The following is a 64,102-nucleotide window of genomic DNA, read 5'->3' on the forward strand; positions in this document are numbered from 1 at the left end:
GCCGATGTTTGGAGCCCTCCCTGCTCTGTGCACTGTGAGTGATCTTACCTCACTGCAGGATTTATTGAAGGCTCCAGATCTCCCTGCCCTTTGTCTCTCTGGCTGACCGACCACCTTCAATGTGGTGATGGATGAGACACACAGCAGTTGGGAAGTCTATTGAGTCAGGACCTTCCTGAGTACCTGCAGGAGACAGAGAAACAAACAGAATGGGAAATTAGACTGATACAGTGAGGGCTACAAATGGAGAATGGCACTGAGTCCCACAGAAATCTGGAAAATCCCAGTCTCCATCCCTGGCCTGTGCTGCTGCGTTTCTCTGCAGTGGAGAAGTCTGTTAGCTCTGAGTTTGGAGTAGCTGCAAGAGTGAGGGACAAGGACAGAGGCAGCAATTAGACCCACACAATGAGGGATACCACATGGAGAGATACTGAATGATATCATCCAGAGTTCAGGCTGATTTCAGGATCAAACAAGTGTGTAGAAAGAACAGGTTTAGCTTCATGATGCATGGTGTCAGTGGTCAGGGATGAGCAACCAGCGAGCAGGCGAAGTGATGGCTTAGTGTTACTCTTACTAAAGCATGTATCCCAAACCTCAGCTAATGTACAGGGGAAGCAGGTTTGAATCCCACTTTCAGAAATGGTGCAATTTGAAATCAATAATTTTAAAAAATGGTAATTAACAATCCATAAATACGTATGAAACCATTGCTAATGTACAAAACAACCAAAAACTTGTCCTCTCGAGAAGGGCATCTGCCTATACTCACGTGGTCTGCACGACATCCCCACAGCAAAGTGTTTGCCGCTAAACTACCCTCTGAAATGGCCAAGCAAGTTACTCAGCTCAAGGGCAGCTAGGGCTTAGTAAGAACGACTGGTCAGCCGGAGACACCCACATCCCATACATGATTTTAAATTAATAATCCATTAGGATGGTACCACTGGAACCGTGCTGGGACCAGTGTTCTGGCCAATCATGTCGGTATGTTTATGGACAGGGATTAAACAGAGAGAGGATGCAGGGATAGGGTTCCGGTGAAAGGTGCTTTCCAAATCCAAAGAGAAAAGGTGAGGCTTTGGAGCAGCGTGGGGGTGTGGCTGAAGGAACAGGAAGGGACAGAATTTAACTAAAGTGGCACAACAGTGAATTGGTTAGTGACAGTAACTTGTTGGAAAAAGTAATTTTTTTTGGAATTCACTAAGTCTCATCAATACCATAGATGGATTTTTGACACAGAAATAAAAGAGATTTAGACACGAGAGAGATGTGGTCACAGGGTGAACAAAAATATTCAATGGTTCAGAAACTTGTGCAAACCCAGGCAAAATGTGCAACGTCAACAATAATTGATAACAAAGGCTTTACAGAGAAAACATTTGGACTCAGATCACGAAGTAGAGTCAGTCTGAATGTAAATTCTGGCTACTACGTGCCAAGGACACAAGCAACAGAACAGTTTTAGACCACCGAACAGCATTTCATTGCTCATCATTGCATTAAACTGGAACTCATTGAAATTTTAAAATTCAACACATTGTGATAATTTTGGAAAACTTCAATATTTGCATAATTTGGGTCAATCACACTGACAAAAGAGATGTTGGAAGGGGAGTTTGGAGATTTTTTTTCTGTGTTCCTTTGAATAACACATTGTGCAACTGGCTAGGGATGTAACTATCTCGGATTGACCGTTGTGTGATGAACCTTAGGGAATGACTAATGTCACTTGGAGAGATCCTCTTGGAAATTTTGATAATGTGTAGTTTAAAGAAATATAAAGTTTTAGAGTTATGCACAAAAAGGACAAGCTACAACTGGAAACAAAATCTCGCCAATGAAAAGAGTTTGAGAGTAGAACTGACCAAGATAAACAGACTGAACATACTGAAACATGTATCTGTAAATGAACAGTGGAAAACATTTTAAGGAACAGTGTAAAACATTCAACAAAAAGGACATTCCATTGAAGCAGACAAACCTTAGCAAGAAATTCCTATCCGTCCCTTACTCAGGACAAAATGAACAATATTAGATTATGAGGCTGCGAAGATCCCCAAAAAGTAATTAAAATCCTGAAGTGAGAGAGTATTTTAGGAGTAAGTGTTAAAGGGACTGCAAAGAGTGAGCGAGCAGAAGGAGGACAGTTGGAAGGGAATTCATTGTCAGGTTTTAATCTTACAATTGGAATAGGGAGAGCTGAAGGTGCTGGAGGGGGTGAGAGTATTACAGAGAGTGGCTACGGCCTGAATGGTGTTACAAAGCCAGTGCGGATTGCTGCAGCTGGAGGGGTTTGCATAGGTAGGGAGGGAAGTTATGTACTTGCATTAATTCATTCATGGAATGTGGATGTCACTGATTGGGCTAGCAATCTTTGCCTCACTATCAATTATCCAGAGGGCAGCTCAGAGTCAGCCATATTGCTGTGGATCTGGAGTCACATGTTGGCCAGACCAGGTGAGAATGTCAGATGTTCTACATTAAAAAGAGGTCAATGAACCAGATGAGATCTTCCTACTAATCAACAACGCTTTCATGGTGGCTTCACCAATGTCTTGTACAGATACAACATGACGTCCCAACTCCTATTCTCAATGCTCTGACCAATGAAAGTAACTATCCCAAACACCTGCTTCACCAGCCTGTCTACCTGTGACACCACTTTCAAAGAACTGTGTGCCTGGGTCTCTGATTGACAACACTACCCAAGGCCCGAACATTAACTGAACAAGTCCCACCCTGGTTTGTTTCATCTAAATGGAACAAATCACATTTACCTAATTAGATTCCATCTGCTACTCTTCAGCCCACTATCCCAGCAGTCCTGTTCATCCTGTTGTATCATAGACAACCTTCACTGTATCACCAATTTCAGTGTCACCCAAAAAACCTTACTTACTAGGAACCAATACTCCTATCCACACCATGTATCCAAATGACAAACAACTCTGCAGCTACGACATTGCAATTCACATGCTTCCAGTCAGAAAAACAATGTTTCCCACCACCTTCTGTCTCCTTCCATCAAGCCAATATTGTATCCAGCTCACTACCTCCTCCTGAATGTCATATCCTTTTACACTGATCTGAGCTTATTACCCAGTTTACCGTACGGAACGCAGAACACAGAAGAGTACAACACAAGAGACTTCGGCCATGATGTCGTGTCAACCTTTAATCCGACTGTAAGATTAAACTAACCTGCAAACTACTGTTTTAATACCATCCAGGTGCCTATCCAAGAGTCTATTAAATGTCCCGAATGTATATAATTTTCGATTTTACTACCACCACTGGCAGTGCATTCCACCCATCCAATTCCCTCCGTGCAAAGAACCTACCTCTGAATATCCCCTCAACCACCCTCAAATCGCTTAAAATTCTACCCCCTTGTGATAGCCATTTTCTGCCACTGAGAAAAATAATATCTCACTACTCACTCTATCTGTACCTCTCATCGTCTTGTTCATCTCCTCCAAGACTCTCTCACCCTTCTTCACTCCAAGGAGAAAAGCCTTCGTTCCCTCAACCTTTCTTTATAAGACGTGCTCTCCAGTCCAGGTAGCATCCTGGTAAATCTCCTCTTTACCATCTATAACGTTTCCACACCCTTCCTGTTATGAGGGCACTAGCACTGAACACAATATTCCAAGTGGGGTCTAACCAGGGCTACACAGAGGTGCAACATAACCTCACGGCTTTAAAACTAAGCTCATGAAAGCCAACACAACATATTCCTTCTAAACAATCCTATCAACCTGTGTGGCAACTTTTATGGGATCTCTGGATGTTTACCCCAAGGTCTATCTCCTCCTCCACATTGCCAAATTTTCTGCCTTTATCCCTGTATTCTGCATTCGTTTTCGACCTTCCAAAATGAATCGCTTCACATTTTTCGAGGTTGAACTCCATCTGCCACTTCTCAGCCCAGCTCTGCATCCTGTCAATGTCCCGTTGCAGCCTGCAACACCCTTCCACACTATGCACCACTCCACCAACCACATTGACATTGGCAAACTTACTAACCCACTCTTCCACACCCACTTCCAAGTCATTTTCTAAAAAAAAATCACAAAAAGCAGAGGTCCTGGAATCGATCCCTGCACAACACCACTGGTTGCTGACCTGCATCTGAGTGATTTCCAACTGTCATCACCCTCTGTCTTCTATGGGCCAGGAATTCAGTGTCCAGGCTGGCAGGTTTCCCTGTAACACATGCTTCCGTACTTTCTGAATGAGCCATAAGCGTGTTTTGTCACGTTCTCAAAGGATTCAATAAGATTTGTAAGGCATGACCTGCCCCTTACACAACTATGCTGACTATCTCTAATCAAACTATGGTTTTCCAAGGAATTATAAATCCTGTCTCTCAGAGTCATCTCCAATAATCTGCACATCACACACGTAAGACTAAATGGTCTGTAATTCCCAGGATTAATCCTATTGCCTGTCTCGAACAAGGTAATAACATTTGCCATCCTCCAATATTCTGGTACGACACCAGTGGACAGTGAGTGTAGTGGTCCTCACCAACGGCATAAAAATCTCTTCCCTCACTTCCTGCAGTAACTTTGGAAACATCCCGTCTGGCCCAGGGTATTTATCTATCCTTATGTTTTACATAATTCTCAGCAAATACGCGTTCTTAACATCAACCTGTTGACACACATTAGTTCTTTTCACGCTGTTCTCACAAACGACAAGGTCCCTCACAGTAGTGAATACTGAGGCATAGTATTCATGAAGGATCTTCCCTATCTCCTCTGCCTCCAGACACAAGTTCCCTCCGCTATCCCTGACCCGCCCTACACTCAATCTGGCCATCCTCTTATTCCTCACATAAGTGGAGAATGCCTTAGTGTTTTCCTTAATCCTTGCTTAATGTTTTGTCATGCCTCCTTGTAGCTGTCCTAAGTCAATTCTTAGTTCCTTTCTAGCTACCTTCAAAGAATCCCTACAGTGTGGAAACAGGCAATTTGGCCCAACAATTCTATACGCTTACTCTGAAGCGTATCTCACTCAGAACCATTCCCCCACCCCATTCCTCCCCCTTTGCCCTGACTAATGCACCAAACCTACACATTCGTGAACACTATGGGTAATTTAGCATGGCTGAGTCACCCAACCTGCACATCTTTGGACTGTGGGTGGACACCGGAGCACCTGGAGTAAATCCACACAGACATGGGGAGAATGTGCAAAATCCATACAGACAGTCACCTGAGGCTGGAATCAAAATCGGGTCCCTGGTCCAATGAGCCATCATCTTACACCATGTAATTCTACAAAGCCCTGTCTGTCCTTGCTTCCTCAACCTTAAATATGCTTTCTTGTTCCTGTTGACTAGATGGTCTACATCCCTTCGAACATTGTTAAATGTTTCACTAAATACCATTTGGACAATGTTCACTGCTCTGCCTTCATCTATCTTTGGCCATCTCCTCAAAGAGTCACTCCGGTTTGTGAAACAAGGTTTCCCACTCACAAAGCCGTTCTGACCATCTTGAATCGACCCTTGTCTTCTAAATATGCATCGCTCCTTTCTCTCAGAATCTCCTCCAACAACTTCCCATCACTAGGCTCACGGGGCTGTAATTTTCTGGCTTTTCCCTGCAATCGTTAAGTGATGGAATAGCATTAACCACCCTGAAGTCTTCCAACACCTCACTGTGTCTTCTGAAAATATAAATATCTCTGTTAGGGACACTGCAATCTCTTCTGTCGCTTCCCACAAAAAAATCTAGGTTCGACCTAATGAGCTACTGAGGATGGATCTACCTTTACTTGTTTTAAGATTCCAGCACTTTATATTCTCTATTGAGGATTCTTTCCAAGGCATCACTATTATTTCCCAAAGTTCCCGAGCTTCCATGTCTTTCTACACAAGATTTTGTTTGGTTAATATCACAACCATCTCCTCTGTTTCTACACATAGATGACCTTATTTATATTTAATGGGCACTATCCTCGAACAAGTCACCCCTCAGCCTTTACTGAAACTTACATAAAGGCTTCTGAAAATTCACATAGAACGTATCCCCCATAACAACACGCCCCACCTACACCCTTATCTATTCTGCCATTTATATTTACACCAACAAATAAAGTCCAACTGGTTCAGAAACACATTTTATTTTACACCATGTGTTTCTAAGGGTCCAATTATTGTTTATTCACATATCCTTTCTAACGTATATCAGCATGCTGTCAGGCTAACACTATTTGGTTTCAGACTGACAGCAGAAGGGGTTGAGGGAGTTCTTGTTTGTCAATCTGAAAAAGGTAGCTCCCAGGCTCAGCAGGTATTAGAAAAGGCAAATACAATGCGGCCACTTATTACAAAGGGAATGGAGTCAGAAAATAGGAATGTCTTGCAAAAAGTATACAAGATTCGAGTCAGACCACGCCTACAATATTATGAACAGCATGAGTGCCCGAAGGAAAGATATTCTTGCAACGGAGGCAGGTCACAGAAGGGTAACTCAGCTAATCCTGAGAATGGATGAATTTTCAAATGGAAAGAGGTGGAGGAGATTGAGGTTGAACCCACTGATGTTTAGAAAAATGAGAGAGAAATGGAATGTAACTTCCAAGATTCTGAACGGCGTTGACATGGTAGATGCTGGGAAGTTAGAACATAGAACAGTACAGCACAGCAATAAACCTTTCGGCCCATCGTGGTTGTGCTTGTCCATGGTGCTATTCTCGACATATACCACCTGCCTGCACATGATCCATATCCCTCTATTCTCTGCCTGTTCATGTTTCTGAGTAACTTCAAACCTTCACGCACATTTCTGCTTAAAGGAATGCCCACACACCTACATCTCATGTTCTTAACTCAAACACCATATCTACATTATAGCATTGTGGGTCACTGCTCAGAAAACTCCTTTATAATAAGATTATGAGATATTTATAATTACACTGCATTTAATCTACAATAGACAATTTTGTTGATGACTCCTTGATATGATGTTACAGAAAACCATCTCATATGTAATCCAGGATTCTATCCGTTACAGCCCTGATATCTAGTCGGGATGGAGACCACTGTCACACACAGTTATTGTACTGCCCTTGCTACAAGTATATTCAGTCTCCTGACCGTAACCATATTGACATTACCATCAGTGCCTGGTGCCTACAAAAGAATTCCTGCTAAGGGCTGCTGCTGCTTGTTTATTCTCAGCTCCACCCAAATAAATTCCAACAGTTGATCTTCAGATCCACGTGACTGTCTCATTAATGCATTAATCTCATCCTTTCTTCACAACTTGCTGGCTTTTTGCCTAGCCTGCCGAGATGCCAAAAACCCTTCAATATTCCCTTCCCAGCGAAGGTCATTCTGCAGCTACATCTCCGGAATGACGGTTCCATTATGTCTGTTCACTGTCATTCCATCTGACTTATGGCAAATGCAGAGAGTCATTCCTCAGTAGTGAGGGGCTGAACAGATGAGAAGAGGTTACAGATTTAGGGATGCTTACAGGCGCTCGAGGATGTTAGAGTTAAACAGAGTTACATCTGTTCAAGAATGTCAGTGGGACAAAGGTGTTTGGTGATTGGAGGAATTTACAGTGATAGAGGGAGTTGGATTACATTCTAGAGATAGGGATAGGTACGGATGTAGGGAGAGGCAGGCAGACAGAGGTAGAGACAGGGGGTGTTTCAGGGAGAAGAGAACCGTGTATACTAACAGAGATATGGAAGGTTGTAATGACTGAAGATGCTTACAGATACAAGAGGGCCTCTAGGAATAGAGAGAGAATTGCAGGTTAGAGTGAGTGTGGACTTCAGATTCTGACAGATATTGTCGGACCTGGAGTAGCCTTGGCAAATGGGGTGCTTGCATTTATATAAGGTGCTGAAGGGGCTGGAAGTGGGAAAGGATGTAGGGAGGGTTGTAGAGGCAGTTGGTGATTAGAAATAGGGAGGGCTGCAGAGACTGCTTGGTATTGGACAGATGGCGGTTTCGAAGAGGAGGGGAAAGTGACAGAAATAGAGAAAGTGCAGTGGCTGAAGAGGATTCAGCAAACAGGAGGTTGAAAGATGCAGGACAATGTTACAAAGACAGGGACTGTTGTATGGATGGGAGGACCATGCAATGGCAGGGAGGGCTCTAAATCCTGTTGGATAGTATTTTGCAGAGATAATGAGAGTTTCACAACTAAAAGTAGTTAGATCGATCAGGAGAGTTAGAGGATATTTGATCAGCTTTGAATGGAAGGTTTTTTCCAATGACAAGGGAAGTTCTTTGAGAAGGTGACTAAGGAAGTGGATGAGGGTAAAGCAGTAGATGTTGTGTATATGGATTTTAGTAAGGCGTTCGATAAGGTTCCCCATGGTAGGCTAATGCTAAAACTTCGGAGGTATGGCATTGAGGATACATTAGAGGTTTGGATTAGGAATTGGCTGGCTGGAAGGAGACAGAGGGTAGTAGTTGATGGATTATGTTCATCTTGGAGCGCAGTTACTAGCGGTGTACCACAAGGATCTGTTTTGGGACCATTGCTTTTTGTTATCTTTATAAATGATCTAGAGGAAGGACTTGAAAGCTGGGTAAGCAAGTTTGCGGATGACACAAAAGTCGGTGGAGTTGTGGATAGTGAGGAAGGAAGTGGTAGGTTACAGCGGGATATAGATAAGTTGCAGAGCTGGGCAGAAATGTGGCAAATGGAATTCAATGTAGCTAAGTGCGAAGTCGTTCACTTTGGTAGGAATAACAAGATGATGGATTACTGGGCTAATGGTAGGCTACTTGGTAGTGTGGATGAGCAGAGGGATCTTGGTGTCTATGTACACAGATCTCTGAAAGTTGCCACCCAGGTAAATAGTGCTGTGAGGAAGGCATATGGTGTACTGGGCTTTATTGGCAGAGGAATTGAGTTCCGGAGTCCTGAGGTCATGTTGCAGTTGTATAGGACTCTGGTGAGGCCTCATCTGGAGTATTGTGTGCAGTTTTGGTCGCCATACTATAGGAAGGATGTGGAAGCTTTAGAACGAGTGCAGAGGAGGTTTACCAGGATGTTGCCTGGAATGGTAGGAAAATCTTATGAGGAAAGGCTGAGGCACTTGGGGCTGTTCTCATTGGAGAAGAGAAGGTTTAGGGGAGATCTGATAGAAGTGTATAAGATGATTGGGGTTTAGATAGGGTAGATACTAAGAACCTTTTACCGCTAATGGAGTCAGGTGTTACTAGGGGACATAGCTTTAAATTAAGGGGTGGTAGGTATAGGACAGATGTTAGGGGTAGATTCTTCACACAGCGGGTTGTGAGTTCATGGAATGCCCTGCCCGTATCAGTGGTGAACTCTCCTTCTTTATGGTCATTTAAGCGGGCATTGGATAGGCATTTGGAAGTTATTGGGCTAGTATAGGTTAGGTAGGATTCGGTCGGCGCAACATCGAGGGCCGAAGGGCCTGTACTGCGCTGTATCCTTCTATGTTCTATGTTCTATGTCCTGGAGACTACATAGATAGAAAGGCAATGGAGAATGCCAGGTTGCTGGGTTGGAGACAGTTACACAGATGGGGAGGGTTGCACAAGCTGAAAGAGTTTCCTGTGGTCGGGAGGGTGGAGGGAAAGATGGTGAAATTTAATTTAATTAAGATCAAAGAATTGGAGAAGGATAAGGAGATTATAGATGGATGTAGAGACTGGATGAATTGGCACTGAAAGTGAGTCTTGTTGGAACTGGACAGTGACAAAGATTGCAGTTGGTGATAAGATCAGGAATTCGTCAGGGTCTTAAAGTGATTACACAACAAGGGAACATTAAAGGGGCTCCATAGATTGGGGATGTTGACAGGACTGGAAGAGGTTATGCAGAAGGGGACAGCTTTATGAACTGTAGATGTTTATGGAGATAGTGGACAATTTGGAGCAGTTTACAGAGACATGAAAGTTTTTAGGACATTACTAAGATACACAGGCTTTAGTTAATGCAAGCTTGTGAAGATTAATAGGACTGCAGGACTGAAGAAAAGTACACACAGCAGTGGTGGCTGCAGATGTTAATGGAATAGAGAGAGAATTGCAGGTTAGAGTGAGTGTGGACTTCAGATTCTGACAGATATTGTCGAACCTGGAGTAGCCTTGGCAAATGGGGTGCTTGCATTTATATAAGGTGCTGAAGGGGCTGGAAGTGGGAAAGGATGTAGGGAGGGTTGTAGAGGCAGTTGGTGATTAGAAATAGGGAGGGCTGCAGAGACTGCATGGTATTAGATAGATGGCGGTTTCGAAGAGATGGGGAAAGTGACAGAAATATGAAAGTGCAGTGCCTGAAGAGGATTCAGCAAACAGGAGGTTGAAAGATGCAGGACAATGTTACAAAGACAGGGACTGTTGTATGGATGGGAGGACCATGCAACGGCAGGGAGGGCTCTAAATCCTGTTGGATAGTATTTTGCAGAGATAATGAGAGTTTCACAACTAAAAGTAGTTAGATCGATCAGGAGAGTTAGAGGATATTTGATCAGCTTTGAATGGAAGGTTTTTTCCAATGATAAGGAGAATTGTCGAGGCTGGAACAGGTGACATAGATAGGGAGCGTTTGAAGGAGGATATTCAGAAAAATGGTGGGCTGTAGGGGTGGGACATGGTGAGAGTCACAGACAGAATTAAGGCAGCACATGAAGGTAATGGAAATGACTATTGTAGTCATAAGGAGAGGATGTGAAAGGTAGAAAGATTTGTAGTGACCAGCATTATATCTGAGTCTTGCCTTCCGGGTCGAAAGTTAGAGGCCACTAACTTCTCCCTGTGCTGTTTACTGTGAGTGACTTTACTGGTTGCAGAATTTACTGAAGGCTTTAGACCTGCCTCTCGATCTCTCTCTGGCTGACCAACCATCTTCAATGTGGTGATGGATGAGACAGGAGTTGGAATATCCTGAGTATCTGCAGGAGACAGAGAAACAGACAGAATGGGTAATTAGAATGATGCAGTGAGGATTACTCATGTAGAGGAGCACTGAGTCCAACAGAGATCTGGAGAAAGCCAGTCTCCGTCCCAGACTTCTGCTGCCTCCTCTCTCTGGAGTGAAGAATTCTGTTATCTCAGGATCTTAGACCAGCTGGAAGAGCGAGAGGCATTGACAGAGGCAGCAGTTAGACCCACACAGTGAGGGATACCACATGGAGAGTTAATGAGTGATATCATTAGAGCGCAGGAAGGTATCAGGATGAAACCATGGTGTCAAAAGAAGTGGTTCTGCTGCAGTGAGCACTGCTACCAGTACTCAGAGAGGAGTCAGCTATTTTACAGTGATGGTCCAGCGCTGGGACCTGGTCAATCATGTGACCGGGATTATGTAGAGTGCTTTAAACTGACACAGAAAAGGAGGGACAGGGCTCAGCTGAAAGGAAATTCCCAATTCCATAGAGAAATGTTGAAATATTGAAACTTGGGGATGTGACTGAGGAGAAACAGAAAGAAACAGGAAGACACTGAGTTTAAGTAAAATTGTACATCAACAGATAAGTTTGTAACAGGAAATTGTGATTTTAAAAGTAAATTAATGCTTCTTAATTTGTGTGCATGAAGCATTTGCAATAAGGGATTTGCTCGTGTGACTTGTGATTTCTATCTGATCACCATCACGGAGACACGGTCACAAGGTGAACAAAAAGGTGAGGTATTAATATTCACAGGACACAACATTGTGGAAGATCAGGTAGAATGGAAAGCAGAACGGGGAACTCTCACCATTAGAGATTGCAATAGATGGCTAAGACAATATGTGGCTTCAGATTATCAAACAGTCGGAGACCAAATTCTGGGTAATAAGGATCAGAACATAGGACTGGACGGACAGGTGTTCAGGGCCCCTTATAAGCATTCCAGTTTTAGACACTGCATTAACAGGGAATTATTGGAATTTGTAACAAATGCACTGGGATAATAGTGAATGGATTCAATCTTCCTATCTCACCATCTCATTGGTAATGGGTCACAGACAAGGCTGATTCTCTCCCATTCTCAGGGGAATCTGTTGGTGGGTGTACAGACCAATTGGGCCTTCCACAGACTCTGTTACACTTGGGGCAGAAGGTGACCGTAGGAAGGGGGTGGGTGGGGCATTTCTGTGACAGTGCGCTCCTTGTACTGTTTTCTCCTGGATTCCCCTTTTTCCCCCACAGCAAATATCGAGGTGCGCAACCCCTACCTTGCTGCCGGAAGTCGAGGTTGAGAAAGTTAAAATCCCCGACCATTACCACCCTATCATTCTTACAGATATCTGAGATCTCCGACGTATTTGCTGTTCAATTTCCCACTGACTACTGCGGACCTGTACTACCATCATATCAAACTGATCATCCAGCCATATTTCTCAGTTCCATGAATAAAGCTTCGCTGGCCGTTCTCGAGGAATATGCTCTCTAAGTGTTGCAGTGATGTTTTCACTGATCAAAATCACCAATCCGCCTCCTCTTTTGCTTCCCATTCTATCCTTCCTATAGCATCTGTGCCCTGGAACTTTGAGCTGCCTGTCGAGGCCCTCACTCAGCTGTGTTTCTGTAACTCCGGTGATTTACCATTCCCATGGTCCCATCCAACCGAGTGTTCATCTGCCTTACTTTTCAAGTCTTTTACATTGAGGTAATGCAGTTTAATTGATAGTTTCCCTTAATGCCTGCTGTGCTCTTGCCTGCTTATTAATTGAAATTACTCTCTTGAAATTCTGTCTCAGACTCAACCTTCAGACTGTAGCCTGAGACCATCCTCACACTGTGGACAACACCCTCACCTTTCCTGTCATTTGCAAACTAATAATGATACCTTCCGCTTTCACATCCGAGCAATTAATGCCCATAATGCACAGATCCCTGTGGCACACCCGCTGGACAAAGACTTTCAATCACAAAACCAACCAACATTATCAAGTATCCCTGCTGCTATGATGGTAATTCTTTAAAACCGGTGTAAGCAACACAATGTTATTGGGGTACACCGCGTGGAAACAGATACTTCGCTGTATCTCATCTATGCTCGCCATATAACCAAAATTAAACAAGTCCCGTTCCCTAGCATTTGGCCTCAATCCCTCTAAACCCATCCTATCCAGAAACTCATCCGATTACCATTGCAATTTTTTTAAGTGCAATAGCCTACTCCACTCCCTCTGGTAGCTCATTTCATACACGCACAACCTTGTGTGTGGGAAATGTGCCTCAGGTCCTTTGTCAATTTCAGACCACTCACCGTAAACCTATGCTCTCGAGTTTTCAACTCACCCCAGCTTGGGTAAAACACGAAAATACTCAGTTTACAACCCTTCCATAAAATCATGTCGCAGCCGTTACGCTATCGGGAAAGATGTGCAGCCTGTTCCACCTCACCCTATAGACCAAACATTGACGACATCCTTGGCTCTATTTTGTCACCAATTTCAACTGTCATTTGTTTTAACTTTTTCAAGATGTCAATTACCCTGGACAACAATGAGCTGTTGGAAACAGAAAGGTTAAAGATAAGTGAGTGGGCAAGTGAGGCAGTTGCAGCTCTGGTGAAACTCCTTCTTTGTGAGTCACTCAGCAACAAGAGGCGTGAAGGTGACTCAGGCGTGAAAGGTCTTCACATCGAGAACAAAAAGCAATCAAGTGCAGTTAGCACCACTTCCGGAGTGGGGGTGGGGTGAGATAATTACCTTTTGACTTCAGTTCCTCTGTTCAGAAACTGCCTTTTAAATTGAGGTGAACAGAAACTGCATTTCTAACAAGCACCATGAATTTAGCAAGATTTTTTGAGTCGCTTCTCGTCGATTCCCACGCAGGTTTCCAACTCAGTTGGTGTCGATGTGGCTCATGTCCAGGTGTGAACTTCCCTGCAGCCAATCGCACGGTTAAGGTAAAAGGCAAGGAAAGTGGCATCTCGAACTGGCCCCGAGGTCAGAGCATCCTCACAACGTGATCTGTCGTTCTCGGATTGTAATGCTACCTTTATGGGTTTTAGGGTGGAGAACATTCTTTGGGACTCTTATTCTGCAAAACAGACACAGTGACTGAAACTATGCTGCACGGTATGATGTGGAACACGGCCTGCTCAGCTTTGTGCATTTTCCCTGTAGTCTGGTGTGTTTCATGTTCCGTGTAAACGTGAAAGTTGTCCTGTCTCGAGCAATGGGTGAAATCATTTAGCAAAGTAAGAATCGAAATTGCAGTAATGTCAAGCAGTTCATGGTTATTTGACCAAATCATGAGCGAACATGCTCACGCACTCACAGATACATTTGTAGCTGAAAAGAGTCTGAGAAGATAGCCTCAGCTTACCATTGATTTTGATCCGGATTGATGGACTATCATTATTTGTTGCGAAATTGATATTGTAGCCGGCACATCCAAGCAGCAGTGCGAGTCGGAGAGGGATCATGGAAGCCATTTCACGTGACTTTCCATCTGTTGTCATGCAGGAGCTCAATTGGAAATGCAAGAAAATGGGGTTTCAGCGCAGCTGGTAGTGTGGCCGAGTGGTCTAAGGCGCTGGATTAAAACTCCAGTCTCGACAGGGGAGTGGGTTCGAATTCCACCACTGCCGTTTGTACTGATGAGCTGCAACGACGCAGCTTGTTAAAATGCTGTTTCCATTCCAGCTGTACTTCTGTTCACAAAAAAATTTGATTTGCTTCCCGAGAAATTAACTGTGTAGTGGGAAAGTGCCAAATTGTCTATGCTGTCTTGATCGTGTTTGCCTCCCGCGTGGAAAATTGCAAACAGCTCTACTGTTGCTTTATGTTCCAAGCATGTTGAGATTTTACTGGAACCGAATGGAGACTACTATTTCATCGCTGTTGTGAAACAAAGTCCTGCGGTGAGTCGATTCATCGTTACTTGGCTTTCTGGCGAATGGGAAAATCGTTCCGGTGAATTTTGATGTCATATGTTATTGAATTTCTCCAATTTCCTTCGTTTCCGTACCGGAGACACCGGAAGGAAAAGGTAATCTAATCGAGACTGTGATTGGTGAAATTCACTTTTTGTGGCCCATTCTTATTATGTTCTTTCTTTCTCTCTTTTCAGCATTGTCTGGGATATGGTGGTGCACTGAGGCTCAGGTATCATTGAAAAGTTATTTGGAATTGCCCTGTTGTTAGTTGCGAGATGACTTTACGGCTCATGGCTTCGGAGTGTCTCACATTTAGCATTCATGCTCACTGTATCTGAAAATGCATTTGGTTTGCCAGTTTCGTTTGTGTTGCGTGTCAAATGTTTTCTGTTTTGCGATTCGTTCAATACATTACGAATTAACAGGCTTTCTGAGGTAATTTCCAGCTGCAAAAACTCCTCAACTGAGAATCTGGGAAAATTTCACAGATTATGGTCAGTCGGAGCAAAAGTAAGGAAGTCCTTCGTTTCTGCAGTGTTTCACAATACTACCTTTCCAGTGAGCAATCGAACAGACTAAATGATTGTGCCACAGACTGCGACGGCCAGCTCGGCTAAAAAGTTATCCTTTTAAAGCCGGTGTAAGCAACACAACATTGTTGGGCTACACCGCGTGAAAACAGATACTTCGGTGTATCTCGTCCATGCATACCACACAGCCAAAATTAAACAACTCCCATGAAACAACGAGCATTTGGAAACAGAAAGGTGAAAGGTAGAATGGCTTCAACTTTCAGTGTCGGATATCACTGAGCTGCAGCAGGGGCGGCTGTGGGCTTGTTTCTGTAGCATAGTGATCATCACGTTCACCTTCCGCAAGATAGGTTCCCGCGGTCGAAACTGTTTTGTTCTTCATCTGCAGCCTTTTACATGGACAAGAACGGAGCTTTCTTGCTTGCTTTCCCATCTGCAAACCTGGCTTCGAATTTGCTTGAACAAATCTGCTCTGTAGTGAAATGCAATGCATTTCCATTTGATTACTGTGCAGAGCATTGTAAAGATATTCTACAAACTGCTTCTGACCATGTGCCATTCAGTTTCAGAGTGTAGTTACCGATCCTTCCCCGAACAGCAAGACCGCATTTGCATTCCTTGCTCAGGCGGCCCAGTTCAAAGACAGGGAAGAAGCTGATGCGCTGGTGTCACAGTGCACCACGGATTCCTCAATTAGTCTGTCTGTCAAATGTGCCCCCAAAGTCGTATCTGAAAGACCTCATTTGGAAGCTGTCTGTCGTTATACAATGTGCGAGAATTGGCACCAGAGGTCCTGAATCATGTTTTGGAGCAGTTCGCACGTTAGTGGCTCATTCAATCAGCAACAGCAATGAAAGAAATTGCACTCTCAGAGGAACCTCTGGACCTGTGCTTTCATAGCGTCGCTAGTATTAAGGTGCGCCCCGAGATCTAAGCCATGTTGGAACTGAAACGGAGGAATCGACAAAGAGGCTGCAGAATAACATCGCATCCTTTTGGTTTTCTTCAAATCACTGCTGAGCAGGAAAATGTAAACGGGGAGAGCGAGTGGGAAAGTGAGGCAGTTGCAGCTCTGGTGAAACTCCTTCTTTGTGAGTCACTCAGCAACAAGAGGCGTGAAGGTGACTCAGGCGTGAGAGGTCTTCACATCGAGAACAAAAAGCAATCAAGTGCAGTTAGCACCACTTCCGGAGTGGGGGTGGGGTGAGATAATTACCTTTTGACTTCAGTTCCTCTGTTCAGAAACTGCCTTTTAAATTGAGGTGAACAGAAACTGCATTTCTAATAAGCACCATGGAATTTAGCAAGATTTTTTGAGTCGCTTCTCGTCGATTCCCACGCAGGTTTCCAACTCAGTTGGTGTCGATGTGGCTCATGACCAGGTGTGAACTTCCCTGCAGCCAATCGCACGGTTAAGGTAAAAGGCAAGGAAAGTGGCATCTCGAACTGGCCCCGAGGTCAGAGAATCCACTCAATGTGATCTGTCGTTCTCGGATTGTAATGCTACCTCCGGTTTTAGGCTGGAGAACATTCTTTGGGACTCTTATCCTGCAAAACAGACACAGTGACTGAAACTATGCTGCACGGTATGATGTGGAACACGGCCTGCTCAGCTTTGTGCATTTTCCCTGTAGTCCGGTGTGTTTCATGTTCCGTGTAAACGTGAAAGTTGTCCTGTTTCGAGCAATGGGTGAAATCATTTAGCAAAGCAAGAATCGAAATTGCAGTAATGTCAAGCAGTTCATGGTTATTTGACCAAATCATAACCGACCATGTATTCTCACGCAGTCACAGATACATTTTTAGCTGAAAAGAGTCTGAGAAGATAGACTCAGCTTACCATTGATTTTTGTCTGAATTGATGGGCTTTCATTATCTGCTGCGAAATTGACATTGTAACCGGGCACATCCACGCAGCTGTGCGAGTCGGAGAGGGACCATGGAACCCTTTTGATGTGACTTCACATGTGTTGTTATTGCAGGAGCACAATTAGAAATACAAGAAAATGGGTAGGACTCATGCCTGGTAGTGTGGCCAAGCGGTCTGAGTCGCTGTTTTCCCATTCTAACCCTGAAAGGTGGGTGTCTTCAAATCCCCCTCTCTGTCATTTCAGCTGATCAACTCCACTGCTGCTCCCTTTGCTAAATGCCACTTCGATCCCCGCTGCATCTTTGTTCAAAATCAAATTGGTTAGCTTCCAGGGGAATTAGCTGTGGTGTAGAAACGTGCTGAGTCTTGCAAAGTTTCTCAGCTGTCATGACGGTGTTCACCTCACCGCGCAGAAAGCCACAATCAGCTCGACTGTTGCTTTACGTCCCCGGCAAGTTGAGTTGTTACTGGACAAGAATGGAGACTGTCATTTCATCGCTGTTGTGAAACAAACTCCTGCGGTGAGTCGATTCATCGTTATTTGGCTCTCTGATGAATTGGAAAATCATTCCAATGAATATGTTATTGAGTTTCTCCCATTTCCTTCCTGGAGACATCGGCGTGTGAAATCATAATTGATCCATTCCCTGGCGAGAGTCTGCGAACCCATTCCCACTCTGCTCCCCTAACAACAAACTGTGCATCGTTCCCCACTCTTTTCTCACATGAAAGACCTGTAGCCACATCTCGTGACTGTTCTCTGGCCGAGTTCTGTCCTCCTAGCAATGACTTGTGACTCAGTCCTCCCTATTTCCCTAGTAACGGCTGAAACCTCACCCCGACTCTGTTCTCCTCCCAACTGCCTGTGACGGCATCCCCGCTGCATATCGATCGCAACAGCCTTCCCCATACTCTACCCCTCGCAACGGCCTGTGAACCCATTCCCTTTTTGTTCCTCTCGTAATGGCCAATGAACCCATCCTCATTCTTTTCTCGCAGCAACGGCTTGGAAATCCATTTCAACTCTCTTCTACCACCAACGACGTGTGATCCCATCCGCACTGTGATGTCCATGGTCTGTGTATCCATATGCACGATTGTTCTCAGAGCCACGGTCTGTGAACCCATTCTCATCCTGCTTCCCTATCAATTTTCTGAACCCAACCCCACGTTTTTCTCCCATCAACGACCTGTAATCCGGGCATTTGCCTGTGATCCCGTTTCGTGACTGTTTTCGTAGCAATATGATCTGGTCCCAGCCCCATTTTGCTTACATCGCAACAATGTGTAACTCAATCCCCACTCTGCCTCCCCAGGAATTACCTGTGAAACATTCCCCACTCTGTTCTACGACTGATGGCCTGTTAAATCATTATGTTCCCTATCAAGAACCTGCAACCCCATTCCCAATCTGTTATCTTGGAAACAATCTGTGAACACACCACTCCATATGTTGCCCTAACAGCAACTTGTGTCTTAATCCCTGCTGTTTTCCACGAACAATTGCCTGTGATCTCTTCACGACAGAAGCAAAACCAAGCATCAGGTAATTCAGAGACATGGAGATTGGTAGGGAGAGAGAGTGCAAGATGGAGAGTGAGTGAAGGAAAACGGCGGAGGATGTGTTAGACCAGAAGCGAGAGCAAAGACAGCGAAACTCAAACCCAACTCTCAAACCCGGTCCCCTCCACATCCTTGAGAAACAGGACTGGGGTTAAAACTTCGCGAGAAGATTTGTAACTCGGGTGCTCGTTGTTGTGGTTCTGTTGGTCAGGCTGCGAATTTTTGTTGCAGACGTTTCATCCCCTGTCTATGTGACATCCTCAGTGCTTGGGAGCCTCCGGTGAAGCGCTCCTGTGATGTTTCCTCCGGAATTTATAGTGGTTTGTCTCTGCCACTTCCGGTTGTCAGTTCCAGCTGTCCTTTGCAGTGGTCGGTATATTGGATCCAGGTCGATGTGCTTATTGATTGAATCTGTGGATGAGTGCATTGCCTCTAGGAATTCCCTGGATGATCTCTGTTTGGCTTGTCCTATAATAGTAGTGTTGTCCCAGTCGAACTCATGTTGCTTGTCATCTGCGTGTGTAGCTACTCAGGATAGCTGGTCGTGTCGTTTCGTGGCTAATTGGTGTTCATAGATGCCGATCGTTATTTGTCTTCCTGTTTGTCCTATGTAGTGTTTTGTGCAGTCCTTGCAGGGGAGTTTGTACACTGTGTTGATTTTGCTCATGCTGGGTATCGGGGTCTTCGTTCTGGTGAGTCGTTGTCTGAGAGTGGCTGTGGGTTTGTGTGCTGCTATGAGTCCTCGTGGTCGCAGTAATCTGGTTGTCAGTTTTGAAACACTCTTGATGTATGGTAGTGTGGCTAGTCATTTGTGTTGTGGCATGTCCTCGTTCCGTTGCCTTTCCCTTAGGCATCTGTTGATGAAATTGCGGGGTTATCCGTTTTTGGGGAAAACATTGTATCGGTGTTATTCTTTCTGTTTTTGCAGTCCTGGTGTACTGAAGTGTGTTGTTGCCCTTTTGAAGTGTGTTTTGATGCAACTTATTTAGTGTGTGATGGGGTGGTTGCTTTCATAGTTCAGGACTTGGTCTGTGTGAGTGACTTTCCTGTATACCTTTGTGGTGAATTCTCTGTTCGGTGTTCTCTGTACCATCACGTCTAGGAATGGGAGTTGATTGTCCTTTTCTTCTTCTCTAGTGAATCGGATTCCTGTGAGGATGGCGTTGATGATCGGGTGTGTGTTCTCTATTTCTGTGTTTTCAATGATTACAAGGTGCAATCCACATATCTGACCCAGAGTTGAATTTGCGGTTAGACAGTTTGTTCTAACCTTTGCATTACCGCTTCTGCTATGAGTCCAGAGATGGTTGAGCCCATTGGTGTACCGTTCATATATTTGGTTGTTGAATATGAAGCGTGTTGTGAGGCACCGGCCTAGTAGTTTAACTATGCCATCCGTGTTGAAAGATTCAACGCCCTGTTGTCTGTTCTGTATGTCCAGCAGGTTGGCTATTGTTTCTCTGGCTAGGGTTTTGTCGATAGAAGTGAACAATGCCGTTACATCGAATGAGACCATACTTTCTTCCTTGTCTATATGGATATTTCTGATGATGTCCAAGAATTCCACCGTTGACTGTATAGAGTGTCTGGATCCGCTGATCAGGTGTTTTTATTTCTGTTGCAGTTCTTTAGCCAGTTTGTGTGATGGTGTCCCTGGTAGTGATACTTTGGGTCTGAGTGGGATGTCTGGTTTGTGCACTTTATGTAGTCCATAAAATCTGGGGGTGTTGTTGCTTTCAGGTTTCATTCATTGTAGGTCACACCTGGTTATCCCTTGACAGTTTTTCCTTTTACAGTTGATGGCTGGTTATTTTCAGTCCTTGCAGAAGGGTCACTCTTTAAAATTTTGATGTGCTGTTTCGTTGAGGTCTCTATTCAATCCCCTGTGAAAGAAGATATAAGTGACATTGTCAGCTCAGGAAAGAAATTCACGAAAGAAAGTCTGAGAACCTTAGAGGAGAACAGATTAATTGAGCAGAAGCCAAACTCAGGGAATAAGATTCCCCAGAACGTTCTGTCTCAAAGGTTGCCAGTGTTCAGGCACAACCGGAGAAGAGAGACTGACAGCCAGTGAGCACCTCGACCTTTGGGCCTCGTGGTCTAATTTATAATGTGTTGCTTGAAACAGGATAGAGAGTGGGTCCAGGTGACAAACTAACGAGTTCTCTAGCTTCCTTCCTCCACACTTCCTCGCTTCCTGGATTCAAAACCATATGCAACAAATCAGAATTTACATACTTTCCACTGTTTTGTTTCCAATTGTTTATGTCCTTTATTTTCTTTCAGTTGGAAGCTGGCCCCGGCACACACTTTATTTCTCTTCTCCGGGCTTAATGGCTCTGATATTCCATTGCTCCTGTGTTCCACCCTAACTTAGAACTTTCTTTTTTTCTTGATACAAACCACGTTTTGTTAAAGCCTGTTCAATGTCTAGCATTCCCAGATCTATTGAAACCATTTTGACGTCTCTCTCTCTCTCTCACTCTGCACCCCCTCTGCCTCCACCTACCCCCCTCGTCCTCTGAGTTTCTGATTATTTTCCAGCGTTTTCAGGTAATCAAGGTGTGGATTTAAGATCAAGTAACTCGAAATGAAATCTGCAGGTGATAACAAGCTGTGTATCTAAACTGAGGCAAAATGCAACTTGACACAACAAACATTGCAGAACACACAGTTTGGGCACTTCGTTAGCATATTAGACCATAACATATAGGAGCAGATATTAGTCCATTCAGACCATCAAGTCGTCTATACATTTCAATCTTGCATGATACGTTTCCTCACCTCATTCTCCCGCTTCTCCTCGTATCCCTTGATTCTCAAGAACCTATCTATCTATCTCAGTCTTATACATACTCATCGGCCTGGCCTCCACAGCCTTCTGTGGCAATGAATTCCATAATCTCACGACTCATTTGATGAAAACTTTTATCCTTATCTCTGTTCTATTTGGTCTTCGCTTAACTCTAAGTCTATGCCCGCAGGTCCTAGTATCTCCAACTAATGGAAACAATCTCCCAACATCCATTCTGCCCAGGACATTCAGTATTCTGCACTTTTCAGTTCGATGCCTGTTCATCTCTCCAAACTCCACCGAGAATAGAATCATATTAACCAAACAGTAAAACAGCAACTAATGAAGTTAGAAGACCCCATACAGACCACAAGCAAAACTAATACAATTTACGAAAAAACGTGCAAGAACTGTAACAAACAATATATTGGACAACAGGCACAAAACTAGCCCGACGATACATGAACACCAACTATCCACAAAACGATATGACCTTCTCACTAGTATCCTTACAGATGAGGAAGGATACCACATCGACTGGAACAACACATCCATCTTAGGACAAGACAAACAGACGTATTCGAGAATTCCAAGAAGCTTGGAATTGCAGCCAGAACACTATCAACAAACAAATCGCGTTATACCCCATCTACCACCCCCTGAGGAAAATAACAAGAAATGACATCACCACAGGAAATAACATCACCAACCCAAAGAAACCCAAACATATAAATAGAAAACAGGAATCATGTTCACTGATTCGCCTGAAGCCCACTGAAGATTTACCAACAGAGTGGTAAATTTTACTCGCCCAGTCTCGGCTCTTTTGTAAAGGAAGTTCAGAGAACATTAAACGATGCATCAAATATGTCCCATCGAACAAAACGAAACTTATCATGGTCTTCGATTAATTTACAGATTCCTTAGTTCCAGTGATTTCCTGGAAAACCATCTCATTGCAAAAATTAGAGAAGGGTATGGATCTTTTTGCCAGAAAATAATAAATCAATCGCTCATCTTTGTTTCATGCGTAAGAACATCCAGATTCTTCTGCACCACATTTTATTGCAGTTTCTCTCGATTTTAATAGTTTTCGGAATTTGACTCTTCCTACCGAATTCATGGCCTCACATACACGACAGGAAACTGCATCTGTCTTTTTTTTTCCTTACCCAGACGACCTACATACAGTATATCGCATTGCAGATTCCCCAACCTCATCAAAAGATGTCCTGCAATCTATTGTGCATCATCAGCAAAACTGGACAAATTTCACTCTGCCACTTCATCAGGTCGTTAATACAGAGAAACATCATTCAAGCCATATGCCTGACATTACTGCATTTCACGATTTACATTTTACAACTTTAAAAATTACACATGATTCGGTGGCTTGTGTTCAGTAAATAATGGACAGTCAAAGGTCATTTATTACACAACACCATGAACTCTTAACTTGTTCAACGACGTTTTATTATTTGGCTCCATATTGACTCTCTGCTAGAAATAGAAATAGAGTTCATCTATCTGCTTCCTTGAAAAAATCTTCATGTCATGTCAGCAAAAATCTCTGGCAAATTGCCAAAGTGTGATTTTCCTTTCAATGAAAGATGTTGACTGAGTTTACGATCATCTTTTCTAAGCTATCTGCTTTACTTCCGTTATAATGGTCTCCAGCATTTTCAAATTCATAGAAATGGCATTGGTGCAGATGGAAGCCATTTGGGCCATCCCGTCAGCGTCAACGTTCAATGAGATCCTGGCTGATTTGTTTAATCCTCAACTCCGAAAATGTGTTGCTGGTTAAAGCACAGCAGGTCAGGCAGCATCCAAGGAACAGGAAGTTCAACGTTTCGGGCCAGAGCCCTTCATCAGGAATGAGGAGAGTGTGCCAGGCAGGCTAAGATAAAAGGTAGGGAGGAAGGACTTGGGGGAGGGGCGATGGAGATGTGATAGGTGGAAGGAGGTCAAGGTGAGGGTGATAGGCCGGAGTGGTGTGGGGGCTGAGAGGTCAGGAAGAAGATTGCAGGTTAGGAGGGCGGTGCTGAGTTGAGGGAACCGACTGAGACAAGGTAGGGGGAGGGGAAATGAGGAAACTGGAGAAATCTGAGTTCATTCCTTGTGGTTGGAGGGTTCCCAGGCGGAAGATGAGGCGCTCTTCCTCCAATAGTCGTGTTGTTATGTTCTGCCGATGGAGGAGTCCAAGGACCTGCATGTCCTCGGTGGAGTGGGAGGGACAGTTAAAGTGTTGAGCCACGGGGCGGTTGGGTTGGTTGGTCCGGGCATCCCAGAGGTGTTCCCTGAAGCGTTCCGCAAGTAGGCGGCCCGTCTCCCCAATATAGAGGAGGCCCCATCGGGTGCAGCGGATGCAATAGATGATGTGTGTGGAGGTACAGGTGAACTTGTGGCGGATATGGAAGGGTCCCTTGGGGCCTTGGAGGGAAGTGAGGGAGGTGGTGTGGGCGCAAGTTTTGCATTTCCTGCGGTTGCAGGGGAAGGTGCTGGGAGTGGAGGTTGGGTTGGTGGGCACTTCCTCCAACATGTTATTCAACATGTTATGAGTCTTTCGAATTCTAAATACAACATCTTTTCCTCCGGAAATAAAAGCAGTTTCATTCGAAATATAGGATGACAATGATGTACTTACTGTTGGTGAAAGATGAATGATCGGTGACTACAGAGAATGGAGATGATCAGCTCTTGGTGTCTGTGCTATGGCCACAACATTTCCCGTCAAATCTGCAGTGTTTGCTGCCTCAACTCGTCATTCCCACTAAAACTGGGAGTGAAAGAGCAAGCACAACAGAAGAGAAGAAAAGAAGTTTTTGTGGGACAATGGAAAGAGGTTCCAGTTTGTATTATCAGTCAGCAAGAAACAACATTCATTGGTGGAGAAAAAAGGAGGGAATAACTCTAGGAGCATCAAATCACAAAAGGCTGAGCTCAAATCAGAAAGCTGCGGGATCAGCAATATGACATTTGAAGAAGATGAAACAATGAGCCTTTGAAAGATTGGACATCCACAACTGGCATTTGAATCCCAAGTTCTCTTGTTTACTAGAGAAGCACTTTAACAAACTGAGTCACAGTGCCTCCACTAGAAGTGCGTTTACACATCCACACTTGTAGTTCTTTAACCACTTCATCACAAAAGTTTGGAAATGTTTTTCTTTTTTGTTGAGAATTGCAATCAATGCCCGCTTTTGAACAGACATTTCACAGTTTAACATTCTCCATTGAAAATGTACAGGGAAAGTTAATGTGCACTTACATTGGTTTCAAACTGTACTGTTCACTTGTTTAAACTGATAGAATAAAGAGAATGTGTCCATCCTTTCTTGGTCCATTGACGGCGTTCACACACCCAGAGGGATCCTCACACCAAGAGGAAGAGGGTTATTGTGATGAATTGACCTGGAGTGAGTGTGAGCCAGAATCAACATTGGGCAGTGTAGGCAGACCCATTGGCATCAACACTGAGCCTAACACCACCAGCTCCAATTTAACTTCCTGCCTCATGCGTTCCAGTCATCATTGCCATGCACTTTTATTTGACTTCCTCACTCCGCTTCTTTACTTGTTCACGACCGATTGCAGGTGTCTGCTTAGAACCTGACATTTTTAGAAATATGACTCTATCAATGAGATATGATTCACTGATCATCCGAAGATACCCCGGAGAAGGAGGGAATGAGTTAGTTTCTTGAACCTTTCAACTCATGAGCATGACGAATCGTCATGCTGCTGCTAACGATGGATTGCTCGGATTTAGACCCGACAACACTGAAAAAACAGCAAGATGATTTGCACGGGATTTGCCGTGGCAGTTTCTCCGTGTATCTACTACCATACTCCTTCTAATTGGATGCAAACAATCCATACCTGCTGTAGAAGTGAAATGGAAAGGAATTACAATTAATTACTGTCTGAAACTTTGTTAAGCTGCTCTCATACCTTGGCCTGAACGTGCGCCGGTGTGTACAGCAGCAATTATCATCCTGATAAGGAATGCAGTTTCCGTGCCCTCACCCTTTCTGTAACAATAGTACCGCGTTTGCTTTCAGTGCGAAGGCAATCCGATTTGAAAACAAAGTAACATTTATTTGCTGGTGTCACATTGAACCACGGATTGTTGATGTCGCCTCTCTGTCAAATGAATCCCAAGATAGTCTCTGAAAGGCCTCATTTTGATTTTGTCTGCTGTTTTTCAACGCGAATGAACCAACATCAGAAATCCTGAATCATGCTTTGGTGCAGTTCGCATGTTAGCGACTCAGTCATTTTGCAACAGGAATGAATGGATTTGCAGTCAAACCTTCACACGTGCTCTGAAATCGAAGCCATGTTGGAACTGGAACTGAGAAAGTGATAGACATGAAATGACGTTGTATCATTTACCTCATATAAGAGCAGGAAAATGTAAACCTGGTCAGGGGAGGATGTGGGGACAGCAAAGTGAGACAAGTGTAGGTCTCGTGAAACCTCTGCTTTCTGATTCAGTCAGCAACAAGAGACATGAAGGTGCCTCAGGCTGGATAACTTTCCCATCTCGAACACCGAACAATTACGTCGAGTAAGGACCTCTTTGACACCTCATTGCTTTGTTCTGCTAATTCTATTTGGAGGTTCTTACCTCGGTTCTAGAAGTGCTTTTGTTTCACCTCCTCGTTTATTCTCCGTCCTTCATTCTCAGTTTGTTGGGAAGAACGAGGTGAGGCAGGAATCAGTGCGGATATCCCACGCTGATCATTCTCTGCTGTAACTGTTCATTAATTTTACACCAAAAGCAAAATATTATGAATTGTATTTGGAATTTAAAAGGAAACATGTCGAAGGCCTCAGGCCTAAGTGACAGATATATTATCTAGAGAATGTGAGCCCAGTTCTCCACACTCCAGTCAGCGGGAGGAGAAATTGCCTCATCAGCTGCACTTTCACACTGTCTTCTGCAGTCAGAGTTTCCAAAGAACAGAAATGGGAAATGAGGGATTTGGACAGAGACTGTGAAAGAAGGTGACAATGAACAGACATAGAAAGACAAATAGAAACTCACATTGTGGAAGACACTGAAAGGGTCAATTGTCCACTTGACATGGCTGCTAAGTGACAGAAAGGAAAAGAAAAAGGTAACCACTAAAGCATAGCTTGTCACCAGCTCATGGAAACGGAAGCAGCATTACCGTCAAATAAAACCTTTTAAATTTGTAAAAGTGACGGTTGCCAACTAATGAGAAGTTTTGATAAATATGATGATCCAACACATAATACTGAAAATTTGCCTGCATTACAATGTTGAAATACCGAACGAACCTGCTTCTGTCGATGTGAAACACTAGCTCTGCTTTGCTCCATGGATCCTGCCAGGCGCTGAGTTTCTCCAGCATTCCATGTTTTTGTGTCACATTTCCAGCATCCGCAGCTCTTTGTCTTATGTTAACCTGAATCGTGTTTTTGACAAAACATGACCACTGCTCAGCCACATCCATCATTTCCTGCTTTAGGAATGCTGCCACTACGACAAACGAGCACAGGAAAACTCCCACTCCGTGACTGGAAATCGAACTCAAGCCGGAGCGCTGGGAGCACTGAATCAGAAACAGTAGAGAACCACAGAAAACAACAGACCCTGTCGTCCCTTTCATCAATTACACTGCTGTTGTAAGGTTTGTAGCTCAGATTGAGGTTTCGAGTGTAGGTTTGTTCACTGAGATGTAGGTTTGAGATCCAGACGTTTCATTACCTGGCTAGGTAACATCATCAGTGGCGACCTCGCAGTGAAGCGAAGCTGTTGTCTCCAGCTTTCTATTCATATGTTTGTGCTGGATGGAGTTCCTGGGCTTTGTAGTGATGTCATTTCCTTTTCGTTTTCCGAGTGGTTGACAGATGGTATCTAGATCTACGTGTTTGTTTATGGCTTTGTGTTTGGAGTACCAGGCCTCTAGGAATTCTCTGGCATATCTTCGCTTAGCCTGTACCAGGATAGATGTGTTGTCCCAGGCGAAATGTTTTTCTTTCATCCGTTTGTAGGGCTACGATGGAGAGAGGGTTGTGTCTTTTTGTGGATAGCTGGTGTTCGTGTATCCTGGTGGCTAACCTTCTTCCTGTTTGTCCTACGTTGTCTTTGTGGCAGTCCTTGCATGGAATTTTGTAGATGATGCTGGTTTTATCCATGAGTTGTATTTGGTCTTTTAAGTTTGTTCGTTTTTATTTGAGAGTGTTGGTGGGTTTGTTTGCTACTAGGATTCCGAGGGGTCTTAAGTCTGGCTGTCATTTCTGAAACTTCTTTGATGGATGGTAAGGTGGTTAGTGTTTCTGGCTGTGTTTGGTCTGATTGCCGTGGTTTGTTCTCGAGGAATCTGCGGACTGTACTTTTTGAGTGTCTGTTCTTCTTGAATACGTTGCATAGGTGGTTCTCCTCTGTTTTCCGAAGTTCGCCTGCGCTGCAGTGTATGGTGGCTCGTTGGAATAGTGTTATGACAAGCTTCGTTTGTGTGTGTTGGGATGGTTGATGGTGCAGTTAAGTATTTGGTCAGTGTTTGTCGTTTTTCTGTATCCACAAGTTTGTAGTTCTCCGTTGTACATTCTTTCGACTGTGACGTCAGTTGCTGTCGGTTTCTTCCTCCCGGCACTCCATCCACAACGCCATAAACAAATACATATATCTAGATATCATCTATCAACCTCTCAGAAAATGAAAAGGAAATGACATCACCACAAACCTCACGAACCCCATCCAGGAGAAATGTATAAATAGAAAGCAAGGAGACAACAGTTTCGCTGCACTTAGAGGTTCCACTGATGATGTTACCTAGCCATGTAATGATACGTCTGGATCTCAAACTTTCAGCTCAGTGAGCAAACCTACACTGCTTTTGACATTTCAGTTCTGATCATTTTCGCTGCAGATCAGTTTCTCCCTGTCCTACATTATTTGTGACAACGTGACAATTGTCCATTCAGCCCTGTATGCTGCTTTGTTCATACTTATCCATGGATTCTAGTCCCCGTTTCCATTTGATCCATAATTTTGCGTGTTCTGATGTCTCCAGGTCAAGTGTAAATGGGATTATCCCTGTGATCTTAAATGACACAACAAATGGAGAGAGGTTTGACATGGTCTCACTGTGTTGAAATACCCTTGATGAATCGATCCACTTTTTCACCCACAGAGGGAGTCACACAGGCACAATCCCAACAGGGGCTGAGGTTTGAGAAGATTTGTAGCACCGGTTGAGTTTCTGGAAGTAGGCAAACCTACTTCCTGCGGGGAAGATGTCTTCAGGTTCTACCAGTTCCTTGTGTTTCACGTCCGTGAGTTTCTCGGAAAAAGGCAGCTTTAGGTGGAATTCCAGACACTTTTCCAGGCAATGTGAACTGTTGAAGTGAACATGGACAGTGCAGTTAAATAGTCACACACGGTACTCATGTGTAACTTGCAAATTCCAAAAAACCCACAAACCCAAACCCAATTTGATAGGACAGCAGCCGGCAAAAACAAATCATCAGGCTAAACAATTGACAGATGACACACTTCCATGTCGCGTCTCTTTCTAGTTTTGTCCCGTCGCACGTGCATCTCCCTCTGAGTGCCAGGCTGCGAGGACAAAGATCTGTTTTACAAAAACGCAGGGAGTATGTGAAGGAAGGACCAGGGTTATATAACACGTTGGTTATTGAGAAGCGAGGGAATTGCACTCAGCTGGTCTATGATCAGGATTTTATCTTCCTGATTCCCCAAGGGACTAATTCAAGGAATGTGCACTGTATACCCAGTCCGAACGTTCCAAAGGATATCCTGTCTGACAGAAAGATCAGGGGAGAGTCGAATCCACTCTTTCATGGCTCAGGTATATTTTGCAGACGTTGTCCTTGCACTTCAGCATAGGAGCTCACCGCAGGTTCACAGATTTCTCCAGCACAGAGAATGTCTTTAGGCCTATTTGCGCACTGTTCTCGACTCATTTACCAACACATGGCTCATTAGTCTTATGAAGATATCGGTGCACCTTTCAGAGACTTAATAGTAGCAGAACTACCGGACACAGAACGAAGTGTTCTCAAAACGCCACAACGTAACACTGGTTTGAAGAACTCAATTATATCATTGCCTGGAAATGAAAAACAAATTTGCATTCGGCCAACCAGTTTAAAATATACCCTGAAAAAAAAATAATTCCAAACAAGTTTTGTTTGATTTTATTGACAATGTTAAAAGCCAATGAAACAATCAGATGCTCTTGGATATAAGACCGGAAAAATTGAACAGTTCAGAAGAGAACTGTTAAGATCCAGCATTTAGCAGACTGCTGAGAAATATCTCTTAAAAGTAACTTTTGGTTCAGTAATTGGTGACGCAAAAATTACAAACAAAGAGAAGAAGACATTGGAAGCTCTGAAGACAAGCACCGACTGCTGCTAGTTTTTTAAGATGAGAAGTGTTGTTTGTCAATCTTAGTGGGGAATGTATCGGACTCGTATTATCGAAGGGAAGTTAAAAGATAGCTTAGAGAAAGAAATTGTCAATAGTGTTTCGTTAAATATTCTCTGTTATATTTTCAGACATGACGTTGTGAATTTTTACTTTTAGTAGCCCTCAGCCATTCGAAATTGTAGATTCCTGCAAGGGACAATTATTTTCTGTGTTTAAAATCTGATTGAAGATTTGTAGCTCGGGTATCCGTTGTTTTGGTTCTGCTCACCGAGCTGGAAGTTTTTGCTGCAAACGTTTCGTTCCCTGGCGAGGGAACATCATCAGTGCTGTTGGAGCCTCGTGTGAAGCGCTGCTTTGATGTTTCTTCCGGTATTTTCTGTGTTGCTGGTTTAAAATTTCACAGGAGTGTTTACCTTGTGTCCTAACAATCTTGGAGATCGTCCTGGATTTGAACCTGTTTGGACAACTTTGAATAGATTTCGGGAAACGAAAATTCCCAGCAAATTGAAACACTTCCAGGTTAGTATACTAGATCTTTAAATAAAACGCAAGTGAGACAAAGTGATCATTTTTGGAGACTTGTGGTTGATTAAATATAAGAGAGAGAAATGTCTTAACATTGTAACAGACGTTCTGAGATTTGAAGATGATTCTCAAATTTGCCAAGAAAGTTTAGAATGAAAGAAAATGCCATACTTTTAGTATTAGCAAATAAGTTAGATTTGGGATTAACCAAGGACAAAATATATGGTTGAAGGAGTTACACAAACACTAAGCTGCGACGGAAAAACAACTTAGTGCAGTTGAGGTAGAAAAAATTAAATTAGTCTCGAGGAAAATGGAGTGAGAAGATAAACAAAGTGAGAGAGAGGAAAGCGAGAGGGAGAGAGAAAGAAAGGGGGAGAAGAATGAGAAAAGTGAGAGAAGAGAAGGAGAGAGAGACAGAGAAACAGAGAGAAAGGAGATAGAGAGGGAGGAAAAAGAGAGAGAAGTTCCTTGGATGAGCAAAGGGAGATAAGAAAGGAACAGAGAAGAGAGAGAAGGAGAGAGAAAACTTGAACTTGAGACGTTGCGATTTTGTCAGCAAAGTCAAGTTAACAGGATGGAAATTAAAAGAGAAATTAGTGATATATGTAAATGTGTCACAACTCCACAACATTTTAATGAGGATGATGTTGAAGCCTTCTTCATTTCAAGGAAAAACATGGCTAGGCAGATGAAATGGTCCGAAGATTTATGGGTAATGCGAGTTCAGACTAAACTCGAAGTCAGAGCGAGTAAGGGATTTGGTATGATATTACATGAGGTGTGAAAAGATTATGAATGAGTAAAATAGGCTACTTTCGGTGTTTCTGAACCGGTACCAGAAGTAAAGCGAGAGCGTTTCTGAAACACAGATCAGACTTATGTTGAGTTAAAAAGAAATAAACACAATACTTTTGATGGATGGATTCTTATTTGGATAAAGAGAGGATATTTCAGGCAATTAGAGAGATAATTCTGCTGGAGGAGTTCAAAAACACACTTTCAGAGATTGCAAGAATTGACGTGGAGGAGAAAAGATTTCGGAAAGTCAGAAGGGGAGCAGAATTAGTAGATGAGTACGTGGTGGTGCATAAGACAAGCTTTTGAACAGATATTCGTCCTGTGGAGGATCGAAATTGGCAGAAGGGGAGATTCTTCATTACTAAACAAAGAACTGGGCGCACTTGCAAGATATTAGAGCAGGAAAAAAAGAAGTCCAAGAGAGTGAAACGGAGGTGAAAGGCCTCAGCTGTTTCCATTCTGGCAAAGTTGAATACATAAAGACACAGTACTTGTTGTTAATTAAAGGCGTTGTGGAAAATAAAAGTGTTTAAAGAAGCTAAACTGGTGGCATTAATGAAGGTAATACAGGAGACTGCAAGAAGAGCTGAGGAGCTGCAGACGGATGTGCAGCCTCGGCAGGGGCTGGTTATGGAGTTATTACCTGATCTCTACAAAGGATCTGCCGCTGTGGTAACGTTTACTCAGAAAGAACGGGGGAGAAGACAAGAAGCTATAATTTTGAGAGTGACAGGATCTAACCAGTCGCTGGTAGTAAGGGATGGGCGAATATGTACCCTTTCATATCTGTTTCCCATGAGTGTCGTAATTTGTGGGATATATGAGTAGAAATTTAGCGTTCCCTTATGTAAGATCAGGTTGGAGCACCAATTTAAGCCGGGGAAATTTACGCTGGGCATGATAGACAGAGTGTCAGTTTCATGAATTCAGCTTGTGCTTGGAAATGATTTGGCAAGATCCAATTTGGAAGTGACTCCCCTTATTGTGGAGAAGCCCAAGGAAGACGAAGAAACTGAGGAGTTAAAACAGAAATATCTTTCTATTTTCCCAGACTGTGTGTTAAACAGATTCCACTCTCAATAGTCACAGCACCAAGTGACAAGTAAAAAGAAAGATGAAGAAGTTGAATTTAGATCAGCTGATACACTACTTGATGTGATTTCTGTAGTGGGCCGAAGTACACAAGATTGTGATGCCAATACCACACGGAGAGGAAGTGTTATGGGTAGCACATGAACTGCCTATAGGGGGTCACCGAGGGATACGAAACATGCAAGCTAAATACTAAACATTTCTATTGGCCTGGAATGCACACGGGATGTGGTTGGATTTTTCTGACAGTGTCATACATGTCAAATGGCAGGTAAGCCTCAGGCGGCAATAAAAACGCGCCTTTGTTGCCAATTGCCACAGTTGGAGAATCTTTCAGGTGGAATATAATTGATTGCGTGCATCCCCTCCCGAGAACTAAATGTCGGAACGAGTGCTTGTTGACTACAATGGATGTGCTATCCATATTTCCAATGGCAATTCCTTCCAGGAGTATCAAGGCCACAATTCTGGTAGAGGAGTTAGTAACTTTCTTCACACACTATGACCTAACTAGGCAGATTCAGTCGGACTAAGGGTCAAATTTTACTGCTCGACTGTTTAAGGAGGTTATTGATAGCTGAGATACAACACTTTAAATCTAGTGCATATCTTCCTGAATCCTTGGGAGCTTTAGAAAGATGTCTTAAGGCCTTGAAGAACTTGAAGAGAGCGTACTGTCAAGATTACCCGAATGATTGGGAAAAAGATATCCCATTCGTATTGTTTGCCATTAGGAATGTTCCAAACGTATCCATTTAGTCAATTTCTTTTTAGTTCATATTCGCACATGAAGTGATTGCCCTTTGGAATTAATTAAGGAAACAAATGACAGGGTCAAAGTCGAAGATCGCATAATTAAATCATGTATCGAAAGTGAGGGAGAGACTAAATTTGGTCGGTGATTCAGCAAAACTGCACCCAAAGATGGCACAGCGTAGAATTACGCAGGTGGCAGATAAAAATCTGGGACTCAGAAGTTTTCCCACGGGGATAACTTGTCAGTACTGATACCAATCATAGGTGATCCCTTTAAAGTTAGGTTTACTGGTCCCTGTGAAAAAGTTGAGTCAGTTGAACTATTTAGCAAAGATGTCAGATATAAAATAAAACTGTATTGGGTATGTCATGTGAACATGTTGAAAACGTATTACACAACAAAGGAAGAACTGGAGGAAGAGTTGTTCGTTACTGCCCAGCAGAGTGAGGAATCGAATTCAGTTGCTTTGAATTTTGATGTACCTCAAAACAGATTCTAAAATGATGAACTCCTTGAGGAGTGGGATGGATTAGAAAGCTGTCTGTCTCAGGAGCATAGAAAAGTGTTGAAAGATTTTTTTGTTCCGACAGAGTCAGGGTACATGCAAGAATCACATGGAGAGGACGAAAGCAATTGAACACGAAGTAGATGTAGGGAATTCTGCTGCGATAAAGCAGTATCCCTCTCGACTTAATCGTCTCAAAGGCTAACAGGACTAGATGCAGGTGAACACCATGCTTGACGAGAACATCATTAAACCAAGCCAGAGCGCGTGGAGTTCGCTGATTGTCTTAGTTACCAAACCACATGATTTGTGTTGAATTTCGTGTGGATTATGGAACGGCCAACGCCGTTACAAAATCGAACTCATATCCAACTTCTAGATTGGAGGACTACATCCAGAAAGTCGGACAAGCCAGTTACATCACCGAGTCGGGCATAATGCGTGGCTACTGGAAGGTACCATTGTCAAAGTTGGTGAACAAATCTCTGCGCTTGTAACTCCATATAGGCTATATCAGTTTAAAGTGATGCACTTTTGAATGAAGAACAAGCCCGGCACACCCAAAGACACTTGTACAGAGTTGTGGCCGGGTTGACAAATTGTGTAATCTATTTGGACGATGTAGTGATCCTTAGCAATTCAAGGAATGATCACAAGGGTCTGTTGGCAGAGCTCTTTGAACGACCACGAGAAGCGAAACTGATGACAAACATATAAAAAACAGAATTCAAGGAAGCAGAGGTGATGTTCTTGGGATGTAACATCGGTCATGGCAGGTTGAGCACCCTCTGGAACGTGAGGACGAAGGCTTCTGAGGAATTGCCATGCTCAACCTCAAAGAAAGAGTTTCTTTAATTCTTCAGACTTAGCGGACTCTATCAGAAGTTTGTTCCAAACTGTACTAGTATACTGGCATCGTTAACCGATTTGCTGAAGAAAAACACTACTTTTCGGTGTACAGCAACATGTCACGTGGCAATTGACCATTTGAAGCCGATATTAACCAGCAAACCAGCATTACCTGCACCAAACATCTAAAAAAACTTTTAAAGTAGCCATCGATGGTCGTTAGAGTTGGAGGTGTACTCCAACTGGAAAAATGAGCATGGGGAAGAACTGCCAGTTGATAACTTTTCATAGAAAATCAACATCTATCAGAAGAAATGCTCCCCAATCGAAAGAAAAGCTGTTGAGTTTGGTACTGGCGTTACAAATGTAATGTATGTGCCACGAATAATGGATCGGAGAGGTTATGTACACAGACCGCAATCCGCTAAAACGTTGTATATATGTAATAGTATGAGACTATTTCGTTGGCTTCTTATGGAAGAGACGTTCACTTTAAAAATCATGCATGTTGTGGGTCAGTAGAATGAAATCACAGATACGTTATCGCAGATTCAACTGATGGTGTTCAGATGAGATTGTCTTTATTTCATGTTTTATATGTTTATATAGAAAAAAGCTAAGCCGAAATTGTATGAAATTTATCGATATGTTAGGGTAAAGTATTTAAAAATAAAAATGAAAACATATCTTCATTATGATGGTTCATTGTTTCCTGGAGAGGCGATGTGTTTTAAACATATTAGTGCACATTTAAGAGATTTACAAGCAGCAGAACAACCAGACACAGAAACAAGTGTTCTCAGTAAGACAACGACGCAATCCTGGGTCGAACAATTCAATTCGTTCATTGCCTGGAGACATAAATAGTTCGAGTTTGGCCACTCAGTTTAAATTTTAATCAGGAAAATATATAAATTTCAATTCAAATTTTAATTGCGTCTCTTGAAAGTCTTTAAAAATAAACAAGGACCCAATCAGATGCTCTGGAGTATGAGATGGGGGACTTTGAACAGTTGAGAGGAGGACTGCCAAGACCTTGCATGTAACAATCTTCTTGAAAAAATATATATGTGGAAAATAACTTTTCGATCCGTGATCTTTGACACAGAATCTCCCAACAGGGACAAAGAAGAGACAGGAAGATCCGAAGACAAGAACCTACAGCTGCCTGGTTTTGATAAAGAAGTGCTGTTTTGTAAACCTTAGCTCGGAGTTTTATCTGAATAGCATTATCGAATGGAACATCAAAATGGGTAATAGAAATACGTGGGTTTTTTAATTAATCTCTCTCTTACTTTAGAAATGAAGTGCTGAATGTTTACTTGGTGTAGTTCTTGGCCAATCGAATTGTTTCAGATTCCTGTACAGCATAAATCGTTTCTGTGTTACTGGTTTTATCGTAAGCTGGAGGGTTTATGCTGTGTCATAACGAGTCTAAACAAATTTGGCAAAACCAGTGTGCCTCTGTGCAGTTCATTGAGTGAACTGGAGATTTGCACCATTCATGACCTGGATGAAGTGATTCTCCCCGCCGTGATCTGAATCTCCAAAACCGAAAGGCTACTCAAATTCTCCGTAGTTGACAGGATTTGAACCTGCGTGGGAATGACCCAATGGATTTCGAATCCATCGCCTTAACCACTCGGCCACAACTACAAATGGACACATGAGTTCCTCATTTCCAGGTCTCTGTCCCTGGGGAGATTAGCAGAAGTGAATCATTGTTTGGTTTATTTGAATTCAAAACCCACAGCTTTCAAATCGATGAAATATCGGGACAAAGTGGGTCTGGGTGATTCACCTCGATAGGTGGGATCTATATTCAAAATAAACGACGGTGGAAAATACAGAAAATTACTCAGCGGGTCGAACAGGATCTGGGCTGGGAAAAGGCGATTCAACGTTTCAAAACTTCTTCAGAACGTTATCAGAACTCCGTTTTCTCCCAGTAGTACTGACAAACCTGTTGACATTCCCCAGAATGTTCTATTTTTTTTCAGATTCCCAACATCCACAGTCCTTTGCATTAGCCATTGAAACGATATAGAAATTCCTTTGGATAAGATTCCTGTTTGGGGCACATTTTCGTGACCACATTAAAAACCCGGAGCTGTGCAGGAAAAAAAGCCAATGAAGTATGACCAGTGAGAGATCCGACCCTGGAACGTCCCAAACCACCAACCGTTTGGTTAATGGATGAACGTGTTGACCAATTACGCAACAGAGACGGGGTGAACTGACTCATTGTCCGATCCAAAAACAGGCTTTTCACGAATTCAAACTTCAGCCTGCCCTTTCACGAAGTGATTGATGTCCTGTATCCGTTTTTCTTTTGCAAAATAAATCCTGGGACATTCACTGCAGTGAAATGGCAACAATCCTGTACCCGCTGGAAACACATCCACGTCACAGCAACCAACTTTTCTACAACAGGATTCCTGCTCTCTTCGAGGCTTTCCCGTAACTTGTTTGTACCCGAGTCTTCACGTGGTCTTGTAGCTGTGGCGAGGTTTGAATTCCTGACGCGCAAAAATGAAAATCCTTTCAATGTCTCAGATTGGTTCATGTCGAGAGAACAACAGAATCAACCGTCGCGGCCTCTTAAAGACTGGCTGTGTTAAGTGGGACAATCCACCCTTCATTCACCTGTGGTTTCGCTTCCCAAAGAGATTCTAAAGTTTTCCAAAGTTGGAGACATGCGTTCACTGTTATTTTCCCTTGTTTTGTTTTAACCTTCCCAGTGGCAATATTTTCCCCAAACAGCTTCGCAATTCTCCACCTTGCATGATGTCCAGCGATGAGCAAAGCCCTTTTGTCGAGAAATTACTGAGGTTGGGATTCTTCTCTTTGGAACAAAGAAGGTTAACTGGAGATTTTTATGGTCTGTTTATAATGATAGGGGAGGGCGCAGTGCGGATGGGTGGGTTGATGTTGTGGAGGAAATGTTGCCAACGATCAGTGACAGTTTCCAGAAGACTGGGACTAAAGACATTTAACGAAAAACGAAATTTGCGAAGAATATATAGAGCCTAATCTCAGGGGAACCGTTAATTATTTAAGACACGGATGAGGAGGACATTCTGTCTTTGAGAGAGTAGCAAATCTGCAGAATTCTTTACACTGAAGGGTTGTCAAGGCTGAGTATAATCAAGGTTGAGACGGCCGCACAATTAGTCAGTTTGGGAATCAAGAAGAATGGGGATAAGGCGGAAAAGTGTCATTAGGAATTAACCAAATCAGACGTGACCTCATTAAAACTTGGAGCTGACCTAATGGGACGAATGGCTTCCATCTGTTCCAATATCTTATCGGTCAATTGGAAACTGCGAGAGACAATCGTGAAGAAAGAAATTGCAGGACGTTGAGAAAAGATGATTAAAATCAAACTGAGTCAACATCATTTGTTGAATGGAAAAACACACTTGACAACTTTGTCAGAGTCCTTTGATCATATTCCAAGCAGAGTTGATCAAATGTTTGTAGGCATTCCATAAGAGACCGTAGGAAAAGCCATTGAACAAGGTTGGAGTTCACGATGAAAAGTTAAGAAAAAGTCCAGGATTGTCCGTTGTTTAATTGAAGAAACGGAATCTGGATTATTGCGTATTTTTCAAGTTGTAAAAAGGTAATTAGTACAGTGCTGGAATGGTGAGTCATAGACTTCCATGATTTATATCTGCCTTAATTACTTGATGGAATTGGCAGAGTGAAATGTCCGCAGTTTTACTGACGATACACAACAGATGGGAGGACATTTTGCGATGAGGACAGTGGAATCTGGAAATGGTTAGTGACAAGTTGAGTGTGTGGGAATGCAACAGGTGCACGGAGGAGGTTGCAGAGTTGATAGTTTGGAGGGGAGGGTGATGCACATGGGTGGGAAGGAAATGGGACAGATGGGACAGGTCATAAGGATGGTGCTAGGCTGGAAGTTTTGAAGTGAGGTCAGGTGGAGGGAAGGGAAATGTGGAAACTGATGAAATCTTAATTGATGCCATGGGGTTGGAGGTCTCCGATGTGGAGATTTAGCTTTAGAACGTAGAACAATGAAACAATACGGCGCAGCACAAGCCCTTTGGCTTTTGATGTTGCGCCGACCAGTGTACTAATCTAAACTCATCCCCCTATATTATCCCATCATCATCCATGTGTTTATCCAAGGATTGTTTACATCTCCATAATTTAGCTGAGTTAACGACATTTACAGGCAGGGCATTCCACACCTTTACTTCTCTCTGAGCAAAGAACCTGGCTCTGACATCTGGCTTAAAACTGTAAACCCTCAATTTGCAGTTATGACCACTCGTACAAGCTGACATCATCTTCCTAAGAAAAATAGTTCCACCGTCTACCTTATCTAATCCTCTTATCATCTTGTAACTCCCGGGAGTAGTTTTGATTGCAGAGCTGTAGATTTGATTCAAACCAACAGCTCAGCGAGCAGACCTGCACCCTCAATCTTAACCTGAGCTGCACATCTTCACAAACCTTGCAAAAATCTTGTAACTCTGTATCATATCTGCTCTCAGACTTCTTTCCGATGAGAACAGACCCAAGTCTCTCAGATTTTCCTGATAAGACTATTCCTTCAGGACAGGCAATATCTTGTTCTATTTCGTCTCCAACTTTTCCAATGTTTACACATTCTTCCAGGAATGGGCGACCAGGCAGTTTTCTAAATATTCCAAGTGGAGCCACACAAGTGTTTTGTTTCGTTGCAGCATGACATTATGCTCAGGAACTCAATCCTCCACCAATAAAACCGACGACGTCGTACTCTTTCGCAGGAGCACACTGGTTAGTACTGCTGCATCGCAACACCAGCGACGCGAATTCAGTTCCTCCGTCAAGCGGCTATCTGTGTGGGTTTTCCCCCGGTACTCTGTTTTCCCCTCACAATCCAAAAAATGTGCAGGTTCGGTAAAGGGGTAAGTGAAGGAAAATGGGTCTGTCTGAGTCTCGCCTTGGAGGGTCGGTTTATACTTGTTGGGCCGCAAGGTCTGTTTGCACACGGTAAGTAATCCAAAAAAATAATCAAACTGGCTTGAAACTATGTACATGGACTCCAAGGTCACTCTTCCCATCCACATTACCAAAAATCTTTCCATTAACTCAGTATTCTGCCTTCCTGTTATTGTTCCCAAAGTGAATCACTTCACATTTAGCTGCATTGAACTTTATTTGCCACCTCTAAGACCAATTTTGCAAATTATTCCAGCTCCCCTGCAACCTGCAACAGTTTTCCACGCTGCCCACTACTCCAGCACCTTTAGTGTTATCTGCAAGCTTACTAACTCATTCACCCTATGCCTGCTTCTTAGTCATTTACGAAAATGACAAACAACAGTGATCCCAAAGCAGATCGTTGTGCCACACCACTCCTTACCGGATTCCAGGGTGAATATTTTCATTAGCCACCACTTGCTGCCTTCTCACAGAAAGCCAGTTTCTAATCTAAACAGCGAAATCATCGTCAATACCATGCCTCTGCATTTTCTCCAACAGCCTAACATGTGGCTTCTTATCAAAGGTTTTACAGACGTCACGTACACCACGTCAAGTGCCCTACCCTCATCCAGATGCTTGGTCACCTTCTCGAAAATCTCACGAAACCATGTGGACCCTCTGAAATCAAGTTGTTGCTGGCTGAATGATTATACATCCTGTCTCTTATACTCAGTTCCATATTCTTTCCTACAAGAAAGGTAAGGCTCACTGGTTCAAGATTACTTTGGTCATCTGTATTACCCTTCTTCAACAAGGCAACTACTTTTGCTATTCTCCAATCTTCGAGTGCTGTAGACAATATCGAAAATAAAGATCAAAGGCAAAGGCTCTGCAATCTCCCCCCGGCTTCCCAGGAAATCCTTGGATAGATCCCAGTTCACCCAGGGGACTTACTTATTTTCGCCCCTTCCAGAATTGTTAACAAGTCCTCCTCGTAAACCGCATTGTAAACCATCCAGTCTAGTAGTCTGTATCTCAGATTCTCCTCGACACCGTTGTCTTAAACCAATATGAATACTAACGATAAATATTCGTTAGCGCCTTCCTACCTCCTCTGACTCCACACACAATTCATCACTCCTATTTTTGACTAGTCCTCATCTTCCTCTCGTCGTTCTTTGGTTCCTGATATACACATAGAATTCCGTAGGGTTTTCTAAGATTCTATCCGCAAGCGACTTCTCATGTCCTCTCCTGTCTCTTCTGGACTCTCTGTACAGGTTGTTCCTAACTAACTTGTAACTCTCAATCGCCCTCACTGAGCCTTCAAGTCAAATCCTAACATAAGCCTCCTACTTTCTCTTGACATGAGCTTTAAGTTCTTTAGAAAACCACGGCTGCTTCGCTCGACAACTTCCTTCATAACTGACAGGTACATACTCATCAAGTACATGCGATATCTGTTCCTTTAACAAGCTCCACATTTCAATTGGGCTCATACCAACCGTTTCCTTTCACATCTAGTGCAAACTAAATCTTGACAAATGTCATCCTAATTGCCTTTCCCTCGGATATAACTCTTTCCCTGCAGTACATAACTATCCCTTTCTATTGGTTAAGTTAACATACCGAACTGTGTTCACGATGACTCAATTGCTCACCTACCTTCACATCTAACACCAGGCCAATTACACAGTAACAAATCCAATGTGGCCAGGCAAAATAGTGAGAGAGAGTTCAGCCTGTAAACGTTTGCACCTTTTCCATTTTCAAATGTAGGATGTAGCATGCTTTCTGAAGAAGTCATCTTAGCAGCTGATCTGTCGCTGACAAACACTGCAGGAAGGCGTGATAACTTGCTACATATGCTGTCAAACGAGGATTGCATAAGCAACATGAGTCATTGAGGAAAACGTGCAGTTGAGTTCTGTGCTGTTGCTGACTCTAAAGCAAGTGCGTCCTTCGAGAGCAGAAAGAATCCCACTGCTAGATTACAATTCAAATGCATTTGGCGTAAGGTTCTCAGCAGTTTATCAGCAGCACATAACCCTGACTCCAAAGGTCTGTGAGTTTCCAGAAGCACAGTGAGCGATCGTTGAAGGTACGTTTCTCCAGACGATATTTGGCAACATGACAAAGTGCAGCTGAGCTGGTGGCATTGTGATTGAACTTGCATGCGTCCGGACATTGCGCTTAATTTTGGATATTAGAGCAAATGGTTAGCTCGAGTGTGCGCGTTCGGAAAAGTCAATGCTTTTTTTTGTTGAAAAGTTTTGCAACGAAAGGAAATACCTCAGAAGAGCGTGCGATCGATATCAAATCAGAAAATGAATAGCCACCATGATTCTGAGAAAGGGCAATGTAGGAATTTGCCGTGAATTGGCAGCTCTGTTGATCAGTTAGCTCAGCCGGTTAGAGCGTGGTGTTAATGACACCAAGATCGTGCGTTCAATCCCCCCAGTGGCCATGGGAAGCGCTCGTGTGGTTATCTACCCTGTGCCCAGGTTCGTCCCGGTTTTTGATTTCAACCCTGGCAAGAACCTGTCACATGATCGATTCAGATGTGTATTCGTTCGAAAGCCGATCATCGCTGTCTTAGAACGGCAACTCGTTGGTCCCATGCCGGATCTCAGCTGCGTTGCTGTATTTCTAAACAAAGTGAACCACGAAATCACCAAGCCGAAAGCCTCGCCAGCGCAATAAAACATTTGTCAGGGATAGACGCACAACTCGATCGCCTTACCCTTGATGACTCTTGGATGATGTCTGCAGCAAATCAATCAATCTCAATTGATTTCACAACGAAATGCAAAACATGAAATATATGCAGTATTCAGTCGACCTGGCACAATCTCGGAGGAGAACCAGAGTTCAGGCTTCAATTCAAATCAAAGATACGTTCATCTTATTTTCCTGGATCTCTGTTACTACTTTTCACGCGACTTCCAGAGGGAATTCATTCGCTTGTTCACCTCTTATGCATCGACACTGGAGTTATCATGTGCCCAGCAATATCATAGAGCCATTAATAGAAGCAAATTACTGCAGATGCTGGAATCTGAAACCAAAAGAGAAAATGCTGGAAAATCTAAGCAGATCTGGCACCATCTGCAAGGAGAGAAAAGAGCTATTGTTTCGAGTATAACTGACCCTTTGTTAAAGATTTTTTTAAAAAATGGGGAGGATTAGGGAGCTATTTACACCATGCTGAGAGAAGGTGAGTCAGGTCTCCAGATGCAAAGGTGATAATGACAGAGCACGGAGAGATTTAAGGGAGATTAGGAGCTGCGAATGACCAAGGCTGAAGCCAGTGCTATGTGACAAAATATGTGGGGGATGTGTGAAGCAGACTAAATGGAAAACAGGGGAGAAGCGTAACAAAGCGGGAAGAGGAGAGGGAAAACGTATTGAAAGAGTGGGAAGCGACAGAAAGAGAGACAATCAAGAAAGAAGAGGTACAGAACAGTGAAAAAACACAAACGAAAAAGGTAATTAATATAATTGAAAATAAAATTATCTGATGTTGTTGGAATTTAACAATTTCGGCAATTTTACTTCATTATTTTATTCATTTTTTTATCATTTTACCAGCAATATTATAGACCCAACAAATATGGACAACACTGAAAACACAGTTTTTGATCGAATTCGTCCATTCCGAACAGATATCCTCACCTGATCCAGCCGCGATTGCATGCACTGACCCATGTCTCTCTAAAGCTTTACTATTCAAATACACGTCCAAATTCGTTAAAACTATTGGAATTGTACCAGTCATCACCAGCTTGTCTGGCAACTTATTGCAGACACACACCATCCTATGCGTGAAGCCGTTGCTCCTCATTGCCTTTCGAATTCTCACTCGCCCACAACAGATGTATACCCTCTCGTTCTGCACTGCCCCAACTGAGGGAAAGGAACTTATCTACTTACCTGATTCATGTCCCTCATGATTGAAAAACCTCCATAAGATCTGCTCCCAGCCTCTGACGCGCCAGGCAAAATAGTGAGACAGCGTTCAGCCTGTAAACGTTTGCACCTTTTCCATTTTCAAATGTAGGATGTAGCATGCTGTCTGAAGCAGTCATCTTAGCAGCTGATCTGTCGCTGACAAACGGTGCAGGAAGGCGTGATAACTTGCTAAATATGCTGTCAAACGAAGGTTGCATAAGCAACATGAGTCATTGAGGAAAACGTGCAATTGAGTTCTGCTCTGTTGCTGACTCGAAAGCAACTGCGTTCTTCTGGTTCTGTTCGCCGAACTGAAAGTTTTTGCTGCAAACGTTTCGTTCCCTGGCTCGGGAACATCATCAGACCTGTTGGAGCCTCGTGTGAAGCGCTGCTTTGATGTTTCTTCCGGTATTTATATTGTTTTGTTCTTGCCGCTTCCGGATGTCAGTTTCAGCTGCAGTGATTTGTATATGGGGTCCCGGTCGATGTGTCTGTTGATGGATGTTCTTGCTGCTTCCGGTTGTCAGTTTCAGCTGTAGTGGTTTGTATATGGGGTCCAGGTCCATGTGTCTGTTGATGGAGTTAGGGGATGAATGCCATGCTTCTACGAATTCTCTGGCTGTTCTCTGTCTGGCTTATCCTATGATAGTGGTGTTTTCCCAGTCAAATTCATGTCCCTGGTTGTCTGAGTGTATGGCTTTAGGGATAGCTGGTCGTGTCGTTTTGTGGCTAGCTGATGTTCATGGATGCGGATTGTTAGCTGTCTTCCTGTTTGTCCTATATAGTGTTTCGTGCAGTCCTTGCATGGTATTTTGTAAACTACGTTAGTTTGGCTCATGCTGGGTATTGGGTCCTTTGTTCTAGTGAGTTGTTGTCTGAGCGTGGATGTTGGCTTGTGTGCTGTTATGAGTCCTAAGGGTCGCAGTAGTCTGGCTGTCAGTTCTGAGACGCTCCTGACGTATGGCGGAGTGGCTAGTCCTCTTGGTTGTGGCATGTCCTCGTTCCGTGGTCTATCTCTTAGGCATCTGGTGATAAAGTTTCGTGGGTATCCGGTTTTGGCGAATACCTAGTATAGATGTTCCTCTTCCTCTTTTCGCAGTTCTGGTGTACTGCAGTGTGTTGTGGCTCTTTTGAATAGTGTCCTGATGCAGCTTCGTTTGTGTGTGTTGAGGTGGTTACTTTCATAGTTTAAGACTTGGGCTGTGTGTGTTGGTTTCCTGTGCACCCTTGTGGTGAATTCTCCGTTGGGTGTTCTCTCTATTAACACGTCTAGGAATGGGAGTTAGCTATCCTTTTCCTCTTCTCGTGTGAATCGGATTCCCGTGAGTGTGGCGTTGATGATTCTGTGTGTTTTTTCTATATCTGTGTTTTTGATGATTACAAAGGTGTCATCAACATATCTGATCCAGAGTTTGGGTTGGATTTGTGGTAGGGCTGTATGCTCTAACCTATGCGTAACTGCCTCTGCTATGAGTCCCGAGATTGGTGATCCCATGGGTGTTCCGTTGATTTGTTCGTATATCTGATTGTCGAATGTAAAGTGTGTGGTGAGGCACAGGTCCAGTAGTTTAAGTATGCCGTCCTTGTTGAGAGGTTCGGCCTCCTGTGTTCTGTTATGTATGTCCAGTAGGTTGGCTATTGTTTCTCTGACTAGGGTTTTGTCAATTGAAGTGAACAGTGCCGTCACGTCGAATGATACCATAGTTTCTTCTTTGTCTGTGTGTGTATTCCTGATGATGTCCAAGAATTCCAGTGTTGATTGTATGGAGTGTTTGGATCCGCTGACTAGGTGTTTCCCTAGCCAGGGAACGAAACGTTTGCAGCAAAAACTTTCAGCTCGGCGAACAGAACCACAACAACGGATACCCGAGCTACAAATCTTCAATCAAACTTTAAACAACTGCGTTCTTCGGGAGCAGAAAGAATCCCACTGCTAGATTACAATTCAAATGCACTTGGCATAAGGTTCTCAGCAGTTTATCAGCAGCATATAACCCTAACTCCAAAGGTCTGTGAGTTTGCAGAAGCACAGTGAGCGATCATTGAAGGTACGTTTCTTCAGACGATGTTTGGCAACATGACAAAGTGCAGCTGAGCTGGTGGCATTGCGATCGAAATTGCATGCGTCCGGACATTGCGCTTAATTTTGGATATCAGAGCAAATGGTTAGCTCGAGTGTGCGCGTTCGCAAAAGTCAATGCGTTTTTTGTTGAAAAGTTTTGCAACGAAAAGAAATACCTCGGACGAGCGTGTGATTGATATCAAATCAGAAAATGAATAGCCGCCGTGATTGTGAGAACGGGCAATGTAGGCATTTGCTTTCGCGAGGTAGCTGCGTTGGTCGGTTATCTCAGCCGGTTATTCTTATTTTCCTGGATCTCTGTTACTACTTTTCACGCAACTTCCAGGGGGAATTCTTTCGCTTGTTCACCTCTTATGCGTCGACACTGGAGTTATCATGTGCCCAGCAATATCATAGAGCCATTAATAAAAGCAAATTACTGCAGATGCTGGAATCTGAAACCAAAAGAGAAAATGCTGGAAAATCTAAGCAGATCTGGCACCATCTGCAAGGAGAGAAAAGAGCTAACGTTTCGAGTATAACTGACCCTTTGTTAAAGATAAATGAAAAAAGGAATGGGGAGAATTAGGGAGCTATTTGCACCATGCTGAGAGAAGGTGAGTCAGGTCTCCAGATGCAAAGGTGATAATGACAGAGCACGGAGAGATTTAAGGGAGATGAGGAGCTGCGAATGACCAAGGCTGAAGCCAGTGCTATGTGACAAAATATGTGGGGGATGTGTGAAGCAGACTAAATGGAAAACAGGGGAGATGCGTAGCAAAGCGGGAAGAGGAGAGGAGAAACGTATTGAAAGAGTGGGAAGCGACAGAAAGAGAGACAATCAAGAAAGAAGAGGTACAGAACAGTGGAAAAACACAAATAAAAAATTTAATTAAAATAATTGAAAATAAAATTATCTGAAGTTGTTGGAATTTAACAACTTCGACAATTTTACTTCATTATTTTATTCATCTTTTTTATCATTTTACCTGCAATATCATAGAGCCAGGAGATATGGACAGCACTGAAAACACAGTTTTTGATCGAACTCGTCCAGTCCGAACATATATCCTCAACTGATCCAGCCGCGATTGCATGCACTTGACCCATGTCTCTCTAAAGCCTTCCTATTCAAATACATGTCAAAATTCCTTAAAAGTATTGGAATTGTACCAGTCATCACCAGCTTGTCTGGCAACTTATTGCAGACACGCACCATCCTCTGCATGAAGCCGTTGCTCCTCATTGACTTTCGAATTCTCACTCGCCCACAACAGATGTATACCCTCTCGTTCTGCACTGCCCCAACTGAGGGAAAGGAACTTATCTACTTACCTGATTCATGTCCTTCATGATTGAAAAACCTCCATAAGATCAGCTCCCAGCCTTTGACGCGCCAGGCAAAATAGTGAGACAGCGTTCAGCCTGTAAACGTTTGCACCTTTTCCATTTTCAAATGTAGGATGTAGCATGCTGTCTGAAGCAGTCATCTTAGCAGCTGATCTGTCGCTGACAAACGGTGCAGGAAGGCGTGATAACTTGCTAAATATGCTGTCAAACGAAGGTTGCATAATCAACATGAGTCATTGAGGAAAACGTGCAATTGAGTTCTGCGCTGTTGCTGACTCTAAAGCAACTGCGTCCTTCGGGAGCAGAAAGAATCCCACTGCTAGATTACAATTCAAATGCACTTGGCATAAGGTTCTCAGCAGTTTATCAGCAGCGTATAACCTAACTCCAAAGGTCTGTGAGTTTACAGAAGCACAGTGAGCGATCGTTGAAGGTACGTTTCTCCAGACGATGTTTGGCAACATGACAAAGTGCAGCTGAGCTGGTGGCATTGCGATTGAAATTGCATGCGTCCGGACATTGCGCTTAATTTTGGATATTAGAGCAAGTGGATAGCTCGAGTGTGCGCGTTCGGAAAAGTCAATGCTTTTTTTTGTTGAAAAGTTTTGCAAAGAAAGGAAATACCTCAGACGAGCGTGCGATCGATATCAAATCAGAAAATGAATAGCCACCGTGATTGTGAGCACGGGCAATGTTGCCATTTGCTTTGGCAGTGCAGCTGGGTTGGTCGGTTAGCTCAGCCGGTTACAGCGTGGTACTAATAACGTCAAAGCTGTGGGTTCAATCCCCACACTGGCCATTTGAAGCGCTCGCGTCGTTAGCTACGGGGCGCCAAGGTCAGTCGTGGCTTCTAATTTCACCGCCTGCAAGAACTTGTCACATGATCGATTCCGATGTGTGTTCATTCGAAAGCTGACTGCCGCTGTCTTGGCAACTCGTTGGTCCCATGCCGGATCTCAGCTGCGTTGCTGTATTTCCAAAAGAAGTGAACCACGAAATCACCAAGCAGAAAGCCTCGCCAGCGCAATTAAACATTTGACAGGGATAGACGCACAAGTCGATCGCCGTACCCTTGATGTCTCTTGGATGTTTTCTGCAGCCAATCAATCAGTCTCAATTGTTTTCACAAAGAAATGCAAAACATGAAATATATGCAGTATTCAGTCGACCTGTCACGGTCTCGGTGGAGAACCAGAGTTCAGGCTTCAATTCAAATCAAAGATTCGTTCTTCTTATTTTCCTGGATCTCTGTTACTACTTTTCACGCGACTTCCAGATGGAATCCATTCGCTTGTTCATCACTTATGCATCGACACTGGAGTTATCATGTCCCCAGCAATATCATAGAGCCATTAATAGAAGCAAATTGCTGCAGATGCTGGAATCTGAAACCAAAACAGAAAATGCTGGAAAATCTTAGCAGATCTGGCACCATCTGCAAGGAGAGAAAAGAGCTAACGTTTCGAGTATAACTGACCCTTTGTTAAAGATAAATAAAAAACGAATGGGGAGAAATAGGGAGCTATTTACACCACGCTGAGAGAAGGTGAGTCAGGTCTCCAGATGCAAAGGTGATAATGACAGAGCACGGAGAGATTAAACGGAGATTAAGAGCTGCGAATGACCAAGGCTGAAGCCAGTGCTATGTGACAAAATATGTGACAAAACAGTGAACAAACACAAATAATAAAGGTAATTAAAATAATTGAACACAAAATTTTCTGAAGTTGTTGGAATTTAACAACTTCACTTCATTATATTATTCATCTTTTTTATCATTGTACCTGAAGTATCATAGAGCCAACAGATATGGCTGCAATTGACGAACAAAGCACTTCCTGCCCAGTTTCGAACTGGGGAACCTTTCGCGAGTAAGGCGAACGTGATGACCACTACACTACAGAAACCAGCCTCCGCCAGCCGCGCTGCGGCTCTGTGGCACCCAGCACTGAAATGTGAAGACATTCTCCGTTTCACCTTTCATTTTCCAACAGCTCGTTGTCATCCAGGGTAATTGACATCTTGAAAACACTGCAGAAACGCATGACTTCCTTACTTTTGCTCCGACTGACCATACCTCGTGAAATTTTCCCAGATCCTCAGTTGAGGATCCTCCATGGTCCCACTCCGACTCGCACAGCTGCTGGGATGTGCACGGCTGCAATGTCAATTTCGCAGTAGGTAATGAAAGCCAATCAATCAGGACAAAAATCAATAGTGTGCTGAGTCTATCTTCTCAGACTCTTTACACCCACAAATGTATCTGTGACTGCGTGAGAACATATGTTCGGTTATGATTTGGTCAAATCACCATGAGCTGCTTGACATTACTTCAATTTCGATTCTTGCTTTGCTAAATGATTTCACCCATTGCTCGAAACAGGACAACTTTCACGTTGACACGGAACACGAAACACACCGGACTACAGGGAAAATGCACAAAGCTGAGCAGGCCGTGTTCCACATCATACCGTGCAGCATCGTTTCAGTCACTGTGTCTGTTCGAGATGCCACTTTCCTTGCCTTTTACCTTAACCGTGCAATTTGCTGCAGAGATGTTCACACCTGGACATGTGCCACATGGATATCAACTGAGTTGGAAACCTGTGTGGGAATCGACAAGGAGCGACTCAATAAATCTTGCTAAACTCCATGGTGCTTATCAGAAATGCAGTTTCTGTCCAAGTCAATCGAAAAGGCAGTTTCTGAAGATCGTAACAGAAGTTACTGCTCACCCCACCCCCACTCCGGAAGAGGTGATAACTGCCCTTGAGTGCTTTTTGTTCTCGATGTGATGAGCTCTCACGCCTGAGTCACCTTCACGTCTCTTGTTGCTGAGTGACTCACAAAGAAGGAGTTTCACCAGAGCTGCAACTGCCTCACTTTCCCACTCGCTCTCCCCGTTAACATTTTCCTGCTCGTCAGTGATTTAATGAAAACCAAAAGGATGGGATGTCATTCTGTAGCCTCTCTGCCGATTCCTCCGTTTCAGTACCAACACGGCTTACATCTCGGGGCTCACCTTAATACTAGCGACGTTATGAAAGCACAAGTCCAAATGTTCCTCTGAGAGTGCAATTCCTTTCATTGCTGTTCCTGACTGAATGAGTCACTAACGAGCGAACTGAACTTAACCATAATTCAGCACCTCTGCTGCCAATTCTCGCACGTTCAATAACGACAGACAGCTTCCAAATGAGGTCTTTCAGATACGACTTTGGGCTACATTTGACAGACAGACTAGTTCAGGAATCTGTGGTGTACTGTGACACCAGCGCGTCAGCTTCTTCCTTGTCTTTGAACCGGCCCGCCTGCACAAGGAATGCAAACGTGGTACTGCTTTTGGTGAAAGATTCAGAACACGGTAACTACACTCTGAAGCAGAATGCCATATGATCAGACCCGGGCTGGAGAAAAACTTTACAATGCTTTGCAAACTAATTTAATGGAATTGCATCACATTTCACAAAGAGAGCAGATTTGTTCGAGCATTTTCGAAGGCAGGTTTGCAGATGGGAGAGTGAGCAAGAAAGCTCCGTTCTTGTCCGTGTAAAAGGCTACAAATGAAGAGTAAAGCAGTTTTTGCCCAGTTTCGAACTGCGGACTTTTCGCGCGTGAGGCGAACGTGATGACCACTACACTACAGAAACTGGCCCCAGCCGGGCCCTTTGCGGCTCTGTGGCATCCAGCACTGAAAGTTGAAGCCATTCTACGTTTCACCTTTCTTTTTCCAATAGCTCGTTTTTATCCAGGGTAATTGACATCTTGAGTAAGTAAAAAAAATAGAAGTGAAATCAGTGACAAAATATAGACAAGGATGTCGTCAATGTTTGGACTGTAGAGTGAAGTGGATTAGGCTGGGACAACTTTCCCGGCAGCATAACAGCTGCGACATGATTTTATGGAATGGATTTCAACTGAGTATTTACGTGTTTTACCCAAGCTAGGGTGAGTTGTAAACTCGAGAGCATGGGTTTAAGTTGAGAGGTCTGAAATTGACGAAGGACCCCGAGGCACATTTCCCACACACAAGGTTATGGGTGTATGGAATGAGCTAGCAGAGGGAGTGGAGGAGGCTATTGCACTCACAAAATTGCAATGGTAATCGGATGAGTTTCTGGATATGATGGGTTTAGAGGGATTGAGGCCAAATGCTGTAGAACGGGACTTGTTTAATTTTGGTTATGTGGTGAGCATGGATGAGATACACCGAAGTATCTGTTTTCACGCGGTGTATCCCAATAACCTTGTGTTGCTTACACCGGTTTTAAAGGATTACTTTTCAGTGGAGCTTGCCGTCGCAGTCTGTGGCACAATCATTTAGTCTGTTCGACTGCTCACGGGAAAGGTAGTATTGTGAAACACTGCAGAAACGAACGACTTCCTTACTTTTGATCCGACTGATCATACTTCGTCAAATTTTCCCAGATCCTCAGTTGAGGATCATCCATGGTCCCTCTCCGACTCGCACAGCTGCTGGGATGTGCCCGGCTACAATGTTAATTTCGCAGCAGATAATGAAAGCCCATCAATACTGAGACTATCTTCTCAGACTCTTGTCAGCGACAAATATATCTGTGACTGCGTGAGAATATATGTTCGGTTATGATTTGGTCAAATCACCATGAGCTGCTTGACATTACTTCAATTTCGATTCTTGCTTTGATGAATGATTTCACTCATTGCTCGAAACAGGACAACGTTCACGTTTACACGGAACACCAAACACACCGGACTACAGGGAAAATGCACAAAGCTGAGCAGGCCGTGTTCCACATCATACCGTGCAGCATCGTTTCAGTCACTGTGTCTGTTCGAGATGCCACTTTCCTTGCCTTTTACCTTAACCGTGCCATTCACTGCAGAGATGTTCACACCTGGACATGAGCCACATGGATATCAACTGAGTTGGAAACCTGTGTGGGAATCGACAAGAAGCGAATCAATAAATTTTGCTAAACTCCATGGTGCTTATTAGAAATGCAGTTTCTGTCCAAGTCACTCGAAAAGGCAGTTTCTGAACATAGTAATAGAAGTTACTGCTCACCCCACCCCAACTCCGACAGACGTGCTAACTGCCCTTGAGTGCTTTTTGTTCTCGATGTGAAGAGCTCTCACGCATGAATCACCTTCACGTCTCTTGTTGCTGAGTGACTCACAAAGAAGGAATTTCACCAGAGCTGCAACTGCCTCACTTTCCCACTCGCTCTCCCCGTTTACATTTTCCTGCTCGTCAGTGATTTAAAGAAAACCAAAAGGATGCGATGTCATTCTGTAGCCTCTCTGTCGATTCCTCCGTTTCAGTTCCAACACGGCTTAGATCTCGGGACGCACCTTAATACTAGCGACGTTATGAAAACACAAGTCCAAATGTTCCTCTGAGAGTGTAATTTCTTTCATTGCTGGTGCTGATTGAATGAGAAACTAACGAGCGAACTGATCCAAACCATGATTCAGCACCTCTGCTGCCAATTCTCGCACTTTGAATAACGACAGACAGCTTCCAAATGAGGTCTTTCAGATACGACTTTGGGCTACATTTGACAGACAGACTAGTTCAGGAATCCGTGGTGTACTGTGACACCAGCGCGTCAGCTTCTTCCCTGTCTTTGAACCGGCCTGCCTGCACAAGGAATGCAAATGCGGTACTGCTTTTGGTGGAAGATTCAGAACGCGGTAACTACACTCTGAAGCAGAATGTCATATGATCAGACCCAGGTTGGAGAAAAACTTTACAATGCTTTGCAAACTAATTTAATGGAATTGCATCACATTTCACAAAGAGAGCAGATTTGTTCGAGCATTTTCGAAGGCAGGTTTGCAGATGGGATAGCAAGCAAGAAAGCTCCGTTCTTGTCAGTGTAAAAGGCTGCAAATGAAGATCAAAGCAGTTTCTGTCCAGTTTCGAACGGGGGACTTTTTGCGCGTTAGTCGAATGTGATGACCGCTACACTACAGAAACTGGCCTCAGGCGCGCGCCTTGTGGCTATGTGGCATCCAGCACTGGAAGTTGAAGCCATTCTACGGTTCACCTTTCTTTTTCCAATAGCTCGTTGTTATCCTGGGTAATTGACATCTTGAAAAAGTTAAAAAAAAATAGACGTGAAATTTGTGACAAAATATAGACAAGGATGTCGTCAATGTTCGGACTGTAGAGTGAAGTGGAATAGGCTGGGACAACTTTCCCGGCAGCATAACGGCTGCGACATGATTTTATGGAAGGGTTGTAAACTGAGTATTTACGTGTTTTACCCAAGCTAGGGTGAGTTGGAAACTCGAGAGCATAGGTTTAAGGTGAGTGGTCAGAAATTGACAAAGGACCCCGAGGCACATTTCCCACCAACAAGGTTATGGGTGTATGGAATGAGCTACCAGAGGGAGTGGGGGAGGCTATTACACTCAGAAAATTGCAATGGTAATCGGATGAATTTCTGGAATACGATGGGTTTTGAGGGATTGAGGCCAAATGCTGTGGAACGGGACTTGTTTCATTTTGGTGATGTGGTGAGCATGGATGAGATACACCGAAGTATCTGTTTCCACGCGGTGTACCCCAATAACCTTGTGTTGCTTACACCGGTTTTAAAGGATTACTTTCTAGCGGAGCTTTCCATCGCAGTCTGTGGCACAATCATTTAGTCTGTTCGACTGGAAAGGTAGTGTTGTGAAACACTGCAGAAACAAACGACTTCCTTACTTTTGCTCCGACTGACCATACTTCGTGAAATTTTCCCAGATCCTCAGTTGAGGATTTTTGCTGCTGGAAGTTACCGCAGAACCCGTGTTAAATCGTAACGTATTGAGCGAATCGCAAACAGAAAGCATTTAACACGGAACACAATCAAAGCTGGCATAGCTAATGCATATTCAGACACAGCGAAGCATGAACGCTAAATGTGAGAGAGTCCGAGGTCAAGAGGCATAAAGTAATCTCACAACTAACAACAGGGCAATTCCAAACTACTCTTTCAAACATACTGCAGCCTTAGTGCACCACCACTTCCCAGACAATGCTGAAAAGAGAGAAAGAACGAATATCATAAGTATGGGCCATAAAAAAAGTGAATTTCAACAATCACAGTCTCGATGAGATTACTTTTCCCTTCAGATGTCTCCAGGACGGAAACGATGGAAATGGGAGAAATTCAATGACATATTCATTGGAACGATTTTCCATTCGCCAGAAAGCCAAATAACGATGAATCGACTCACCGCAGGACTCTGTTTCACAACAGCGATGAAATAACAGTCTCCATTCGGTTCCAGTAAAAACTCAACTTGCCTGCAATGTAAAGCGAGAGTCGAAGCGATTACCATCACGACAGCAGAGAAATGTTGCAATGGTCAACACGTTTCCATACCACAGTTAAATACCCGGGGGAATCCAGGCAGCGGGGATCGAAGCAGCATTTTAACAGTGCTGCGGCGATGGAGTTGATCAGCTGAAATAGCAGTGGTGGGATTCGAACCCACACCCCTTTCAGGACTGGAACCTGGATCCAGCACATTAGACCGCTCGGCTTGTAAAAGGCTGCAATTGAGAACAAAGCAGTTTCTGCCCAGTTTCGAACTGGGGACCTTTCGCGTGTAAGGCGAACGTGATGACCACTACACTACAGAAACCGGCCTCTGCCGGCCGCGCTGCGGTTCTCTGGCACCCAGCACTGAAAGGTGAAGACATTCTCCGTTTCACCTTTCTTTTTCCAACAGCTCGTTGTTATCCAGGGGAATTGACATCTTGAAAACACTGCAGAAACAAACGATTTCCTTACTTTTGCTCCGACTGACCATACCTCGTGAAATTTTCCAGATCCTCAGTTGAGGATCCTCCATGGTCCCTCTCCGACTCGCACAGCTGCTGGAATGTGCCCGGCTACAATGTCAATTTCGCAGCAGATAATGAAAGCCCATCAATCCGGACAAAAATCAATAGTAAGCTGAGTCTATCTTCTCAGACTCTTTCAGCGACAAATGTATCTGTGACTGCGTGAGAATATATGTTCGGTTATGATTTGGTCAAATCACCATGAGCTGCTTGACATTACGTCAATTTCGATTCTTGCTTTGCTGAATGATTTCACCCATTGCTCGAAACAGGACAACTTTCACATTTACACGGAACACGAAACACACCGGACTACAGGGAAAATGCACAAAGCTGAGCAGGCCGTGTTCCACATCATACCGTGCAGCATCGTTTCAGTCACTGTGTCTGTTCGAGATGTCACTTTCCTTGCCTTTTACCTTAACCGTGCCATTCACTGCAGAGATGTCCACACCTGGACATGAGCCACATCGATTCCGACTGAGTTGGAAACCTGTGTGGGAATCGACAAGGAGCGACTCAATACATTTTGCTAAACTCCATGGTGCTTATTAGAAATGCAGTTTCTGTCCAAGTCAATCGAAAAGGCAGTTTCTGAACAGAGTAACAGAAGTTACTGCTCACCCCACCCCCACTCCGGGAGAGGTGCTAACTGCCCTTGAGTGCTTTTTGTTCTCGATGTGAAGAGCTCTCACACATGAGTCACCTTCACGTCTCTTGCTGCTGAGTTACTTACAAAGAAGGAATTTCAGCAGAGCTGCAACTGCCTCACTTTCCCACTCGCTCTCCCCGTTTACAGTTTCCTGCTCGTCAGTGATTTAAAGAAAACCAAAAGGATGCGATGTCATTCTGTAGCCTCTCTGTCGATTCCTCCGTTTAAGTTCCAACACGGCTTAGATCTCAGGACGCATTTTAATACTAGCGACGTTATGAAAGCACAAGTTCAAATGTTCCTCTGAGAGTGTAATTTCTTTCATTGCTGTTGCTGAATGAATGAGTCACTAACGAGCGCACTGATCCAAACCATGATTCAGCACCTCTGCTGCCAATTCTCGCACGTTGAATAACGACAGGCGGCTTCCAAATGAGGTCTTTCAGATACGACTTTGGGCTACATTTGACAGACAGACTAGTTCAGGAATCCGTGGTGTACTGTGACACCAGCGCGTCAGCTTCTTCCCTGTCTTTGAACCGGCCTGCCTGCACAAGGAATGCAAATGCGGTACTGCTTTTGGTGGAAGATTCAGAACGCGGTAACTACACACTGAAGCAGAATGTCACATGATCAGACCCAGGTTGGAGAAAAACTTTACAATGCTTTGCAAACTAATTTAATGGAATTGCATCACATTTCACAAAGAGAGCAGATTTGTTCGAGCATTTTCGAAGGCAGGTTTGCAGATGGGATAGCAAGCAAGAAAGCTCCGTTCTTGTCAGTGTAAAAGGCTGCAAATGAAGATCAAAGCAGTTTCTGTCCAGTTTCGAACGGGGGACTTTTTGCGCGTTAGTCAAATGTGATGACCACTACACTACAGAAACTGGCCTCAGGCTAGCCTCTTGTGTCTCTGTGGCATCCAGCACTGGAAGTTGAAGCCATTCTACGGTTCACCTTTCTTTTTCCAATAGCTCGTTGTTATCCTGGGTAATTGACATCTTGAAAAAGTTAAAAAAAAATAGACGTGAAATTTGTGACAAAATATAGACAAGGATGTCGTCAATGTTCGGACTGTAGAGTGAAGTGGAATAGGCTGGGACAACTTTCCCGGCAGCATAACGGCTGCGACATGATTTTATGGAAGGGTTGCAAACTGAGTATTTACGTGTTTTACCCAAGCTAGGGTGAGTTGGAAACTCGAGAGCATAGGTTTAAGGTGAGTGGTCAGAAATTGACAAAGGACCCCGAGGCACATTTCCCACCAACAAGGTTATGGGTGTATGGAATGAGCTACCAGAGGGAGTGGGGGAGGCTATTACACTCAGAAAATTGCAATGTTAATCGGATGAGTTTCTGGAATACGATGGGTTTTGAGGGATTGAGGCCAAATGCTGTGGAACGGGACTTGTTTCATTTTGGTGATGTGGTGAGGATGAATGAGATACACCGAAGTATCTGTTTCCACGCGGTGTACCCCAATAACCTTGTGTTGCTTACACCGGTTTTAAAGGATTACTTTCTAGCGGAGCTTTCCATCGCAGTCTGTGGCACAATCATTTAGTCTGTTCGACTGCTCACGGGAAAGGTAGTATTGTGAAACACTGCAGAAACAAACGACTTCCTTACTTTTGCTCCGACTGACCATACTTCGTGAAATTTTCCCAGATCCTCAGTTGAGGATTTTTGCTGCTGGAAGTTACCGCAGAACCCGTGTTAAATCGTAACGTATTGAGCGAATCGCAAACAGAAAGCATTTAACACGGAACACAATCAAAGCTGGCATAGCTAATGCATATTCAGACACAGCGAAGCATGAACGCTAAATGTGAGAGAGTCCGAGGTCAAGAGGCATAAAGTAATCTCACAACTAACAACAGGGCAATTCCAAACTACTCTTTCAGACATACTGCAGCCTTAGTGCACCACCACTTCCCAGACAATGCTGAAAAGAGAGAAAGAACGAATATCATAAGTATGGGCCATAAAAAAAGTGAATTTCAACAATCACAGTCTCGATGAGATTACTTTTCCCTTCAGATGTCTCCAGGACGGAAACGATGGAAATGGGAGAAATTCAATAACATATTCATTGGAACGATTTTCCATTCGCCAGAAAGCCAAATAACGATGAATCGACTCACCGCAGGACTCTGTTTCACAACAGCGATGAAATAACAGTCTCCATTCGGTTCCAGTAAAAACTCAACTTGCCTGCAATGTAAAGCGAGAGTCGAAGCGATTACCATCACGACAGCAGAGAAATGTTGCAATAGTCAACACGTTTCCATACCACAGTTAAATACCCGGGGGAATCCAGGCAGCGGGGATCGAAGCAGCATTTTAACAGTGCTGCGGCGATGGAGTTGATCAGCTGAAATAGCAGTGGTGGGATTCGAACCCACACCCCTTTCAGGACTGGAACCTGGATCCAGCACATTAGACCGCTCGGCTTGTAAAAGGCTGCAATTGAGAACAAAGCAGTTTCTGCCCAGTTTCGAACTGGGGACCTTTCGCGTGTAAGGCAAACGTGATGACCACTACACTACAGAAACCGGCCTCAGCCGGCCGCGCTGCGGTTCTCTGGCACCCAGCACTGAAAGGTGAAGACATTCTCCGTTTCACCTTTCTTTTTCCAACAGCTCGTTGTTATCCAGGGGAATTGACATCTTGAAAACACTGCAGAAACAAACGATTTCCTTACTTTTGCTCCGACTGACCATACCTCGTGAAATTTTCCAGATCCTCAGTTGAGGATCCTCCATGGTCCCTCTCCGACTCGCACAGCTGCTGGAATGTGCCCGGCTACAATGTCAATTTCGCAGCAGATAATGAAAGCCCATCAATCCGGACAAAAATCAATAGTAAGCTGAGTCTATCTTCTCAGACTCTTTCAGCGACAAATGTATCTGTGACTGCGTGAGAATATATGTTCGGTTATGATTTGGTCAAATCACCATGAGCTGCTTGACATTACGTCAATTTCGATTCTTGCTTTGCTGAATGATTTCACCCATTGCTCGAAACAGGACAACTTTCACATTTACACGGAACACGAAACACACCGGACTACAGGGAAAATGCACAAAGCTGAGCAGGCCGTGTTCCACATCATACCGTGCAGCATCGTTTCAGTCACTGTGTCTGTTCGAGATGCCACTTTCCTTGCCTTTTACCTTAACCGTGCCATTCACTGCAGAGATGTCCACACCTGGACATGAGCCACATCGATATCAACTGAGTTGGAAACCTGTGTGGGAATCGGCAAGGAGCGACTCAATACATTTTGCTAAACTCCATGGTGCTTATTAGAAATGCAGTTTCTGTCCAAGTCAATCGAAAAGGCAGTTTCTGAACAGAGTAACAGAAGTTACTGCTCACCCCACCCCCACTCCGGGAGAGGTGCTAACTGCCCTTGAGTGCTTTTTGTTCTCGATGTGAAGAGCTCTCACACATGAGTCACCTTCACGTCTCTTGCTGCTGAGTTACTTACAAAGAAGGAATTTCAGCAGAGCTGCAACTGCCTCACTTTCCCACTCGCTCTCCCCGTTTACATTTTCCTGCTCGTCAGTGATTTAAAGAAAACCAAAAGGATGCGATGTCATTCTGTAGCCTCTCTGTCGATTCCTCCGTTTAAGTTCCAACACGGCTTAGATCTCAGGACGCATTTTAATACTAGCGACGTTATGAAAGCACAAGTTCAAATGTTCCTCTGAGAGTGTAATTTCTTTCATTGCTGTTGCTGAATGAATGAGTCACTAACGAGCGCACTGATCCAAACCATGATTCAGCACCTCTGCTGCCAATTCTCGCACGTTGAATAACGACAGGCGGCTTCCAATTGAGGTCTTTCAGATACGACTTTGGGCTACATTTGACAGACAGACTAGTTCAGGAATCCGTCGTGTACTGTGACACCAGCGCGTCAGCTTCTTCCCTGTCTTTGAACCGGCCTGCCTGCACAAGGAATGCAAATGCGGTACTGCTTTTGGTGGAAGATTCAGAACGCGGTAACTACACTCTGAAGCAGAATGTCATATGATCAGACCCAGGTTGGAGAAAAACTTTACAATGCTTTGCAAACTAATTTAATGGAATTGCATCACATTTCACAAAGAGAGCAGATTTGTTCGAGCATTTTCGAAGGCAGGTTTGCAATTGGGATAGCAAGCAAGAAAGCTCCGTTCTTGTCAGTGTAAAAGGCTGCAAATGAAGATCAAAGCAGTTTCTGTCCAGTTCCGAACGGGGGACTTTTCGCGCGTTAGTCAAATGTGATGACCACTACACTACAGAAACTGGCCTCAGGCGCGCCCCTTGTGGCTATGTGGCATCCAGCACTGGAAGTTGAAGCCATTCTACGGTTCACCTTTCTTTTTCCAATAGCTCGTTGTTATCCTGGGTAATTGACATCTTGAAAAAGTTAAAAAAAAAAGACGTGAAATTTGTGACAAAATATAAACAAGGAAGTCGTCAATGTTCGGACTGTAGAGTGAAGTGGAATAGGCTGGGACAACTTTCCCGGCAGCATAACGGCTGCGACATGATTTTATGGAAGGGTTGTAAACTGAGTATTTACGTGTTTTACCCAAGCTAGGGTGAGTTGGAAACTCGAGAGCATAGGTTTAAGGTGAGTGGTCAGAAATTGACAAAGGACCCCGAGGCACATTTCCCACCAACAAGGTTATGGGTGTATGGAATGAGCTACCAGAGGGAGTGGGGGAGGCTATTACACTCAGAAAATTGCAATGGTAATCGGATGAGTTTCTGGAATACGATGGGTTTTGAGGGATTGAGGCCAAATGCTGTGGAACGGGACTTGTTTCATTTTGGTGATGTGGTGAGGATGAATGAGATACACCGAAGTATCTGTTTCCACGCGGTGTACCCCAATAACCTTGTGTTGCTTACACCGGTTTTAAAGGATTACTTTCTAGCGGAGCTTTCCATCGCAGTCTGTAGCACAATCATTTAGACTGTTCGACTGGAAAGGTAGTGTTGTGAAACACTGCAGAAACAAACGACTTCCTTACTTTTGCTCTGACTGACCATACTTCGTGAAATTTTCCCAGATCCTCAGTTGAGGATTTTTGCTGCTGGAAGTTACCGCAGAACCCGTGTTAAATCGTAACGTATTGAGCGAATCGCAAACAGAAAGCATTTAACACGGAACACAATCAAAGCTGGCATAGCTAATGCATATTCAGACACAGCGAAGCATGAACGCTAAATGTGAGAGAGTCCGAGGTCAAGAGGCATAAAGTAATCTCACAACTAACAACAGGGCAATTCCAAACGACTCTTTCAAACATACTGCAGCCTTAGTGCACCACCACTTCCCAGACAATGCTGAAAAGAGAGAAAGAACGAATATATAATAAGTATGGGCCATAAAAAAAGTGAATTTCAACAATCACAGTCTCGATGAGATTACTTTTCCCTTCAGATGTCTCCAGGACGGAAACGATGGAAATGGGAGAAATTCAATAACATATTCATTGGAACGATTTTCCATTCGCCAGAAAGCCAAATAACGATGAATCGACTCACCGCAGGACTCTGTTTCACAACAGCGATGAAATAACAGTCTCCATTCGGTTCCAGTAAAAACTCAACTTGCCTGCAATGTAAAGCGAGAGTCGAAGCGATTACCATCACGACAGCAGAGAAACGTTGCAATAGTCAACACGTTTCCATACCACAGTTAAATACCCGGGGGAATCCAGGCAGCGGGGATCGAAGCAGCATTTTAACAGTGCTGCGGCGATGGAGTTGATCAGCTGAAATAGCAGTGGTGGGATTCGAACCCACACCCCTTTCAGGACTGGAACCTGGATCCAGCACATTAGACCGCTCGGCTTGTAAAAGGCTGCAATTGAGAACAAAGCAGTTTCTGCCCAGTTTCGAACTGGGGACCTTTCGCGTGTAAGGCGAACGTGATAACCACTACACTACAGAAACCGGCTTCTGCCGGCCGCGCTGCGGTTCTCTGGCACCCAGCACTGAAAGGTGAAGACATTCTCCGTTTCACCTTTCTTTTTCCAACAGCTCGTTGTTATCCAGGGGAATTGACATCTTGAAAACACTGCAGAAACAAACGATTTCCTTACTTTTGCTCCGACTGACCATACCTCGTGAAATTTTCCAGATCCTCAGTTGAGGATCCTCCATGGTCCCTCTCCGACTCGCACAGCTGCTGGAATGTGCCCGGCTACAATGTCAATTTCGCAGCAGATAATGAAAGCCCATCAATCCGGACAAAAATCAATAGTAAGCTGAGTCTATCTTCTCAGACTCTTTCAGCGACAAATGTATCTGTGACTGCGTGAGAATATATGTTCGGTTATGATTTGGTCCAATCACCATGAGCTGCTTGACATTACTTCAATTTCGATTCTTGCTTTGCTGAATGATTTCACCCATTGCTCGAAACAGGACAACTTTCACATTTACACGGAACACGAAGCACACCGGACTACAGGGAAAATGCACAAAGCTGAGCAGGCCGTGTTCCACATCATACCGTGCAGCATCGTTTCAGTCACTGTGTCTGTTCGAGATGCCACTTTCCTTGCCTTTTACCTTAACCGTGCCATTCACTGCAGAGATGTCCACACCTGGACATGAGCCACATGGATATCAACTGAGTTGGAAACCTGTCTGGGAATCGACAAGGAGCGACTCAATACATTTTGCTAAACTCCATGGTGCTTATTAGAAATGCAGTTTCTGTCCAAGTCAATCGAAAAGGCAGTTTCTGAACAGAGTAACAGAAGTTACTGCTCACCCCACCCCCACTCCGGGAGAGGTGCTAACTGCCCTTGAGTGCTTTTTGTTCTCGATGTGAAGAGCTCTCACACATGAGTCACCTTCACGTCTCTTGCTGCTGAGTTACTTACAAAGAAGGAATTTCAGCAGAGCTGCAACTGCCTCACTTTCCCACTCGCTCTCCCCGTTTACATTTTCCTGCTCGTCAGTGATTTAAAGAAAACCAAAAGGATGCGATGTCATTCTGTAGCCTCTCTGTCGATTCCTCCGATTAAGTTCCAACACGGCTTAGATCTCAGGACGCATTTTAATACTAGCGACATTATGAAAGCACAAGTTCAAATGTTCCTCTGAGAGTGTAATTTCTTTCATTGCTGTTGCTGAATGAATGAGTCACTAACGAGCGCACTGATCCAAACCATGATTCAGCACCTCTGCTGCCAATTCTCGCACGTTGAATAACGACAAGCGGCTTCCAATTGAGGTCTTTCAGATACGACTTTGGGCTACATTTGACAGACAGACTAGTTCAGGAATCCGTGGTGTACTGTGACACCAGCGCGTCAGCTTCTTCCCTGTCTTTGAACCGGCCTGCCTGCACAAGGAATGCAAATGCGGTACTGCTTTTGGTGGAAGATTCAGAACGCGGTAACTACACTCTGAAGCAGAATGTCATATGATCAGACCCAGGTTGGAGAAAAACTTTACAATGCTTTGCAAACTAATTTAATGGAATTGCATCACATTTCACAAAGAGAGCAGATTTGTTCGAGCATTTTCGAAGGTAGGTTTGCAGATGGGATAGCAAGCAAGAAAGCTCCGTTCTTGTCAGTGTAAAAGGCTGCAAATGAAGATCAAAGCAGTTTCTGTCCAGTTTCGAACGGGGGACTTTTCGCGCGTTAGTCAAATGTGATGACCACTACACTATAGAAACTGGCCTCAGGCGCGCCCCTTGTGGCTATGTGGCATCCAGCACTGGAAGTTGAAGCCATTCTACGGTTCACCTTTCTTTTTCCACTAGCTCGTTGTTATCCTGGGTAATTGACATCTTGAAAAAGTTAAAAAAAATAGACGTGAAATTTGTGACAAAATATAGACAAGGATGTCGTCAATGTTCGGACTGTAGAGTGAAGTGGAATAGGCTGGGACAACTTTCCCGGCAGCATAACGGCTGCGACATGATTTTATGGAAGGGTTGTAAACTGAGTATTTACGTGTTTTACCCAAGCTAGGGTGAGTTGGAAACTCGAGAGCATAGGTTTAAGGTGAGTGGTCAGAAATTGACAAAGGACCCCGAGGCACATTTCCCACCAACAAGGTTATGGGTGTATGGAATGAGCTACCAGAGGGAGTGGGGGAGGCTATTACACTCAGAAAATTGCAATGGTAATCGGATGAGTTTCTGGAATACGATGGGTTTTGAGGGATTGAGGCCAAATGCTGTGGAACGGGACTTGTTTCATTTTGGTGATGTGGTGAGCATGAATGAGATACACCGAAGTATCTGTTTCCACGCGGTGTACCCCAATAACCTTGTGTTGCTTACACCGGTTTTAAAGGATTACTTTCTAGCGGAGCTTTCCATCGCAGTCTGTGGCACAATCATTTAGTCTGTTCGACTGCTCACGGGAAAGGTAGTATTGTGAAACACTGCAGAAACAAACGACTTCCTTACTTTTGCTCCGACTGACCATACTTCGTGAAATTTTCCCAGATCCTCAGTTGAGGATTTTTGCTGCTGGAAGTTACCGCAGAACCCGTGTTAAATCGTAACGTATTGAGCGAATCGCAAACAGAAAGCATTTAACACGGAACACAATCAATGCTGGCATAGCTAATGCATATTCAGACACAGCGAAGCATGAACGCTAAATGTGAGAGAGTCCGAGGTCAAGAGGCATAAAGTAATCTCACAACTAACAACAGGGCAATTCCAAACTACTCTTTCAAACATACTGCAGCCTTAGTGCACCACCACTTCCCAGACAATGCTGAAAAGA

At 43.8% G+C, this 64,102-nt stretch overlaps 5 non-coding genes across 5 annotated transcripts; 1 reads left to right on the forward strand and 4 right to left on the reverse strand.

The window, feature by feature from the left end:
- Positions 1 to 14,460: 14,460 nt before the first annotated feature.
- Positions 14,461 to 14,542, forward strand: trnaf-aaa (transfer RNA phenylalanine (anticodon AAA)). Its single transcript has one exon. It is a non-coding gene; the product is annotated as a tRNA-Phe (tRNA).
- A 21,582-nt stretch (positions 14,543 to 36,124) lies between these two features.
- On the reverse strand, positions 36,125 to 36,206 carry trnas-cga (transfer RNA serine (anticodon CGA)). The gene has a single exon. It is a non-coding gene; the product is annotated as a tRNA-Ser (tRNA).
- Positions 36,207 to 54,410: 18,204 nt separating this feature from the next.
- trnav-uac (transfer RNA valine (anticodon UAC)) lies at positions 54,411 to 54,483 on the reverse strand. The gene has a single exon. It is a non-coding gene; the product is annotated as a tRNA-Val (tRNA).
- Positions 54,484 to 57,819: 3,336 nt separating this feature from the next.
- On the reverse strand, positions 57,820 to 57,892 carry trnav-uac (transfer RNA valine (anticodon UAC)). The gene has a single exon. It is a non-coding gene; the product is annotated as a tRNA-Val (tRNA).
- A 3,330-nt stretch (positions 57,893 to 61,222) lies between these two features.
- On the reverse strand, positions 61,223 to 61,295 carry trnav-uac (transfer RNA valine (anticodon UAC)). Its single transcript has one exon. It is a non-coding gene; the product is annotated as a tRNA-Val (tRNA).
- Positions 61,296 to 64,102: the final 2,807 nt, after the last annotated feature.

Source organism: Hemiscyllium ocellatum, unplaced genomic scaffold (genome assembly GCF_020745735.1).
Source record: "Hemiscyllium ocellatum isolate sHemOce1 unplaced genomic scaffold, sHemOce1.pat.X.cur. scaffold_826_pat_ctg1, whole genome shotgun sequence".
Classification (NCBI taxonomy): Eukaryota; Metazoa; Chordata; class Chondrichthyes; order Orectolobiformes; family Hemiscylliidae; genus Hemiscyllium; species Hemiscyllium ocellatum.